The 57,805-nt window shown below is 42.0% G+C and overlaps 3 protein-coding genes across 6 annotated transcripts; 2 read left to right on the top strand and 1 right to left on the bottom strand.

Annotated features, from left to right (window-relative positions):
- Positions 1–1,577: 1,577 nt before the first annotated feature.
- Positions 1,578–25,262, bottom strand: PIGX (phosphatidylinositol glycan anchor biosynthesis class X). The gene is made up of 8 exons (XM_036348543.1): positions 25,222–25,262; positions 24,559–24,952; positions 24,324–24,507; positions 20,711–20,774; positions 11,650–11,791; positions 8,940–9,153; positions 3,973–4,073; positions 1,578–1,766 (listed from the first exon to the last, which is right to left on the bottom strand). Exons 1-8 carry the CDS (start codon positions 25,260–25,262, stop codon positions 1,623–1,625), a joined length of 1,284 nt encoding a protein of 427 aa, XP_036204436.1. The 3' UTR covers positions 1,578–1,622.
- On the top strand, positions 24,502–30,590 carry CEP19 (centrosomal protein 19). 4 transcript variants are annotated; one of them, XM_036350384.1, is made up of 4 exons: positions 24,502–24,826; positions 27,438–27,531; positions 28,325–28,518; positions 29,396–30,590. In XM_036350384.1, the coding sequence occupies exons 3-4, from the start codon at positions 28,383–28,385 to the stop codon at positions 29,755–29,757; spliced, it is 498 nt and encodes a 165-aa protein (XP_036206277.1). In that variant the 5' UTR covers positions 24,502–24,826; positions 27,438–27,531; positions 28,325–28,382; the 3' UTR covers positions 29,758–30,590. The 4 variants fall into 4 exon arrangements, with proteins under 4 accessions (XP_036206277.1, XP_036206275.1, XP_036206278.1 ...); XM_036350382.1 differs by having other exon boundaries at positions 24,502–24,933; XM_036350385.1 differs by lacking the exon at positions 27,438–27,531.
- A 13,388-nt stretch (positions 30,591–43,978) lies between these two features.
- Positions 43,979–44,434, top strand: LOC118676608 (60S ribosomal protein L32-like). Its single transcript, XM_036350773.1, has one exon. It carries the CDS (start codon positions 43,994–43,996, stop codon positions 44,399–44,401), a length of 408 nt encoding a protein of 135 aa, XP_036206666.1. The 5' UTR covers positions 43,979–43,993; the 3' UTR covers positions 44,402–44,434.
- Positions 44,435–57,805: the final 13,371 nt, after the last annotated feature.

Below are 57,805 nucleotides of genomic sequence, written 5' to 3'. Positions count from 1 at the left end.
GGTTCCCGGTCAAGGGCACATGCCCAGGTGGCGGGCTCGATGCCCAGCGGGGGGCATGCAGGAGGCAGCCAATCCATGATTTTCTCTCATCGTGGATATTTCCCTCTCTCCCTCTCCCTTCCTCTGTCTGAAATCAATAAAAATATATATTTAAAAAAAAAACACCAGTTTATAAATCTAACATAGCAAAGACTATATATAAGTTCATATTGCATTTTTTACACACAAGAATAAAACAGTAAAGTCAAGTGTCTTGTATACACTAAGAACAGCACAAATTTGTCACAAACTTAATGCAGAAGTTGATGTGAGGTGTATTCAAAATATAGAAATGTAACATATGTATGTACAGAAGGCTGAGACTATTAACAAACAATATACTGTATGACTTTCTTCTTTTTAGCACAGTTGTATTTATTAATATAGCCTTTTGGTTCTAAATCAAGACCTCTTATTTTTTTAAAAAATCACCTGAAGAGACAAAAATATTTTTGCAAATGTGTAACTTAATAAAATATATTCTTTCTGAACTGTCTTCCTGACAAATTCAGTATTAAATCAGAATTAAATCTTAGTACTTAGTTTCATCAAGTCCTTTGACAATTCATATATTAAAAAGCAAAATAGCCTGGCTGGTGTTGCCCAGTGGTTGAGCATCGACCCATGAACCAGAAAGTCATGGGATTGCAGGCTCAGTCCTCAGTAGGAGGCATGCAGAAAGCAGCCAATCGATGATTCTCTCAACACTGATGTTTCTATCTCTCTCTCCCTCTTCTTTCCTCTCTCTGAAATCAATAAAAACATATATATATATATATATATATTTTTTTTTTTTTTAATATATTTTATTGAATTCTTACAGAGAGAAAGGGAGAGAGATAGAGAGCTAGAAACATCGATGAGAGAGAAACGTCGATCAGCTGCCTCCTGCACACCCCTTACTGGGGATATGGCCATAACCAAGGTACATGCCCTTGACCAGAATTGAACCTGGGCCTTTCAGTCTGCAGGCCAACGCTCTATCCACTGAGCCAAACCAGTTAGGGCTATATATAAATATTTTTTAAAGCAATATAACATATAAAAGGAGAATGGAAATGTTTTAAGGAATAATCAATTTTAATATTAATATTTTCTTAGTTATTTTATTTTAATATTTTCTTTGAAACTCTGGATGACTTCAATATTCTCATAAAATTAAGATTTAAATAAACTCATTCATCTAAATTATTTTATTCTTATTTATAATGATTTTCTCAATTTTTAGCTTAAATTGAAATGTTACTACTCACAGAATGAGAACAATTTGTCTCTAATACATAAAGTACTCACTTTTGTAACCCAAATGAGGATAAAAATCACTTCTCACAAAATAAATATTAATGTAACAGAATTAAGTTTCCTGTACTAGCACTAGATGCTTGAAGATTATCAAAGGTCTACACAACATAGCACTCAATTTTGGAATTAGTTGAGAATGATCCAAAATTTCCTCCAATAAACATAATTTTAGCCAAAAATGAAGACAAAAGACAAAATAATGACAATTCTAAAAGAATGCTTCTAATCACAAACGATTAGGTCTTATTTAGGTTTATGGAAAGCATTTAATTGCAGAAAACTTATAGGGGGAAATGGCCATATTTGAAAACAGCCACAAGAATCAAAGTAGAACACAGGATGGTAATAAGTAGAGTTACAGAACATACTAAAGTGGTATGTATAGTCAGTCCCACTGGAACCTGTAGAGTCACATTCTTGTACACCTGTGGAGAGAGAAGTTAGAGACATTTAAAATGGATGTTCTAAGTAAGACCACTATCTCTTTATTTTTATTTTTTGGCTTTTAAATATTCTTCAGCCAATTCTACACTACATTTAACATTATTGTTTGAATGATTCTTTTGGATTGAACATTTAATGTAAATAAATCAGACTCAATTCCCACAATAATTCTTAAATTCTCATTAGTTTTGACTTTTTCTATATTTTACATAGAATTGAGTATATCCTTTTTAAAAACCCAGGCCAGCCAGGCCGGTGTGGTTCAGTTGGTTGAGTGTTGTCCCATGTAAAAGAAGTTGCAGATTCAACTTAGTTTCTATTTTCTATTTGGTTTTGAAGACAAAAGGTTCAATTAGAAACTTTGGGAAATTTTTTGGTTTAAAAATAAGTTTTTAAAAACATTAAAATTTGGGAATATTTTTATTTTCAGCTTGTTTTTATAAATACCTGGATTATAATTTCATATCCAAAAAAGATTATTTTATCACCACAATCTGTAACAAAGTGCTATTTGAAAATTATAATCTTAAAAAATGGCATCTTAAGCAAACAAGCCTTAATATAGATCACCACCTTAGTAATGGCCACCTATAACTCAAAGTAAAGAAAAAAAAATCAAATAGCTTAAGTATGACTTCTTATTTCAAGTTACATGGTCTTAAAGAGAATTGAATTCAAAATATTTTAACAGGGTAATTACTTATTTCATAGCAATGCACATTACCAATTTTTAAATCAATAAATCATAAACAAACACTAATCATACTCTTCATTCACATACTCTTAAATGTAATTCTCCAGATGTACTTTAGAGTTTGAAAAAAATTATGGTAACATATGTGTGACATTGTGTTTTATATAAGACATACGTATTTGGTTTTCATTCCCTTTCTAGCTCAAAGCTCCCCAAACTGTTGGAATTTCCTAAGTGTTAAGGGTAAGCATGGTGTCTTTTATGTTGGTGAAGTAGCTTTTGGAAAGCACCTAAGGATGAGGACTGGTTGCCAATGGAGCTAACCATGTGATAAGAGAGTTGGAACTTTCAGTCCCACCCCAGACCTCCAAGAAGAGGAGAGGGGCTGGTTTGTTCAGTGGTTAGAGCATTAACCCATGGGTTCGATTCCAGGTCAAGGACATATACCTCAGTTGCAGGTTTGATCCCTGGCTCCACTAGGGGTGTGTGTTGGAGGCAACCAGTTGATGTGTCTCTCTCACATACATATTTCTCTCTCTCTCTCCCCCACTCCTGCCTCTCACTTCCTTTAAAAATCAATGGAAAAAAACTTAACCACTCTGAAGAGAGGCAAGAAGTATGTATAAAAGCCTAAATGACCATTATGACTGAATGACTGGAACGACCGGTCAACCAGTCGCTATGATGTGCACTGACCACCAGGGGGCAGACGCTCAATGCAGAAGCTGCCCCTGGTGGTCAGTGCACTCCCACTTCCAACCTCCCGTGGCCCGCCAACCTCCCATGGTCCCTCTCTGCAGCCGGCGGACCCCGATCACCCCGACAGGAACCTCCCATGGCCCGCCAATCTCCCATGGTCCCTCCCCACAGCCGGCAGGCCCTGATCACCCCGACAGGAATCTCCTGTGGCCCCTTCCCTCCTGGCCGCCCGCCACCCCCGCCATAGGCCTTGATTGCCAGTCAGACTGAGGGACCCCACACATGCACGAATTCGTGCACTGGGCCTCTAGTGTTAACATAAGAAGATAAGAAGAAAACTGTAGACTTCTTAGACAACTGTCTAAAAACTATCACAGTTGAAATAATACTAATTTGAGTTTTATTATCCTTTTTTTTCACTTATTCTGTATAATACAATGAAGTTAACTAATTTATTTTGTTCAAAATTTAATAAAAAGTTCTAAATAAAGTTTATACCTGAGGATATACCACTGTTTTTCTTGGCCATTTCACACCTTTAATCACCTATCAGCTATACTTAAGCTCTGGACCAATGAGGCATGGGACTAACACTAAATCTCCATCCCCCAAATTAAATGATTCTATATAAACCAGGAACCACCGTTGTCATCCGCAGCAAAGAAATGACATTACAAAAAAAAAAGCTTTCTATGGTAAAATATAAAAGTCTAATCCCTTAAATGTGGCAGAAACATTATAGAAAGAATTTTAAATGAGGCAGTACAACCTAAAAATATAAAATACTAACTTACTGATTTATATTTCATATTGTTCCATTGGCAAATATCCTTACTCTTCAAAGTACAAGGAGCTGCCACTTTTGACTGAGCCCAGCACTTCAAAATTGGAAACTCTGAGAAAAAGTGGTAGAAAATCATATCACAAAACTTTAATCTGGACTAGAGGCTAGGCCAATTTTGTCATTTTGGGATATGAGTATTCAAACATTTTAATACACAGTGTACATGATTTGGCTCCATCTATCACATATTGTTTTATTTTAACAGCCTGTTTTAAATGAATGCCTAAGAAATTATGAAATTACAAAGACTGTGCATGACTTTTAAACAAATCCCATTATACTAGAGGCCATTTTTTAAAGTATTTTAATTTAAACTTTTTTTCTTGAAATATAACACATATTTAGAACAATGAACAGGTCCTAAGCATCCAATTCAATAAATGTCCAGGTGTAAACACACCCATAAAGAGCTTTCAGACCAAAACCCAAATAACATCAGAACCCCAGATGCTCTCTCAGGGGGAACACATTTTCAAACTTTATTTAAGGTAAGTCAATATCATTAATAGAAACAGAAACCTAGGTTGGATGAACAAAGCTAACAGAGTTGAATGCTTTTTTATTTTTTCATCATGAAATATATGATGGCAGCAAATGTATGGATTAAAAACTTCCTATCTGCCAGTCTTTAGTAACAGTGCTACTAACTTTTGCAAACATTCAAATCAGCCCAATTTTGGAGGCACAAAGAGCCAAAAATCTGAAAGGGGTTTCTTAAATTAAAGTCTTCATTCTAGGAAAACTGAAAATGGTAAAAGCAATTTTTTTTTTTAATTTACTCAAATCTACACATTAAAACAGAACAATTACTCACAAAACCAAAAACTCATGGACTACATTTATAGAAAAACTAGGTGATAAAGTACCCTCACACACCAAATACGTGCAGGTTTAAAGAAAACACCAACAGCAATAAGCACGGTGATGTCAGCATGAATAAACAGAAAGCAGCAAAGGGGCAATGAGGATCAATGGCTGAAAAAGAAGCACACCAGACATTTACACCTACTTATGAAGGAACACAGCACTTGCCAAAAGAAGCAAACCTGGATCTAATCACACCCCTGAGCCAGGTGCCAATTTCCAAGAAATAAAGAGGTCAGATGAACTGCATGATTACTATCACCAAAACCCCAACTCTGAGAAAAATGTTAAATGGGCAAGACTAAGCTATAGTGTGTCATATCATCCATATACTTGGGTGATAAAAGCATAAATAAATATAAGGGCCCAGCGGTGTGGCTCAGTGGTTGAGTGTTGATCCATGAACCAGATCACAGTTTGATTGCTGGTTGGGGCACGTGTGGGGGTTGTGGGCTCAGTGCCCAGTAGGGGGTGTGCAGAAGGCAGTGGATTGTTCTCTCTCATCATTGATGTTTCTAGCTTTCTCCCTCTCCCTTCTTCTCTCTGAAATAATACATATGTACACACACACACACACACACACACACACACACACACACACTAAAGGCGTGGTGCACAAATTCATATACAGGTGGGGTCCCTCAGCCTGGCCAGTGATGGAGGCCGATTGGGGCAGCCAGCCTGGGGGAGGGACCACGGGAGGTTGGCCAGCCACAGGAGGTTGGCTGTGGGAGCACACTGACCACCAGGGGGGCAGCTCCTGTGTTGAGTGTCTGCCCCTTGGTGTCCAGTGCGTGTCATAGTGACTGGTCAACCAGTCGTTCGGTCGCTTAGGCTTTTATATATCTACCAGAGGCCCAGTGCACGAAATTCGTGCATGGGTAGGGTCCCTGGCCTTCCTTCCCCTGGCTGCCAGCCGGGGCCTTCATTCCCTAGCTGCAGCTGGGGCATTCCTTCGCTCCATGCCACCCCCTGGTGGTCATCACACGTCATAGCGAGCAGTCGAACTCCCAGCTGGTCGAATTCCTGAGGAGACAATTTGCATATTAGCCTTTTATTATATAGGAGGATATATATAAAAGCCAAGCGACTGGAACAACCGGTAGCTGTGACACGCACTGTGGTGGCCAACCAACTCGATCGGGGCCCCAATCGGCTCCCCTAAACCTTTCACAGCTCCTCCCCACGGCAGCCTGGCTCAATCAGCCCCCATCAGGGCAGGCAGCTGGACCCCACCCATGCACAAATTCATGCAACAGGCCTCTAGTATAGAAAATATATATATATATCCTATCTAATAAAAGAGAAACATGGTAATTAGCGTATGACCGCTACCCTTCTCATTGGCCAATCAGGGCAATATGCAAATTAACTGCCAGCCAAGATGGCAGCCGGCAGCCAGGCAGCTTGAAACTAACATGAGGCTTGCTTGCTTCAGTGACGGAGGACTCCAACGTTCCCCGCCAGCTGCTGCAGGCCTCTGAGCTGCAACTCTAAGCAACTATGTAACAAATATAGAAGCTAAACAAAACCCCAGAAACCTGCTTTAGTCCCGGGCTTCAGCCAGCAGAATCGCAACATTGTAAGCAAAGGCCAGAAACCTACTTTCAGCAGCGGAGGCCTAAGAACTGGAGCCAAGCCTCAAAGCTAAAGCTGGCCCAGAATAAAAAAGAAAAAAAAAGAAAAAAAAGGAGCGGTTGGGAGCTTCAGTCACCCCCAGCCTGAAAACAGCCCTCAGCCCCTCACCCAGACTGGCCAGGCACCCCAGTGGGGTCCCCCACCCTGAAGGGTGTGTGACCAGCTGCAAACAGCCATCATCCCATCACCCAGGCTGGCCAGGCACCCCAGTGGGGACCCCCACCCTGATCCAGGACACCCTTCAGGGCAAACCAGCCGCACCCACCCATGCACCAGGCCTCTACCCTATATAGTAAAAGGGTAATATGCCTCCCACCACCGGGATCAGCGGAGCTGCGATGCCTCCCGGCACCGGGATCAGCGTGACAGGGGGCAGCGCCCAAACCCCCTGATCACCCTGTGGCTCTGCGTGTGACAGGGGGCGGGGCCACAACCTCCCTATCCACCCTGCTCTGTTCATGACAGGGGAAGGCACCCCAACCCCCCTGATCAGCCCTGCTCTGTGCCTGATAGGGGGGAGCTCCCCAACCCCCTGATCGCCCTGCGGCTCTGTGTGTGACAGGGTGCGGCGTCCCAACCCCCTGATTGGCCCTGCTCTGTGTGTGACAGGGTGCGGCACCCCCCCCTGCCACGGGCCCTGTTCTGTGTGTGGCGCCCCCCCCCCCCCCCGGGCCCTGCTCTGTGTGTGACGGGGTAGAGCCATAACCTCCCCTGATCGGCCCTGCTCCGTGGGTGATAGAGGGCGGCGCCCCAACCCGCTGATGGGACCTGCTCTGTGCGTGACAGGGGGCAGCGCCCCAACCCCCTGCTTGGCCCTGCTCTGTGCGTGACAGAGGGTGGCGCCGCAACCTCCCCATCGACCCTGCCTTGAGTGTGACAGGGGACGGCCCCCAACCCCCCAATCGGCCCTACCCTGAGCGTGACTGAGAGTGGCATCGCAACCTCCCGATCGCCCTGCTCTGTGCATGACAGGGGGTGGCGCCCCAACTCCCCAATTGGCCCTGCTCTGAGCCCGACCAGGGGCTGCACCTAGGGATTGGGCCTGCCCTCTGCCACCCGGGAGCAGGCCTAAGCCAGCAGGTCGTTATCTCCTGAGGGGTCCCAGGCTGCGAGAGGGCACAGGCCGGGCTGAGGGACCCCTCCCCCACCCCCCGAGCCTCTAGTATATATTATATATAAACTATATATATATTATAATATATACTAGAGGCCCGGTGCACCGCCCCCTGTCATGAACAGAGCAGGGCGGATCAGGGGGTTGGGGTGCCGCACCCTGTCACACACAGAACCGCAGGGCAATCAGGGGGTTTGGGCGCTGCCCCGTCACGCTGATCCCGGTGCTGGGAGGCCTCGCGGCTCCACTGATCCCAGTGCTGGGAGGCATATTACCCTTTTACTTTTTTTCTTTTTTCTTTTTTTATTCTGGGACAGCTTTAGCTCTGAGGCTTGCCTGCAGCTCTTAGGCTTCCGCTGCTAAAAGCAGGTATCTGGTTTGTTTGGGTTCTATAATTGAAACACTGTTTCAACTCCAGCTCTGAGATACCGGCTGGCTGAAAGCAGGATTCTGGGGTTTTGTTTAGCTTCTATATTTGTAACAATGTTTCAAACTGCAAGCTCAGAGGCCCGCAGCGGCAGGTGGGGAACGTTGGAGTCCTCCGTCACTGGAGCAAGCAAGCCTCATGTTCACTTCAAGCTGCCTGGCTGCCGGCCGCCATCTTGGCTGGCAGTTAATTTGCATATAACCCTGATTAGCCAATGGGAAGGGTAGCGGAGGTACAGCTAATTACCATGTTTCTCTTTTACTAGATAGGATTATATGTACAGATAATTATATGTAGATATAAATTATCTACAAAAGGAAGTGATTGCCCTAGCTGGTTTGGCTCAGTGGATAAAGCGTCAGCCTGCAGACTGAAGGGTCCTGGGTTCAATCCTGGACAAGGGCACATGCCTGAGTTGCAGGCTCAATCTCCAGTAGGGGGCTTGCAAGAGGCAGCCAATCAATGATTCTCTCTCATCATTGATTCTTCTATCTCTTTATTCCTTCCTCTTTGAAATCAATAAAAATATATATTTTTAAAATAAATAAAAGGAAGTGATTAAATGTCAGGATACTGGGTTTAGTCTTAGGAGAAAGGAGGAAGCTATGTTTGAGTCATGATACATAGAGCAGCTGCTCGAGTGGCTGGCAAAGTGCTATTTCTTGACCTGCGTGGTAATTTCAAGGACATCTGCCTTATAATAACTCACTAAACTACGTATTTGTGAAGTTTTTCTATAGCTATGTTCTATTTTACAATCAAAAAGTTAAAAAGAAAGAAAAAAGAAACATGCTTTTGTTATCCCTTGATTTCAAACCTGCCACCATACCTTTATTTTTATTTTCAACCCTCAGAAAAGATATGCAACCCTTACCTTGGTCACAATACATCAGTAAATCTGGGTTATTGACCACAATAAAGGTTTCTCCATCTTTACTATGTGGCCGATGATAGCGGTAGTGCACAGGCAAAAAAGCTTGGAAACAATCAATGCACTGTGAATCTTGTCTGGCATAAATGAGAACTTCAGATTCCTTGGACAAATAGTTGGGAGCTTCTATATTAAAATTTTCTGAAACCATGACTGCCTGTCAAAACAAAACAAATATTAATCCAAGAGAAAAAAAATGAATGAGGAAGATTTAAAAAACAAAACTAAACCAGAAGACTGCTATACAGGTGAAAAGAAATTTAAAATTCATCCCCCTTATAAACAATTTCTATTCCCCTTCCATCCTTAAGTTAAGAACACATAAGATGTGATCTGTGTTTAATAAAAGTTTGTTTACTAAAAGTAAACTGAGGAAATTTTCCCACAATTAAAATTATTTCTATGTAATCTCCTTATCAACCTTTGTTTAGGTGATAAAACAGGTACCAAGAAAAGAGAAATTTTGTGAATAAGTGTAGCATGGTTCCATAAGTATGAAAACTATGACAAAAAACAGTTAACCCAGTATTGAGTAAAAATGATTGGTATCATTCTGGTAATTTCCTGTTCTTCAGAGAAGCAAGTAAGGTGGTAGTGAGATAGATCACTGTGGTCAGGAAGTCAAAGCAAAGGTCAGCACTCTTTCTACACTGGGTATAAAAAGGTAATGGAAAAAATAGTGAATTACTCCTTAAAAAAATAATATGGTAAAAACCATTTTAAAATAAGTATTCTACACCAAAAGTACAACTGCATGCGTGACAGAAATTAACCCTGAATTATAATATGCACATGTATATGTATTATGTATCCATATATGTATGCATACATGTTGATATATTAAAGAACACACATATATACAAGTTGTTGAACTTATGGCAAAGGTCAAGGAATTATATAATCTTATGAGTCATAAGGAACCTCAGAGGTGTTCAAATTAAACCACTGTCTCAATGAGGATATTTTTCTCAAGTATCCAGCCACTAATTGATTACTTTCAATGACTGAGTCATCTCATTTTATCTACTGTTCAAAGGTTATTCCTTTTCTATGAGAAGAAACTGGATGCTCTGGCCTATAACAATCACCAATTATCTGTGCTTACAATGTCTTCAGTAAATCTGTTCCTTATTTCACTAAGATTCCTCAAACATCAGAGGTCCTCAATCATGCTGCCTCCACATCTTCTCTTCCCCCCAAAAATATTCACAGTTCTCTCCGTTTTTCATGACTTGGTTTCCAAGCCATTCATCACATTAGTTGCCATTGGAAAACACTCAAGGACTATAATAGCAGTATTTCCTTCCTTAAGCAAAAATTGCATTAGCTTTTTAGCAGTCTTTTTTCAGTATGATATAGCTATAGATATATTCTTTTTTAAAAAGTAATAGACTTTAGCCTGGCCAGTGTGGCTCAGTGGTTGAGTGTCGACCCCTGAACCAGGAAGTCATGGTTCAATTCCCAGTCAGGGCACATGCCCTGGGTTGTGGGCTCAATCCCAGTAGGGGGCGTGGAGAAGGCAGTTGATCGATGATTCTCTCTCATCACTGTTGTTTCTATCTCTCCCTCTCCCTTCCTCTCTCCAGAATCAATAAAAACATTTTAAAAAATTAATACACTGTATTTTTTAGAGCAGGTTTAGGTTTACAGAAAAAAACAAGCAGAAAATACAGCCACCCCATAGACCCCCATCACCGTACACACACACACTTTTCTTTATTATTAACATAAAAGTGTAATACAGATTTTATTTTTTTTAATTGATTTTAGAGACAGAGAAAAGAGAGGGAGAGAGAGAGAAACAACAATTGGTTGCCTCCCATATGCATCCCAACCAGGGTAACCCGCAACCTGGGTATGTGCCCCAACCAGGAATCAAACTGGCAACCCTAAGGTACATGAGAAGGTACTCAACCGAGTCATGACTAAATTGAACAGGTGACTCTTAATGAAGGTAGGGAAACCCTAACTAAGGTGATTCTAATTGAAGTTAGGGAAATCCTTAACTAAGGAGTAAGATTCCTTTCTGGAAAGAGCAACAATTGCAATTAGACAACCTTGGCTTCATTTCTTGGCTCTTCTTTCATGTGCCCATGTGATCCTGGATAAGCTTGGCCTCTTTGTGCTTCAGTATCCTTAACTATTAAATAGAGATAATACTCCCAGGGTTGCTATAAAGATTAATCTATGTAAAGGAGTGGGACATAATCTTTCTTTAATGCTTATTTTACCTTGCTTCTTTAAAAAAGAAGAAGAAAATACCTGGCATATAGAGATCCAGTAAATATTAATATCTTTTCCTCCCATACTCAAATTATACAGCTGTTGGGTATGTCTCTCTAATTTAACAAAGTTGCTATTGAAACAGTATTTATTAATTGTTCATTTTCTTAGTCACTAACTGGGAACCATACTGTCAAAAAGCATTTAATCAGCTCAGTTTAGTTGGCTTACTACTGACAAGTATGACAAGTATCACTCACTTATTAAAGAATACTCCTATTCTACCTAAAAAATGTTACTTGATACACTTTTACAAATGTATCTAGTGTTTTTTTACGTACTATTTTGCCTTATCCAAATTATAGCATCCCTTAAAAAAATCTCTCAAAATAATGCTCTAATATTTGTAAAAATCCTCTAACAGTTGTACCTCTGTTACGTTTCTCTCTTGTAATGAAGCCAACTCATATGGATCCACAAAAAGTCCTGCTGGGATGTACTGTTTAATTAAGAGTCGGCAGGTCTGTAAGTCCTCAATGCTTTCTCCAAATTTCACTTTCATTAAAAGGTCTCTGTAAGACAAGTATGTTCAGAGAAAATCTCTTCATTAAATTGTTAATGAGATAGCATAACATTACATTCAAATTAGTAGAAACACTATTTTAAAAATTATAAAGAGACTATAAAGTCAAATGAAATATTTATCTCATGTCAGAATCACCCATTAGATCTTTCATAAATTCATGCCATAAGCCATCCTCTATAATAAAAGGGTATATGGAAATCAACCGGACAGCGGAACAACCGGTTGCTATGATGCGCACTGACCACCAGACACAGACGCTCAATGCAGGAGCTGCCCTCTGGTGGTCAATACGCTCCCATAGGGGAGCGCCTCTCAGCCAGAAGCCGGGCTCATGGCTGGCAAGAGCAGTGGCAATGGCAGGAGCCTCTCCTGCCTCCGCGGCAGCGCTAAGGGTTTCCGACTTACGGCTTAGGCCTGCTCCCCACACTCCCCAGGCCTAAGCCAGCAGTCAGACATCCCCCGAGGGCTCCCAGACTGTGAGAGGGTGCAGGCCGGGCTGAGGGAACCCCTCCCCCCGCCCCTCCCCTCCAGTGCATGAATTTCGTGCTCTGGGCCTCTGGTAGTATTATATTAATGCAGTGATTTTCAACCAGCAAAAGGCACAAAAAAATGACAACAGTAGCCATCCCATGTGAATGAATCAAAATTATACCTATATTTTTTGTCAGATTGGCAAAAAATACATATTTTGGTGTGCCACAGAATTTTAGTAATTAGTTTATATGTGCCATGAGATGAAACAGATTGGAAATAGTTGTATTAGTGTGAAAAAAAAAAAAGACCAATAGAAAGGGATAATGTCCAAAAATAGACGTACACAATTTTTCGATTAAGGTTCAAATATAATTTGATGAGGAAAGGATAGTCTTTTCAAAAAATGGAACTGAAACAATTGGATATACAAAAATTAATTTGAAATAGACTATAAATCTAACTGTTAATTGTCCCGGCTTTCTGCCTGGAGGCACGTTTTGGATCAAGTGCAGTGAATGAGACCCAAAGCACAGCATGCTATTTTCACTTAGGTGAGAAATAAAAGTTAAGGAAAGCTGCCCTCGCCAGCTCAGTGGATAGAGTATTGGCCTACGGACTCTAGGGTCCCAGGTCCAATTCCAGTCAAGGGCACATGCCCAGGGTTGTGGGCTCAATCCCCAGTAGGGGCGTGCAGGATGTTTCTTTCTCTCTTTCTCTCTCTCTCTCTCCCTCTCTCTCTCTCTCTCCTTCTCTCTTCCTCTCTGAAATCAATAAAAATATATTTAAAAAATAAAGTTTAGGAAAGCTGAAGTGGTTGGAAGTCACAGCACTAAGTTCCAGAGAGGAGGAAACTATGCATAAAGAGCTCTAGAAACCTGAATTGGGGAGTTCCCTTGAGTTTCTGTTGAATACTAAGATAAGCATGAGTGAGGCGTAACTCCACAAGATGGGCACAGAATGACCAGGGAACTAAAAGACGAGAAATTCTAAAATTTTACAAAAGGTAGGGAGACATTTGCATTCCAACTAACCAAAGTATAGAAATCCCAATGGGGATACCAACCAAAGCTTTCAGTTGAAATCCTGATAGGGTAAAGCCTTAGCAGCTAAATTAGCCTTGCAGTAATGGCCACTTTTAACTTTAGGCCTACATAAAAAAGGTGAAAAGGATCAAGCTGATAAACAAGTAACTTAAAACTCTAACAGAAAAAACAAACCCAACACCCTTTAAAAGAAGATAAAATCCACACACTCAAAAAGGTTCATATCTACAACATTCACAATATTCAGTATCCAATCCAAAGTTACAAACATGCAAAGAATCAGGGAAATGTGACCAATAACCAAGAAAAAAATCATTCATAGAAACAGATTAGAAATGACAGAAGTGACAAAATTAGCAAAGGACATTAAGTCATTATAAATATACCTATTATATTCAAGAATTTAAAGAAAAACACAAACATTATGAGGGAAAGAGAAGAAATAGCTCTCTATATAAAAGCCTAATAAGCAAAGTGTCCTTTCAGGAGTTCAACCGACTGGGAGTTCAATTGCTCGCTATGATGTGTGCTGACCACCAGGGAGCGGTGCAGAACGAAGGAAGGCCCGGGCAGCCAGCAGCCGGGGAAGGGAGGCCCCCGCCGGCATCTGGCAGCAAGGGAAGGAAGGCCCCGGCTGGCGGCCGGCAGCCGCTAGGGACCCTACCCGTGCACGAATTTCGTGCACAGGGCCTCTAATCTCTCTCTCTATAAAAGCCTAAGCGACCATTGCAACCGAACGGACAACCGAACAGACGACCAAACAGGCTGCGTGGGGCAACCAGGCCAGCAGGGGGGGTTAATGAGGGGCGACTCGACGACCAAGCAGCAGGCTGTGTGGGGCGACCAGTCCAGTGGGGGGGCTAGAGGGGTTAGTGAGGGGCGACCCAACGACCGAGCAGCAGGCTGTGTGGGGTGACCAGGCCGGTGGGGGGGCAGTTGGGGGCGACCAGGCCAGCAGAGGGGGCAGTAAGGGGCAACCAGGCCAGTGGGGGGGCAGTTAGGGGCAACCAGGCTGGCAGGGGGGGAGCAGTTGGGGGCAACTAGGCCGGCAGGGGGGACAGTTGGGGGTGACCAGGCCAGCAGGGGGAGCAGTTAGGGGCGATCAGGCAGGCAGGCCGGTGAACAGTTAGGAGCCAGCAGTCCCGGATTGTGAGAGGGATGTCCGACAGCCCGATCCCCAGGATTGTACCTAAACCAGCAGTCGGACATCCCCCAAGGGGTTCCAGAATGGAGAGGATGCAGGCTGGGCTGAGGGGACCCCCCCCCCCCATGCACAAATTGTATGCACCAGGCCTCTAGTATATATATAAAGAACTGAATGCAACTTTAAGAGATGAGAAACTTAATTTCTGGAATAAAAACTATCCTGATATGATTAAAAGCATTTAAACACTGAAGAAGAAAAGATCAGTGACTTGGAGACACAGCAACAGAAACCATCCAAACTGAAGCATAATTGAGGAAAAAAGAATTGGGGGAGGAGGAACAATTTCAGAGATCTTTCAACAATATCAAGTGAAGAATATCAAGAGAGAGAGAGAGAGAGAGAGAGAGAGAGAGAGAGAGAGAGAGAGGGGAAGAGACCAGAAAAAGAGGAGAGAATGTAACAGAAAAAAAATTGGAAGATTATGTAATGGCTGAAATTGTTCTGATTTTCATGAAAACTATAAACTTATAAATCCAAGAAGCTCACCAAATACCAAGCAGGATCAACACACACACACACACACACAATCCCACACCAAGACATATTATTATCAAGTCACTGAAAAAAACAATTTTTTAAGCAATGAGAGGAAAAATGAACATTATGTAGAGAGTAACAAAGATAATAATATACCAGAGGACAATGGAATGATGTATGTAAAGTATTAAAAGAAAAAAGCTATCAATTTAGAATTATATATCCAGGAGGTATCTATAATAAAAGGGTAATATGCTAATAGACTGGACGTCTTCCAAACATCTTTCCTGACGAAGCCAGGGCTGGAGGGAAGCCAGCCAGGTCCTGGGTGACTGCAGGTGGCCCAAAGGAAGCCAGTCTGGATCCCGGGTGACTGCAGGCGGCCTGAGGGAAGCCAGCCCCGGTCCCTGGTGCCAGAGGGAAGCCGGTGCCGGCAGCCGGGGGAAGAAAGGCCTACTCTTGCATGAATTTTCGTGCATTGGGCCTCTAGTATATAATAAAGATTAAGACAAACACAAACTAAGAGAACTTGTCCCTAAAATAAATGGTAAAGGAAATACTTCAGGCAGTAAAAAAAATATCAGACGAAAGCTTGGTAAAAAAAAAAATTGAAGAAAACTTGGATCTATAAGAAAGACAGGCTCAGCCGGTGTGGTTCAGTGGTTGAGTGTCAACCCATGAACCAACAGATCACGGTTTGATTCCTGGTCAGGGCACACACCCGGGTTTCGAGCTTGATTCCCAGTAGGGGGATGTGCAAGAAGCAGCTGATAGATGATTCGCTCTCATCACTGATGTTTCTATCTCTCTCTGCCTTTCCCTTACTCTCTGAAATAAAAAAATACATATATTAAAACAGGGGTCCTCAAACTTTTTAAACAGGGAGCCAGTTCACTGTCCCTCAGACCGCTGGAGGGCCGGACTATAGTTTTTTAAAAAAACTATGAACAAATTCCTATGCACACTGCACATATCTTATTTTGAAGTAAAAAAACAAAACGGGAACAAATACAATATTTGTATTTGCATGTGGCCCGCGGGCCATAGTTTGAGGACCCCTGTATTAAAAAAATAATGACAGAAGAGCAAATGGTAAATACATGGGCGAATATAAAAACATTTTCTCTCATTTTTTAATTGTCTTCAAATATTGGTAGAGAAACTGGACCACTGAGCATTGTTGGTGGGAATGTAAAATGGTGCAGTCACTATTGAAAACAGTATGCTCAGCAGGCAAGGCTCAATAGTTGAGCATCGACTGATGAACCAGGATGTCACTGTTCGATTCCCTGTCAGGGCACATGCCTAGTTGTGGGCTCCCGGTTTGGGGCATGCAGGAGGCAGCCGATCAATGACTCTCTCCCATCATTGATGTTTCTATCTCTCTCTCCCTCTCTGAAATCAATAAAAATATATTTTAAAAAAACAAACAACAAGTATGACAATTACACAAGAAATTAATATGAATGAAACTTCAGGACATTATGCTTTGTGAAATAAGCAAATACTGTATAATTCCACTTGTATAAGTACATACAATAGTCAAATTCATAAAGACAGAAAGTAGAGCCCTGACCGGTTTGGCTCAGTGGATAGAGCATCGGCCTGCAGACTGAAAGGTCCCGGGTTCGATTCTGGTCAAGGGCATGTACCTGGGTTGTGTGCACATCCCCAGTGGGGGGTGTGCAGGAGGCCGCTGATCGATGTTTTTCTCTCATCAATGTTTCTAACTATCTATCCCTCTCCCTTCCTCTCTGTAAAAAATCAATAAAATATATTAAAAAAAAAAAGACAGAAAGTAGAATGGTGGTTGCTAAAGGCTGGGAGAAGGGGAGAAAAGGGAGTAAATTGTTTAAGAGGTACAGAGTTTCAGTTTTGCAAGAATTCTGTATATGGATGGTGGTGATGGTAAAACAACAGTGTAAATGTTCTTAATGTAATTGAAGTGTACACTTTAAAAGGGTTAAGATGGTAAATTTTATGTTATGGGTTTTTTACCACAATTAAATAATAATGTAAAAATATATGAGTTTTCAAAGCAAAAATAATAACAATATATGGTCGGGTTTACAATGTAAGTAAAATGTAAAGTTAATAAATGTATGGCAACAATAGCATAAAAGAAAGGAGAAGGAAATGAACTATTCTGATATAAGAGGCACACATTATTCATGGTGTGAAATAATATTATTTGAAGGTAGACTGTGATAAGTTAAAATTGCACACTGTAAACTCTAAAGTAACCAATTAAAAAGACAGAAGTATAGTTAATAAGCCAAAAATGGGAATAAAACAAGATGCTTAAAAAAATACTCATTTTATCCAAAATAAGGCAAGAAAATAGAGAGGAAAAAAGACTAGATGGGCCAAATAGAAAAAACAAATTATAAAAAAAAGTAGCAAGATGGATAAATTTAAGCCAACCCAACCAAACCAATATTTACTAAAAGTAAATGGTCGAATCACTCCAATTAGAATTTAGAGATTAATAGACTGGGTAAATAGCAACAATTTTATTCAATATTGTATTAGACACCCAAGGTCAAAAAGGGAAGGAAAAGGTGTAAAACGCATACAGATTGTCTTTATTTGCAAACCCATGGCCATATATGTAGAAGAGCTTAAAGAGTCTACAAAAAAAACTATAGGCATTTATAAGTGATTTCACAAGGAATCAGGGTACCATATCATCATGCAAAAATCAATTGTATTTCTATTATTAACAACAAACAAGTAGAAATGAAAAATTTAAAACAATACTCTTTACATCAAAAAACATGAAATACTTAGGAATAAATTTAACAAAATATATGTAAGACATATACTCTGAAAGTTACAATACTGTTAAGATTAACCTAATAAACCCTAAATGAATAAATGCCATATGCATGCATTGGAACACTCATTAATGTTCACATATCAGTTCTCTACAAATTGATCAAGAGTTTCAACAGAATCCTAACCAAAATTTCATGAAGCTTTTTTGAGGAAATCTACAAGTTCATTCCAAAAGTTATATGGAAATGCTATAGCATTTCTCTGATCTACCTATCTAGTAACTCTATAAAGGAAATAAGTTGTAATAAATTAATACTAATTCCAAGAGACCACCACTTCCTCTGTATGCACAAACCATTCTTTTAATAATCTGGTCTAGAATTCTGCCCAGAAATATCAACTAATTTCCAAATTATCCAAAGGCTACAAACAGAAGTTCAGCAATCATTTAAGCAAGTTCTCCTACTAAAAGAGATACAGTTCATCAGAGAGGGGAGATCCTATAATCATTTATAGTAGCAAAGCCCTTTTGCATACTTACCTTGCATATTCTGCACTTCAGTTTCCTACTACTACTATTTGCTTGACCCTTCCCAAAGTGGAAGTAATTCTTCTTCTTTTTTAATTTGATTTTTTCATTTTAAATCTTTATTGTTGAAAGTATTACATACTTCCTCCTTTTTCCCCCCATTGACCCTTAGCCCACTTTCCACCCCAGAAGTGATTCTTCTTCTTTTTTTAAAAATATATTTTATTGATTTTTTACAGAGAAGAAGGGAGAGGGATAGAGAGTTAGAAACATCGATGAGAGAGAAACATCCATCAGCTGCCTCTTGCACACCCCCTCCTGGGGATGTGCCCGCAACCAAGGTACATGCCCTTGACCGGAATCGAACCTGGGACCCTTCAGTCCGCAGGCCGACACTCTATCCACTGAGCCAAACTGGTTAGGGCAGAAGTGATTCTTCTTGACCAAGAAGATAGAAATAGGAGGAGCTAACAAATTCTACTTTCTATAATCTATTAATGTTTCCTCATCCACCCTAGCAGCAAGACTACACCTGCTCTACATATAACTAAAAAGCCTTTTTTAAAACAATGATTACTGGCCTATTCTGAAGGTCTCAAATAACAGATTTCTAGTTTTGGAAGCTGTGTGGGTTCTATCACTCTTCATACTTGGTTTTATGTCCTGCTTTTTATCTGTAGTACTTACGTCTGGACAGCTATTTTTGCCTTCACAATAGCCTCTCCAGGCACCCATTTCTTGAGAACATAGCCAATTACTTTATTGAGAGATATTTAATAATATTGGCATAATTACCCTGACATGGCTTAAAATATGTCAGGGCTCTGTCTAAAACTCCTTTCAGAAGTGACTTCCCTCCCAAAGGCAGATACTAAATAATGGAGCTATCTTTTGAGCCTAAATCTGCCTGAGTTCAAAGAAAAAACAACATAAAACTATCCAAGTTCTTTCTACTACACCTCCTAGTCATTCACATATAGGCTAACTTGAAGAATGAGGGGAATCAGATATTTTAGCTTAAGGTGACTTATAAAACAAAGTGATTTTAAAAAGAAATGTATCAGAATTTTAAATCAAGTATCTGAGAATCATTTCAAAGTAATCACCTTGAAAAGCTTTAAAGTTTGGGAAGTTTTCTTATGGAACAGTTTCCACAACTTTTTACTGGTCTTCAAAAAATTTTCAATACTGGCAAATATTCATTTTTGAGGATAATTTCTATTTTGGAAACAGTTTGGTATTTGGAACCAAGTCTTGTAAGTCAGAAATAGTGATTTAGGGTGGTATAATATCTTAATACTTGAGAGCATGGCCTTGGAATACGATAGTCCTAAATTGGAGCCAGAGCTCCACCACCCTACCCACTGCCAAGTTATTTAAATTTTCTGAGCCCTAGTTACCACATCTGAAAAACAAGAAAGGTATCATCTCACAACCACTGTGCAGATTAAATAGGATATTACATATATACAAATTCTAAATATGTTAAATGGTAAACATTTGTTTTCCCCTCTTCTCCAGTTATTTTTTTATTAAATATATTCTCATTGATTTCAGAGAGGAAGGGAGAGGGAGAGAGAGAGAGAAACATCAATGATGTTGGGATCAAACCCAAAATCCGGGCATGTGTCCTGACTGGGAATGGAACCGTGACCTCTTGGTTCATAGGTCGATGTTCAACCACTGAGTCATGCCAGCTGGGCATCTTCTCCAGTTATTTTAACCTGTTAACTACCAATAATGCGTCCAAAACAGAAACCATCCCCACACGCAACGATATTTTGAATTTACTTAAAAAAATCAATTTGCAATGAATATTATAAAAATAAATATATTACGCCCTAATCGGTTTGGCTCAGTGGATAGAGTGTCAGCCTGCGGACTCAAGGGTCCCAGGTTCAATTCTGGTCAAGGGCATGTACCTTGGCTGTGGGCACATCCCCAGCAGGGAGTGTGCAGGAGGCAGATGATCGATGTTTCTCTCTTATCGATGTTTCTAACTCTCTAACCCTCTCCCTTCTTCTCTGTAAAAAATCAATAAAATATATTAAAAAAATATATATTACAATTCAGGTGTTCTTTAATATTTTCAGCTGAAAATTCTCACGAAAACTGATTCTTAAGTTGGTCAGGTTTGCCACTTAGGGAAAACATTTTTTTTTAATAGATGCGTGTGGCGTATGGGGAAGGTCAGCCACTTGTGTCTACAGACACTTATGGTGTACAATGGGTTAATCATTATTTCAAACTGTAACCACATTATAACAAATCTGCTACTTAGGACTGGAAGAAATCGTGATTTTTTTTCAGTTTTATCCCTTTTTCAACTATTAATTTTTTGCTCTAAAATATATGAAACAGTACTTTGATACAAGTAAAAGTCAACATGCAACTTACCTGTGGAAACCATGTTTCAAAACTTCTTGCCGCAAAATAATTTCAGAACAACTGGCCTTTATGCCTATAAGAACCAAAAGATTTGATTTTTAATAAAACAAGCACTCAATGAAAGAATACTTATATAATTAGAAAATAATTGTTTTAATAGGCTTTACTTGCCTGGAGAATCTAACGAACCTAAAAATGAAACAAAAACTGTAAAACTTAAGCAAGTTGAGCTACATATAAATCTACTTCTAGTAAAGAATGAGAATTAAGAACATTGACTTTAGAATTAGATTGCCTACCTTCAAAACCCTGTCTGTCACTTAATAGCTGTATGACTTTACATAAGATAGTTTATTGCTCTGCTAGTTGTCATGAGACTTAATATACTAGGTGTACCAGTTAATAATGCGGAGTTTTCAATAGATGGAGTTTCACATGTGTTGATATATATGCGATTTGATATGTATGCTATTTCATTGTATTGACAGCAAGCTTCAAAACTTATGTCAAATTTGCTGAAGGTGTTAACATCATAGATATTTTTATGCTTAAAAATGTCGAATTTCATGCCAAAAAAAGAGCATTTGCGGGAAGTTTTAATTCATTACTTTATTTTGAAGGAAAAGTGCTGGTGAAAGCTTCGGGAAGCTTATGGTGAACATGCTCCATCTCAAGATACTTGTGAACGCTGGTTTAAGCGCTTTAAAAGTGATGGTTTCGATGTGAAAGACAAAGAACGTCCAGGTCAACTGAAAAAGTTTGAAGACCAACAATTACAATTACTGGATGAAGATGCATGTCAAACTCAAAACCAACTTGCAGAAAGATTAAACGTTGGTCAGCAAACAATTTCCGATCATTTACAACAATGGGGAAGATTTTAAAGGAAGGAAAATGGGTGCCACATCAACTGAATGAAAGACAAACGGAAAACCAAAAAGTCATCAGTAAAATGTTGTTTCAATGGCACAAAAGAAAGTCTTTTTTTGCACTGAATTGTGACTGGAGATGAAAAGTGGATTTATTTTGAGAATCCCAAATGCACAAAATCATGGGTTGATCCAAATCAACCATCAACATTGACTGCAAGGCCAAATCGCTTTGGAAAGAAGACAACGCTCTGCGTTTGGTGGGATCAGGAAGGTGTGGTGTATTATGAGCTTCTAAAACCAGGTGAAACCGTTAATACTGATCACTACCGACAACAAATAATCAATTTGAACCACACTTTGATCATGGAACGACCAGAATGTTCTGGAAGACACAGCAAAGTAATGTTGCTTCATGATAACGCACCATTAACACTTCAAAACCAGTTAGAAACACATTAAAAGATCTTGCCTGGGAAGTATTAACCCACCAGCCGTATTCACCAGACCTTGCTCCTTCAGATTGCCACTTGTTCTGATCAATGGCACACACACTTTCTGAGCAGCACTTCAAAACGTACGAAGAAGTGGAAAATTGGGTCTCTGAATGGTTTGCCTCAAAACAAGAAAAGTTCTATTGGGACGGTACCCAGAAATTACCTGGAAGGTGGGGGAAATGTGTAGCTAGTGATGGACATTACTTTTAATAACGCACTTTTGATGTTTCTCTTGAAATTATCATGTTTTCTTTGATTACAAAATCCACCATTTACTAACCGGTACACCTAGTATGAAGTAGTTAGAATAGGTCCTACCATATAGTGCTATATGTGTTTGTTATTAATATTACTTTATTCAGGTGATCTTTTGGTGTAAGATCCGGATAACACTCCAACCAACTGAGCCACACCAGCAAGGGCAGAAAATCTGTTTTAATTCCAGCTACCTATAAAACTGAGAAGACAGTACATTTGCCTTGTGGAGATGTTGGAAGGGTTTAAAATAACAAAAATAAAAACGAGTCTTTTTTTTTTTAATCTTCACCCAAGAATATTTTTTCTATTGACTTTTTTACAAATTTTTTAAATATATCTTTATTGATTTCAGAGAGGAAGGGAGAGGGAGAGAGAAACATCAACAATGAGAGAGAATCACTGGTCGGCTGCCTCCTGCACGTCCCACACTGGGGATCGAGCCGGCAACCTGGGCATGTGCCCCGACCAGGAATCAAACCGTGACCTCCTAGTTCATCAGTCAATGCTCAACCACTGAAAATACCAGTCAGGCCTCCACTGACTTTTAGAGAGAGTAGGAAGGAGGGAGGGAGGAGGAGGAAAGAGAAAGAGAGATAAACATCTAAGAGACAGACACATCAATTGGTTGCTTCCTGCACGTGCCCCAACCGTGCCCTTGATGTAGTACGTGCCCTTTATTGGGAATTGACCCTTTGGTCCAAAGGTCTGATGCTCTGACCACTGAACCAAACCGTCCAGGGCTAGAGTCTTTTCAAAAGGTTCTTTTATAAACTTAGAATAACCAGAAATCTCACTATACAGACTCATGGGAATTAAGAACATTGACATTCAGACATTAAAACTATTACTTAATGTGAGCATCATAACTAATGATCAGATCACCAACTCTGCCAAGTGCCTTGCTATATAATTTTATTTCATTTTCAAAAGCTGGCAGTGTGTAGGAAGACCATTAAAATAAACACATGAAAACCATATTGTATTCAAAATATATATATATATATATATATATATATATCCCTGAAAAGATGCATGAAAAAACATGTCATAGAGATTAAAACATCTGAAATATACAACAGAAGGGAAAAGTATGAAAAATTAACATTTATTAACTAATATCTATATGATAGATCCTTTACTTGGGGCTTTCACATGAGTTTCACAACCTTAGCAAAATAGGCAGTCAAAACTATTGCCATTTTCCTGGCTGGGTGGCTCAGTTGGAAGCACTGTCCCATAAACCAAAAGGTTTTGGGTTCAATTCCCTCCCTCCCCCCTGCCTTGGCTGGCCTGGGGCGTGCGGGCTGGGGGCAGCTCCTCTGTTGAGTGTCCACCCCCTGGTGGTCAGTGTGCCCGTTCAGTCGACTTGCATATTAGGCTTCTATTATATAGGATCACCAGTGGAATGTCTTCCCCAACCCACTGAAAGCTCCACGAGGGTCAGGGCAGCGTGTTTTTAGCTCAGGGTTGGATCCACAACACACAGCACAGCACTCCAGCCCACGGACTGGGGCCCAAAGAAATGAACCAACGCGCTTGCCTAAACCAGAGTCATCAAGAAACCCCAGCGCAATCCAGTGTACTATTAAAGTATTTGTACGACGCCGTCCTCTTCCCACGCCCCCGGCGTCTCGGTATTCAGGACTGCGGTTCTCACACTTCACAGGCAAGGGGGCCTTGCCGGCTCCTTGGTGGTGCAAGAAGCTGCAAGCATCCCAAGACGCTTCATCGCTGTACTTCCTTCACAATATTTCCGTGACTGTGTGGCCAGAACAGAGCCCGACTCCCCACGTCCAGAGAGCCGTGCGGGTGGCCGGCGGAGCCCGAGAGAGAGGAGGCACGTGGCCTTTGTGCTTAGCCTCCCCCAGCTCACCCCACAGTCCGACGCGCCGGGATACAGAGAAGCACCTCCGCAAACCGCTCGGGGGAGAGGACCCCCAGAGTCCGAGCAGCTGCCACCCCTCAACCTCAAACCCGCAGCCACGCCCCTTCCTTTACCCGCATCGGTGTGGGCGGCAGCGAGGGCCGCGGAGGACTTGCAGGCGAGCTCAGCTGCCTCCCAGAGCAGCAGCAGCCAGGCCACCGCTCGGACCACCGCGACCACGGCCGGGGCAGCCAGGACGCCGGAGAGCGTGCGCCGGCGAGGAGCGCGCCTGCAGGAAACGCGGAGGGAGGAGCCTGCCTACGCTTCACGCCGCCCCGAGAGCGCGCCGCCACGGGGTTCGCGAGAGACGGAAGCCTCGGTGCGCTCGCGCGTTCGGTCCCGCCGTCCCCCCACGGCCCACAGCCCCGGCCCTCGAAAGTTCCGGCGTCTCCCGAGGCGGCCGTCCCGGCTCTGGGTTCTCCTCCTCGCTGCCCGCCCCTTGCCGTCCCGGTCCGGGGCGGGGCGAGAAGAGGCGCAGGCGCCGTGAGTGCTCGGGGCTGTTTCCGTGGGAACGGCCTCGGGCGCCCGCAGCAGCGTGCAGGCGCGCCGGGTTGTCAGCCTCCACCTCCAAGCCCAGGTATTTGGATTCGGGCCGCCTTGCGGAGAGTTCACCCCGTGGTCACCCTGCGGGACTGTGACCGTGGCCTTTCTGCAGCGCCAGCTCCGCCCGGCCTCCACGTCCAGGTCAGGGCTGCTGTGTGCACTGCGGGTGGGCGGAAACAACCCCTCACGGAGGTTTTAGTTGCTGGCCGGCATCAGAGGCACTGGCTGTGCTTCTCTAAGGGTAAAAAAGTCGGCCTTTCACTATTGGGGACGTGAGTCGGGAGAAGATCGTCTACCTGTTGGCAAAATCCGCACCCTTTTCGGCGTGGGGGAGGCGTGGCTGGGTTGGGGCGGTCCCTGGTCCCTGGTCCCTGGGGAAGTATGACTGTCGGGAGGCAGGGGTGGGCACAGGCGTCCGTCTGAGCTCACGAGGTGGGTTGAATGCGTAAGGAGACCGAGAGGGCATCCATGGCCGGTTGGGGCAGAATAGGGGCTTCGGGGTGGATGTCTCAAAGAGGAAAGATGTCAGAAGATACTAAAACTGAAAAGAGCAGTATCCGTACACCGTTCAGAACTATGGAGACAGATTTGGGAAGAAACACTTGAAGGAACTGGAGCGGGAAAGGGAAAGTAGTTATAAGCCTCGTAGAATTATTTTATATTTTAGATAGGATACAAACATTACTTTAGTAAAAAATAAAAGTTAAATTTTAAAAATAGGTGGGTTGTTTTTTTAAAACTGTATTATTATTTTAAATATACTTTTATTGATTTCAGAGAGGAAGGGAGAGGGAGAGAGAGATAGAAACATCAAGGATGAGAATCATGGATCGGCTGCCTCCTGCATGTCCCCTACTGGGGATCTGGCCCACAGCCCCGGGATGAGTCCTTGACCAGAATGGAACATGGGATCCTTTAGTCCGCAGGCCGATGCTCTATCCACTGAGCCAAACCAGCTAGGGCTAAACTGTATTATTGAGTATCTATTGCATGCGTCCTTCACGAGTACAGCTATTTACTTGACTGTGTGGAATTTATGTTGTGCTCAGTAGGATCTCCTAGAAAGTTTACTAATACACCAAATTTTAGTGAGGTGAACTGGGAATAGTATTTGTTAGAAGAAGAAGAAGGGGAGAAGGAAGGAATGGGGTGGGATCATTGCATTAGGTCAGGGGCAGACCACAGAAAATTGAAAAAGCTTTATATATTATTAATTTTCTAAGAGTAAAAGTTCTTACATCTCACAATAAGGGGTGGATAAGAGAGATTTTGATATATCCTTAGAACAAACATTTGGCAGTAATAGAAAAGTTAGCATTTTGATGGAACATTTAATGACAAAATCACATAGGTTGTTAAATTTAAAAGGCGATATCCTGTACCTCCTGAAAGTTTTTACAGTCTAGAAGCCTGATCAAAAAAGTAGACCCACCCAGCTACTGTAGTTGAAAAAAATAAAACTGTATGCCTAAAATATAAATAAAACCGTATGCCTAGAAAAAAGACTGGAAGGAATTAAGGGTGACTATTTTTTATGTTTCTTCCTCCCCATGTCCCACCTTCACCTCTAGTTTTCTACAGTGAACATGTATTAAATAACTCTGTGCCTGTAGTGATTTGCTGACAGAGCTGAGTTTATGAAGATATCATTACTTGTCCAACTGAGTGGTTCAGTGGTTGAGCATTGACCTATGAACCAGATCATCATTGATTCCCTGTCAGGGCACATGCCCGGGTTGTGGACTCCATCCCCTGTGGGGGGCATGCAGGAAGCAGCCAATCCATGATTTTCTCTCATCATTAATGTTTCTCTCTCTCCCTCTTCTTTCCGCTCTGAAATCAATAAAAATATCTTTAAAAAAGAAAAAGATATCATTACTTTATGCTGATTTACTTCTAGATTCCTTGATATTTTCAAAATTTCCTGGGAATAATATAGTCACATCTAAAGCAGTCCCTATAATTAAGTGTACTTTGGCATTGGGGGGAAGGGAAGGAAGAGGGAATAGAAAGTATTAACCTGAAAAAATAGCTGTGTTTCTTGTAACTGAAAAAAAAATGTAATGAGACAAATAAGTTTAACTAAAAGTCATATAAACTTTATTGCCTTGTGTATGTATAGGCTGATTCTGCATTGGCTCTGACTTTTTTGTTTTTTAAATCCTCACCTGAGGATATTTTTCCATTGTTTTTATATTTTTTTTTATTGATTTCAGAGAAGAAGGGAGAGGGAGAGAGAGATAGAAACATTAATGATGAGAGAGAATCATTGATTGGCTGCCCCCTGAACGCCCCACACTGGGGATGGAGCCTGCAACCTAGGTATGTGCCCTTGGCCGGAATTGAACCTGGGACCCTTCAGTCCGCAGGCCGACACTCTATCCACTGAATCAAACCGGCTAGGGCTTTCCCTTGTTTTTTTAGAGAGAGGGAAAGACAGAGAGCAATATCTATATGAGAGAAACACATCAATTGGTTGCCTCTTGTACGAGCCCCGACCAGGGAGGAGCCTGCAACCGAGGTACGTGCCCTTGACCAGAATTGAACCCCGGACCCTTCAGTCAGCCGGCCTATGCTTTATCCACTGAGCTAAACCTGCTAGGGTGGCTCTGCCTTTTTAAAAAATATGTTTTTATTGATTTCAGAGGATGAGAGAGAGAGAATCAACAATGATGAGAAAGAATCATCCATCAACTGCCGCCTGCATGCCCTCTACTGGAGATCAAGGCCAAAACCCAGGCATGTACCCTGACCTGGAATTGAACTATGACCTCCTGGTTCGTGGGCCGACATTCAACCACTGAGCCACACTGGCTAGGTGGCTTTGCCTTTTTGGTCAGACTTCTGGACTGTAAAAACTTTCAGGATGTACAGGGGCTTATTTTAATACATTGAATTAAACAAGTATGTACAGAATGCCTACTATATTCCAGGTATTGTGCTGGGATATTGTGGTAATCAGTGGAAATGTTCCGTGTCCTCATGGAGCATATGGAAGAGAAGGGAAGATAAATGATTAAATAAGTAATTACAAAAAAACCCCAAAAACTCAATGAATAAAATGACTAGGAAAGTACAAGGGAAACAGATCTGGTCTGGTGAACCTCTCAAAATATAATGATTAAGATTTAAAAAAAACCTCTTAGTACCTTGACATAGACTTAGGGCCTTGTATATACTTGTTTAATTGTTAAATAAAAAAGATCCTATAAGTCAGTTTTTGGGCTGACTCATGGGTTCATATATAATCTTTGATTAAAAGTACAGTACAGTAAGAGAGCCAAACTGAACTGCATTTCCAAGTTCATGTGTGAACATACCTGTACCCCTCAATGAATCAGGGATCCAACAGACTAAGGCTAACCCAGGGCCAAAGTAAACTTTGAGGGTAACGCTCAAAATATTGAGATTGATGGGCTAGGCATGTATCTGTAGAACTGATCTAAATCTGAACTAGAGCCAGATCTGCTGGGGAGAGAGAGAGGGAAGAGTGTGATTAATCCAACACTTAATTTTTTCCCCTCTTTTGCAGGAAGTCATTATGTGACTAACACATTTTCAGATTTCCTCTCGTTTACCCTGAAGTGTATATGAGAATGACGTGCACTGCCAAGAAATGTGGAATTAGGCTTCAGCCTCCAGCTATTATCCTAATCTATGAGAATGAAATGAAAGGGAAAAGTCGCCAGCGTATCATGCCTGTCCGAAATTTTTCAAAGTTTTCAGGTAACTCATGTTTTATTTACTTATTTAAAATATATTTTTATTGATTTCAGAGAGGAAGGGAGGAGGAGAGAGAGATAGAAACATCAATGATGAGAGAGAATCATTGATCGGTTGCCTCCTGCACACCCCACACTGGGGACCGAGCCCACAACCCAGGCATATGCCCTGACGGAATCAAGCCAGCGACCTCTTGGTTCCTAGGATGAAGGTCAATCACTGAGCCACACCAGCCAAGCTCAGGTACCTCATGTTTTATCTCACCTCCCATCTTAAATACTCCCTAAATCACTGAATAAGAGCGATTTGAGTTTTATGTAATGGTCTAACAGGGCATTCAGAGTTAAACAGACCTGGGTTCAAATCATGTCTCAGGATAGATATGTGACCCTGGCTAAATGACTTCCTCTCAGTGAGCTTCAGTTTTCTCATCTGTAAAAGGAAATTGATAATCCCCGCCCTTTCAGAATTGCTGTGTAGGTTAACTGAGATAGCATTATTCAATAATATTAATTTCCTTCTCTCCCTCCAAATGTGTTTTTTACTTATAGTCTCCACATTTTCTTAGTACCAGTACTAATATCTAAAGCTGTAATACTACTTTTTCTTCTCCGACATTTTCTCCAGTTGAAAGTGTTTAACATCTTCTCAAAATGACTTTAAGTTAAGAAAATTTAAAAAAACACACAAAACATCCCTTCTTCTTCTACCACCTCAAAGCTCGATATAAAGAAATAGTTCTGCAGAATAATTTGTTCCAAACAAACCACTTAGCTATTTGGCTATGATGGCAGGTAATGCTGTCAGTAGTTTGTGGTGCACCAATAGCTTGTGGTGTGTAGGTTTTGTGTGGTGTATTGTTTTGTTTCTTCCTTCCTAGATTGCAACAGAGCTGCTGAACAATTAAAGAATAATCCACGACACAAGAGTTACCTGGAACAAGTGTCCCTGAGACAGCTTGAGAAATTATTCTGTTTTTTACGAGGTAACTTGCGGGGGCAGAGTTTGGCAGAAACAATGGAACAGATTCAGCGGGAAACAACCATTGATCCTGAGGAAGACCTGAACAAGCTAGATGACAAGGAACTTGCCAAAAGGAAGAGCATCATGGATGAACTTTTTGAGAAAAATCAGAAGAAGAAGGATGATCCAAATTTTGTTTATGACATAGAAGTTGAGTTCCCACAGGATGAACAACTGCAGTCCTGTGGCTGGGACACAGAGTCAGCTGACGAGTTCTGATATCAAAAACAAAAATTTATTGGGCTAGCAGAAACTCCATGTTCATACAGAGAATGTAGATTAGTCCTAGAAAAATCTGTAAAGAACACTAAATGTACACATCAGGTCATATTTGGATTGACCGTGTTACGTTTCAAAAACAGGACATGTAGGTGCATTGACCCATACACAAAAAAGGGCTTCGGGTGTGATTCCTGGTCAGGGCATGTACTTAGGTTGCTGCTTTGATCCCCGATTGGGGCACATACAGGAGGCAACCGATTGATGTTAGAGTCTCTCTCACATCAATGTTTCCTCTCCTCTCCTCTCCTCTCTCTAAACATATCCTTGGGTGAAGATTAAAAAATTGTTTTTTCATTGAGGCACAGTAAGGAAATTATAGTTTGATAAGATTGGAGGGCATATACAGTTACTAGGGGATTATCCTGTATGCATTATGTCTTTACTTGTATTTAACTCTGTTTTATAAGTATTTAATTCTAAAGTAGAGTGCCCCTGCACAATGTGCTGCAGCTACAGTTCATGTCATTTGACGGACAACAGGAGAATTCTGCCCCTCAGATATCAGGAAATATACACCAAAGACATTCTGAAACCCTGAACCTTTTCCCATAAAAAAGAGGTTTGTTTGTAAAATGGGGACTCTACCCATAATAAATGAACAATAGGTACTGCCAGTTTAGGCCTATTCATGAATTTGGATCTACAAAGAGGAAATTTTTGTTGACAAGGTTATATGTATACAGATAATCTTTCTTATTATTTAATTGGTAGAAATCCTGTGTTTTCTGCAAGGAACTTAATACTCATTAAATAAAACTGTAAAAATTGTTCATTCTTTCTACCCGTCCATTTCTACTCTTTACCATTAAAAGCCTCATTAAAGGGATTATTCTTATGGTGATATCACCAGGGACAAGATGGTCATGACTCATGTATATTTGCCATAGGTAGCAAAAGAATTTTCAGAATTGGAGATTCTTTCATATCTACATAGTATTCTGTTTCATAGATATAGATGAAATATTTCAAAAGTTGACCTTAGGTTGCGTTCCCCTTTTACTGTCCAAACAATGCCACAGCAAATCACCTTGTACATTCTCTATTTTACACATGTGCACGACTATAAATAATGCATAGAGGGGACCTGCTGGGTATGTGCATTCTAAATTTTAATATATTACTTTTTTCCTCTGAAGAGATTTGGTCACTCATTAATTTATTCAGTAAACACTGTTGGAGTATTTACTCTATGGAAGTTCCCCCAGGACATTTCAAAAGGGACAGCTTTAAAGGAGAGGGAAGAACAAGAGAGAAGACTGACAGACCAGTTATGCCAGGGGCAGGACCAGGTTTATGATTTCAGTTTTCTTAATGAACAAGGTGGAGCCACCTATTAGTGAGGCTGGAGGAGATCTAGGGGCTGAGCAATGAAAAGCACTAGAAGGGGTGGCACCAGAAGGCAGGTCTGACAAGTTGTGACTGGTGAGCAATTAAAGCAATTGGGTCCGAGAAGGGAAATGCTGAGTTAAGAGATCTCAGAAGTTTAGCAAGTCCTGGTGGTGATAACATCGAGCATCTGAACTTTCCAGACCAAGACTGATGGAAAAGACAATCCATAAAACCAAGAAGTTAGGAGATTAAGGAGCCTGGAGGAGCAATAGCTCAGATATTGAAAGATCCTGGGAACACTGATGGGGGCAAAGAGAAGAAAATCAGCCAGATCCTAAAGTCATTTGGGTAGATATAAAATGCTTACTATGGTTTTGGGCAACAGCATCAATAATTTGAAGAAGAAAATATAGAGGGATGGAATTAATAGATCTTTAGCCCTGGCGGGGCGGCTCAGTTGGTTGGAACATTGCCCTGTACACCAAAAGGTTGTGAGTTTGATTCCCCATCAAGGCGTATGCCTAGGTTGTCAGTTGCATCCCCAATTGGGGTGCTTACAGGAGGCACTGATCGATGTTTCTCACATCAATATTTCTCTCTCTCTCCCCCTCCCACTTCAGACAGGGAGAGAAACATTGATGTGGGAGAGAAACCTTGATATGAGAGAGACACATTGATTGGTTGCCTCCTGCAATCGAGCCTGCAACCAAAGTACATGCCCTTGACTGGAATTGAACCCAAGACCCTTCAGTCCCCAGGCCAGTGCTCTAACCACTGAGAAAACCAGCTAGGACAGAAAAAAGTTCTTTTATGTTCCACCAAAAGAAGAAAAACAAAAACAAAGCAAAACAACTAACAAAGTTGGTAGTACATGTTGAAGACGGACAGGATAGTCTTTAAATTGAATGAATGCTCCTTGTTCCCAACCTCAATATGACCATCCTGGTGTAGGAACTTTTCAGTTTCTGGTAGGAACTATTGGGTTAACAAATTCTATTAGGGTTGCCTTCTTGCCCTTGACCTTCTTGATAGTAGCCTTATGTACTTAGGAGAGCAAAACTACCACCTGCCTCAATACTTATAAGGAAAGTTTAGCCAGAGCCAGGCATCTGTCATCACTACTGTTAAATATTCGTTGATGTCATTGTCCCTCTTTCCTGTTATTACACTGGCTACTACATAATTTTCACATATTTGGTGAGATGCATTCTCTACTGACAGGAAACTTAGCGGTATCCATTGTGTGTGATAACCATAGAAATAGAATGGATAATTAAAATCTTAATGTAACCCTCAAAGTTTATTTTATCCAAGTCTTTTAATCTCTTCCTTCACTTTATCTCTTTCCCCTCCACTCTACACCAACACTCTCATCCTGAAATTAGAGTTATCAACTAGTAACAAAATAAGATTTATGTTTTTGCTCTCTCATATCCTCTGTTAACCACTTGCGAAGTACTAACACACTCCAAAACAGGTAAAGACTGACAGGATAAATATACATAAATTTTATGTAAAAAACATATATCTATATAATTTATATATATATATATAAACTTGTGTTAAGGAAAATTATCTAAAACTTACAAATAAGGGAAAAGATGAGGGCCACATGTCTTTTCAACATTATATTGCAGCATTATTTAAAAATTTCCTCAAGGATTATTTAATTTTCTAGGACAGTGTATTTGTGTTTGACTTTGTTGTTTACTGTTTGATTGGAGCCCAGACACTGTGTATTTAGTTCCATGTTAATTTGAAAAATTGTTGTCAATAGAGAAGATAACCTGTAGGTTTATTTGCCTGTAAGACATTAACCACTTTTTAAAAATATATTTTTATTGATTTCAGAGAGGAAGGAAGGAGAGAGAGAGAGAAACATCAATGATGAGAGAGAATCATTGATTGACTGCCTCCTGCACGCCCCCTACTGGGGACCAAGACCGCAACCCTGGCATGTACCCTTGACCAGAATGGAACCTGGGACCTGTCAGTCTGCAGGCCGACGCTCTATCCACTGAGCAACACCAGCTAGGGCAGACATTAACTATTTTTTGAACCAGTGTTAACCATTTTATTGGTGCTTCATTGATGAGTTAATAAGTCTTAGATATGTATTCATTTTACATTGGTATGAAAATTATGTTTTTTAAATTTTGAGAATTAAACTTTGATACCTGATAGCCCTGATAAAATAATTAATATATTTTTTAGATTTGGGGGAATGCTTTTGATATAATGGGCTGGCATATTTTAAACTTTTAACCTTTGACATTTTCACCTAGGAGAGGAGTTGGGAACAGGAAGCCAGAAAGAACGGAAAGCTTGAGGCAAAAGAGAAAGAGGCCAAGTTGAGAAGTTAGACAAATAAAGGACAATTGCCATATGAGGGGCCACTCTCCCCGTTTGGGTCACAGCTGGCCCAAGCAAGCAAGCTGTGTCACTATCTTCTGATAAGCCTTTGGAAAGGCCTACCCTGGCCCTGCCAAGTTAACCACTAGGACTCCAGAATGAGAGGGCTGGGGAAGCAAACTAGTTGGAAGGGTTGGGGCTAAGGATAGTAGCTAGGAAAATTGTCTGGAATATGCAGATGCAAATGCATTGTGCATCTTAAAGTCCCTCCCAGCCTACTCCATTACCTGCAGCCATAGTTTGATCTTAAGGGAATGAGGATGTACAACTATTGCTACTAAAATTAAATTAAAAAGGAAAAAAAAAACCAACCTCCACTACCATCAGAGGGCAGTATTTGTTTTTTTAATTTACCCAAAGGTAGCTCTGGCTCATCATACTAAAAGGATGTTAGTAATATTTTCTTAAAATTTAAACGATGTGCCTGCATCCACATCCAGGTGAGTGCTGGGGTAAACCTGGCTCAGCCTTTACATTGTTTTTAAATAATCTTTTTAAAATGGTAGGTCTTTTGTGTCATACTTAGATTCATTCATTTTAAGCACTTACTTTGTGCCAAGCACTATTCTAGGTAATAGGAATACAGAAGAGAACAAGACAGGATCCCACTTTCATGGAGCTCACATTTCAGTGTGGAGAAATAAGTAAATAAGGAAAATATTATATCATCATACATGCTGTACAGATAAATTTAAGTGGAGTGATATGGAGTAAATCCTTCACTTCAGCATCATTCCCTCCTGTAGAATCTAAAAAGGAAGACAAGAAAAACATTCTATCAGCCTGACAAAGCCACAAATGCAAATTCCAAGATCATGTAACTAAGACACCTGATATATGTTATCAGTCTTTTAGATGTACAGAAGTAACACTAAAATTCAAGGCCACTATTTATACCCCATTGAAGAACAGCTGAAGATCTTATGATATATTTTAAATTTTTTAGTTTTCAATTAAAGTTTACATTCAATATTATTTTGTGTTAATTTCAGGTGTACAGCATAGTGGTTAGACAATTTATAGTATTTTGAGTGACTGGACTAAAACCGACTGGATGAAATATAAAGAAGATAAAAGTAAAGTCCAACCCTTACATTAAGAAATGTCAACTGCAGGAGCACAGGATAGAAAAGAATTCACTTCACAATGGCCCTGGCCAGGTAGCTCAGTTAGAGTTAGAGCATCCTCTCAATATACCAAGGTTGTAGTTTGATCCCAGGGCACATACAAGCATTAACCAATGAATGCATGAATACATGTACACCAAATCCATTTCTCTCCCTCCCGCTCGCTCTCTCTCTCTCTCTCTCTCTCTCTCCCTCCCTCCCTCCCTTCCTCTCTCAAATCCATTTTTTAAAAATGGAGTCACACCCTAACCAGTTTGGCTCAGTGGATAGAGCATCAGGCTGCGGACTCAAGGGTCCCAGGTTCGATTCTGGTCAAGGGCATATACCTGGGTTGTGGGCACATCCCCAGTAGGGAGTGTGCAGGAGGCAGCTGATTGATGTTTTTCTCTCATTGATGTTTCTAACTCTCTATCCCTCTCCCTTCCTCTCTGTAAAAAAATCAAAATATTTTTTTAAAAAAGGAGTCACTTCATAGCAATTAATGTGAAACAGAGGGTTTAATGGACAGAAGATTCACTATAAACAGACTGCAGAGTGGCTGCCAAGAAAGCTAATGTAATTCTGCGCTGCACTAATTGAGCGTTTAATGTCCAGATCAAGAGAAGGAATGGCCCATTGTACGCTGCCTTGGCCAGAACCTGTCTGGAGCCAGGGTCTCTTTCAGGAGCCTAACTTTAAAAGGGACATTGACAAACTGGAGTGTGTCCAGCTGAGAGTGACCATGTCACATGAGAATCTATTGGAAGACGTGAAGAGGTTTTTGCCTGGAAAAGAGAAGATTGCTCTTAATGAATATTTATGTAAAGACTTTTCATGTAGAACAATGTAACAGTACTTTTAGGGGGGAGGGGAACTAGGCACAGTGGGTGGAACTTCAGGGAGCAACTCTCAGTCAATAAAAGGAAGAACCTTCTGAGGATCAAAGTTTCCAGAAACAGGAAAGATGACTTTGTGAAGATCTGGCTGTCCCAGAAAGCAGTCTAGCAAGGCACTCCATGAAAGTTAATCAGATCAGTGTTTTTCAAACTGCTTTCTATGGAGGGGTAGCCCAGGGAGCCAGGGTGGGTCAAGGTGGGGAATGGTCGTTGTTCCAGAGGGTAGAAAGGAGGGAGACTAAGGAGGAACTGAACCCCTAATTTAACCATAGCGGGTCAGTTCTTAGTTTTTAAGTTTTCTCTTTCTTGGGGTTCCACTAGAAATATTTAAGGCCTCTGTTACTAAATCAAATATTTAAAACCATTGGAGATGATGACTTTCTCACCAACTCATGTGGTGACACACCTCCTCACTCTGGAGCACAGGCAAGAAAAGTCCTAGCTTTGTCTGAGCTCAATCACCTCTGAAGCTATGTAAATGGTCCCCTCCTTTCCCTTAAAAAAAAAAAAAATCAGCCTCAGTCTTTTGGTTAAGTAGCTCTTGAATGCGTAAGGCCTGACAATGGGGTGGATACATAGCACTAACCTTTAAGCCTTTCCCCACATGCACCCTTCCTCCTGTTCTGCCTCCTCCATCACTCTCCACCTCTGACAGACAAGGCTTGCTCCTCCACCCAAAGGGAGAGAAGTTTCAGTCAGAACTCTAGCCCTGGGCATCTATACTCTCCTGCTGTGGTGGGCCCTCCAGGAGACACTTGACCACTATAGGCCACTGGAGGGGAGCTCACCAGATAGGAGGATCTCTTCCTGCTCACTAGGATTTCCCAGCTACCCAACGCATGAGTTCCCTCCTCCCTACTCAGAACCTCATTACTACTATTTATTTAAACCAGGGCTTCTCAAACCAGGCTTATGTTTTTAGTTGCCATAAAAAGGTGAGCAGCTTTTTAAAAGTATAAACTTAGTTTTTTTTTAAAAAAAAGTATAGACTCAGTTACTTCTCAGATCTCCTGAATCAGAATCTCCCAGGAAGGGATCTAGAAACCTGTGTTGTGACAAGCTTCCCCAAGGGACCCCATTTGGGAACCTCTGGTCTATACTATTCACTTTAACATTGAGCCCACCTTATCCTGTATAATTACTGTATCCCCTTTTTCCTCAAAGTGAAGGGCCCTGTGTCACTTGGACGTGTGCCTCCATTTCCCATCAAGTCCAGATTGTAGCAGCTGACAATGAAATAAAGCATGAGTAACACCTGGAGTCCTCTTTACTTCCTTTACATCACCTGAGACTTTAAAAATATCCTATCTAATAAAGCAGTAATATGCAAATTGACCATCACTCCAAAACACAAAGATGGCCTCCCCCATGTGGACACAAGATGGCTGGCAGGGGAGGGCAGTTGTAGGTGATAAGGCCAGCAGGGGAGGGCAGTCGAGGGGCTCCAGGCCTGCAAGGGAGGGCAGTTGGGGCGACCAGGCCTGCAAGGGAGGGCAGTTGGGAGGGACCAGGCCTACAGGGGAGGGAAGTTGGGAGGGACAAGGCCTGCAGGGGAGGGCAGTTGGGTGGGACCAGGCCTGCAGGGGAAGGCAGTTAGTGGTGACCAGTCCAGCAGGGGAGGGAAGTTAGGGGCAATTGGGCTGGCAGGGGAGCATTCAGGTGTCGATCATGCTGGCAGGGGAGTGGTTAGTGGGTGATCAGGCTGACAGGCAGAAGCGGTTAGGGGCAATCAGGCAGTCAGGGAGGTGAGTGGTTGGGAGCCAGCATTCCTGGAATGTGAGAGGGGTCCCAGATTGGAGAGGGTGCAGGCTGGGCTGAGGGACACCCCCCCCCAACCACCACCACCACTGTGCATGAATTTCGTACACTGGGCCTTTAGTAAATATATTTTTTTTATTAATTTCAGAGAGGAAGGGAAAGGGAGAGAGAAATGAAAACATCAATGATGAGAGAGAATCATTAATTGGCTCCCTCCTGCGTGCACTCTATTAAGAATTGAGCCCAAAACCTGGATATATGCCCTGACAGAGAATCAAACTGTGACCTTCTAGTTCATGGATCAGAACTCAACCACGGAGCCACACCGGCCAGGTGGAAAGAGCATTTCTGAAATGGAACTGTACCAGAGAGTCGCCCAAGTCAGAGGGGCTGACTCTCCCCCCTCAGCTCTTGTCACACTCACCAGAAGGAATTCAGGTGAGTGACAGAAAGCAGTATTGAAGCAAAGCAAGTGAATTTATTAAAAATACACTTGGCATAAAGCACAAACGGGCAACTCAGCTAGTCTGAGTGCCTCACCTGGTGGGGGTTCAAGGGTTTTATACTTTTCTCCCTATAGATTTCAAGGTTCCCCTGCAAGATAGACTAGATTTCAAGGTTCCCTTTTTACATTGTTGTGGCTTTCCCCAGAATTTATGAGGGCATCTGCCAATATTATCTTGGCAAGTCTCAAAACTGCTGACTTCTTTGTTCAGTGGGTGAGATAAACTCTTCCTTTTTCCCCCTTCCCTTTCTCCTGCCCTAGCAGCTATTTGTCCTGGCTAACATTCCCCCCTCAAGTGATACCATCCAAATGCTTCTGGGGTTTTTGTTATTTATCCCCCAGACTTCATCTGTCCTTGGGTTTAGCTGGCACAAATGGCATTAATTGGGTCTTTGTTCTCTATTTTCTCAGGCCAAGATGATTTAAGCTATGTATTCTCTGTTTAGGGAGGAGAGCTATAAACCATTTGCTCTCAAGTGTCCTTGGTTGGGGAAGATAAGGTCTTGTGATTTACAAGCTGGCTGCAAGCTGCCCAAACTGTTTGGCCTTGTTTAATTCTCTTGTCTCTGTTTCTCCATTCCACTTGCCCAGGAATTTTCCTAGTTTCTTACTATCCTGCCACCGAATCATATTGCCAGTGACCCCTGACAACAGGACCATATATTGTAATTACCTGAGGAAACAGACTCACCCTGGAACACATATGTCTTCAATGAGGTGGTGAAGTATGTCAAGGGAAAGCATCCTATCTGTTGCCAGAACTATTGTAACTTATTAAGTACAAGTCAACCTCACTGGAGGCAAAGTGATGCTGATTTTGCCACATCAGGTGATTTAGCGGCTCCTCTAGAGCCACGGGGCAGTGCTGTGTGGGCCAGGCAGCATGGGCCTCTGCTCCGAAGGCCCAGGATAGATAATTCCACTTCTTCTTTCTATGGAAAAAGCCCCAACCCCTGCAGGGTGTGGCAAGAGCCGACCTGAGGAAGAAGCTTTGCTCAATAGGAAATGAGCAATAACGGTGAAATGAGGAAGCCTGCTAGGCTTCAGCTTGATGGTTTTGAATTAAAAATAAAAAGAATGTGTAAAAAGTGAACACAATAGTGGAAAATTGGAAACAACCCAGATATCTATCAATATAAGAAACATCCAAACCTGAAGAGCATTTTTATGAGTTTGTTTGAGCCAAAATGATAACTTGTGCCAGGAACAAGATTTAAATGCTCCAGGGAATAACAGTTTTGCATCTTATTTCATGCATTTGAAATTAAGAAAGAAACATGGAGGTGGGAGAAAGCAAGGCAGGGATTGGATTACAGGATAGTTAACAAGATTATATGCTTTCTTGAGGACGGTTGCAATTTATTTCAAAGGTGCACTAGCCTAGATGCATAAAAACAATGGACAGGGCTTGCTTAAGGTAAAGATAAACCTTTTACTAAAGAAGTTATAGTCCTGGGGTGTGACTACCTGCCACGACCTGCCCAGTTAGGAATTTATGATCAGATCACCCTATGAGGTTACTTTCCAAAGAACTCCTTTTTTTGGTTCCTATATCCATCAAAAAGACATTTGTTAAATTGTGGAGTGTTCGTGCTGTGGCATATTGTGAAAAAGGAGGTAGACTTAGTGACCTGGAAATATCTCCTAGATACATGGTTAAGTGAGAAAAACAAGTTGCCAACTAGTAAGTATATTACAATTCAAGATTTAAAATGATAGTAACACTCTTGAAGGATGATCACAAAGTAACTTGCCAGTGGAGAGGGAAATGAGGTTAAAGTGAGAGGGGAGGAGCTTAAGTGGGATATTTTTAAATTAAAAAAATAAAGTTCTGAATGATCTGAAGTTTTAACATGTAATTGAAATAAATCCTAGCTAATTTCCAGACACTGTTCTAAGTGTTTCAGACCTACTAACCTACTTAATACTCTCACTAAACCTATGGCAGTAGTTATCATTAATTTTCCCCATTTTATAGCCAAAGAAACTGAAGCACAGAGGACACACAGGTAATAAATGGAAGAGCTGAGATTTGAACCGAGGTCACCTGGCTCCAGAATTTGTGCACTAAACCTCCTCACTATTATGGATTATGTCTCTCAGTGAACTATGTTGGTCCATTGGATGTTAACTGTGAATGTAATGTGGTCCCAATTAAAAAAAAAACTATACTGGGGGGGGGGGGGTGGAATTTAGGTCTCTAACGCTCTCTCTTTAAAACACTGATCCAAAGAGTCACTCTGAATTCCAGCTCAGATGAAATAATTTAGGAGGGGAAAAAGTTGTTTCAAAACACAAGCAAAGTCTTGCTTCTCTCTCCTATCCAAACTGCTGGTTAAGATTTCTTGAATAAAGGCCAAATGCTTTTACGATGGAAATAGAGATACGGCTTAATATGCAAATATCTCTCTGATTTAATACTACCAAGGTTTAAAGAGCAATTATATACAAAGAGCAAATTATGATATGGGATGGGAGAAGACAGGCCGGAAGGAGAGAGCCTGAGAGCACTTAGAGAGTTCACATGGGGAGGGTGGAGGCAGCAGATTATCATACGCCTGTCATATTATCATGTACATATCCTATTAATTGCTATTTTAATAACACAGCTTCACGGTGATTCAAGCCTTGGCTTTTATAAGCTCTTTCTCATCTCTTTTACACCTTTGATCCTTCCTTGAAGCTAGAGACTATTGATATACCCATCTTACAGATAAGGAAATCAAGGCTCCAGGAGATTGTAAGGTAGTAAATTACCAAGTTGGAGCTGGAACCCAAAAGTCCTAATTCTCTTTCCAGGACCCTTGAATCACACCCAGATACCTCAGGCACATCACAGCCCTACCCAGGGTTAGGCCCGAGTCAGCATCAGTGGAAGAAAGTGGAGCAGATGAAAGACCCAGATGTTAAGGGTAGTGATGGGGTCCTGACCAAGACCCACTGACGGGTGTCCAGGTGCAATGACAGAGCAGGAGCCCTGGTCAACCAAAGGGCAACACAATGCCAAGGCCAGCCGCAGGTTGGGGGAAGAGGAAGGAGAGTTGATTTGGCATCTATATGCGATGACTTCGCTCCTGCCTACCACATTTCTAGGATCTTCCTCCTGCTCCTTTCTCTCTTCGCTCCTCTATCCCACTCCTACTCCCATTTACAGTCATGACAAGCAGGAAAATACATACTATTTATTCCCTTGATTATAAAAAGAAGCCCTACTAATTCTTTGAACTTCTTTTGGTTTTATCACCTAATTAAGATAGGTGAAGTTCCATAACTCAATCACTTCACTCCTTAATTAAATCCCATTAATCTCTTTACTGCTTCATTCAATCTTAAACTCCTTTCATACTTGCTCTCCCTGCTAGTGCTACAGCAGCTTTAGGAATCAAATGACCTCCAGATGGATATTGTATGCCTCCCACAACTTTGTGTCACATCTGCTAAAAAGGTGTCATGCTAATGACACAAAGACATGGATAGGCTCCACAAATCCATGTGACCTGGAGGAAAAATATAAATGAGAACAAACATGCTGCAATTCCTCTGGTTAGCTGATGACTCCTGACATTTCCTGCAGTGTTTGGACTGATGATAGTAGTGGGTGGGAAAAGGCACTAAGGAGGCAAGAATATTAACAATTAAAAAGCTAGTGTGCATTACAAGGAAGGCATCTCATGATTTTTGTTTCCATATTTTATTTTTGCTCTTACCACTGCCCACGTAATTCTAAAAATCACCACCAGGGGGCAGGAGTATGCCAAGGTCGGATGTTTGAACCTGCTGGGTTTGGATTTCCTTTGGGAGAATTTCCTTACAGAGCAATTACTGTTCCTATTACACATTTTAAGAAACTACGGCAGAGTGAAGTAAATAGGCTGCTTAGCATCATATGAGTGGCAGAAGTAAGATTGGAACACTGGTTTTGGTAATCCATTTGGCAGGCTCTTTTAGAAATTACCTGAAATTACCTGAAATTACCTGAGTTTGTAGCTATGATTTCCACGTTTTTTTCAATGTTAATAGTCCCCCCATTTTTAAATGTTTAAAAAATTCTTTATTGTTTAAAATATTACATATAGTATTACATATGTCTCCTTTTTCCCCATTGGCCTCTCCCTGGCCACCCCCACCCCCCCTTTACATGCCCTCATCCCCCTAGTGTCTGTGTCCATTGGTTATGTTTATATGCATGCACACAAGTTCTTTGGTTAATCTATTACACCCCCCCCCCCGCCTTCCCTCTGAAGTTTGATGGTCTGTTCGATGCTTCTATGTCTCTGGCTCTATTTTTGTTCATCAGTTTATGTTGTTTGTTAAATTCCACAAATGAGTGAGATCTTTTAATATTTATCTTTCTCCGACTGGCTTATTTCACTTAGCATAATGCTCTCTATGTCCATCCATGCTCTTGCAAATGGTAAGAGGTCTTTCTCTTTTACAGCAGCATAGTATTCCATTGTGTAGATGTACCTCCGTGTTTGTTTTGTTTTGTTTTTTATTGATTTCAGAGAGGAAGGGAGAAGGAGAGAGAGAGAGAGAGAGAGCGAGAGAGAGAGAGAGAGAGAGAGAAACATCAATGATGAGAGAATAATTGACTGACTGCCTCCTGCACACCCCACACTGGGATTCAAGCCTGCAACTCAGGCATGTGCCCTTGACTGGAATTGAACCCAGGACCCTTTAGTCCATTCAGTCCAAGGCTGACGCTCTATCCACTGAGCCAAACCAGCTATGGCTGAATTGTACACTTTAAATTGATATACTTTGCTGCACTTTGATAAAATAAAAACTTCCTAGCAAGACTGGTCAAGAGGAAAAAACACAAGCTTTCAATATCAGGAATGAAAACAAAAATATCTCTGCAGATTCTACAACATTAAAAAGATAGTAAGATGATACAACTATCTTTGTGCAACAGATTTAACAATTAAGAAAACAACATTGCTACATTAGTATTAACTAAACTCCAGACTTTACTCATATTTCATCAGATTCTTTTCATTAATGACTTTATCTGTTCCAGGATCCAACCCAGGGTACGACATTGTGTTTAGGTATTAGTCTCTCCTTATTTTTCATGACAGATATTTGTAGAATGTCCCTCAAATTGGGTTTGTCTTAGGTTTTTCTAATTATTAGAGTGGGATATGGGCTTTTAGAAAGAATACCACAGAGGTGATATGCCCATCACATCATATTAGGGTGTATGATATCCACTCTCTGGTGATGTTAAGCTTGATCATTTGGTTAAAGTAACATCTGCCAGTTCTCTCCACTATGGAGTTGCTATTTTTCTCTCTCCATACTCTATTCTTTGAAAGTGAGCTACTAAGTTCAGCTAATACTCAAAAAGCAAGGTGGAGACAAATATCAAATTATCCCACTTACATGTGAAATCTAATAAACAAAATAAACTGATGAACAAAATAGGTCCAGGGGCACGGATGGATTGAAAGACTGACAGATCTCAGAGGGAAGGGAGATGGGAAGAGATTAACCAAAAAACATATATGCATGTATGCATAGCCCATGGACTCAGACAATAGTGTGGTGAAGGCCTGCAGTGGGGAAGGGGCTGGGGCGGGGGGAGGGCAAAGAGGGAGAAATGGGGGACATCTGTAATACTGTCAACAATAAAAAATTAATTTTTAAAAAGCAATGGAGATAAGAGGAGGCTAAGCTTACCTCCTAGAGTGGGAAGTAGCTACATGCATTATTTGGAATTCTTCTGTAAGGAATATTTGTCTCTTCTTTCCCAACTATTTATTTATTTATTTATTCAGTAATTTCTTTATGTCAATATGGATGCAGAGCAAAACAGGGAAGAATAAAGAATGAATATGAGCCCTGAACAGTTTTGCTCAGTGGCTAGAGCGTTGGCTGAAGAACTGAAGGGTCTCAGGTTCGATTCTTGGTCAAGGGCAGAACCTGGATTGAAGGTTCAATCCCCACCTAGGATTGGTGTGAGGGGAGGCAACCAATCAATGTGTCTCTTTCACGTCCATGTTTTTCTCTCATCCTCTTTCTCTCTCTCCCTTCCCACTCCCTTCCACTCTCTCTAAAAATCAATGGGGAAAATATCCTCATTCCTTGGGTAAGGATTTAAAAAAAGAACGGCCCTCTTCCTCTGTGCTGCCTACAGAGGTGGCAGCCATCTCCTACTCAGCACCATGACTGCCCTCAGACCCCTCATGAAACCCAAGATTGTCAAAAAGAGGACCAAGAAGTTCATCCGGCACCAGTTAGACCGATATGTCAAAATTAAGCGGAACTGGTGGAAACTCAGAGGCATTGACAATAGGGTGCATAGAAGATTCAAGGGCCAGATCTTGATGCCCAACTTTGGTTATGGGAGCAACAAGAAAACAAAGCACATGCTGCCCAGTGGCCTTCGGAAGTTCCTGGCCCATAACGTCAAGGAGCTTGAAGTGCTGCTGACGTGCAACAGATCTCACTGTGCTGAGATTGCTCACAACGTCTCCTCAAAGAACCGCAAAGCCATTGTGGAAAGAGCAGCCCAGCTGGCCATCAGAGTCACCAATCCCAATGCCAGGCTGCGCAGCGAAGAAAATGAATAGACAGATTGTGTACACATTGTATGTGTGTTAATAAAATCATAAAATTTTGCAATAAATAAATAAATAAATAAATAAAAAGATGGATATGAAAGTAAACAGGCAGCTGATTGGCACCAGGGCTCAAGTCAATATTACTTAACTTGTGTTCTCATTTCTTTGAGATTCGGAGGCTCAGAGCCAGGACTAAAGTGTCTTTTGGATGACTAGATCTGTGAGGGATCGATGTTTTGTGTCACCCAGCTTTGGAACCAAGAAAACGGGCCATTGTGTAGACTTCTGACAAATGCATGGTTGACACAGGAACAGAAACCGACTCCTCTCTCAAGAGCAAATTAAATTAAGAAAACTGAAGACACAGAAAAGAGCTTATAATACACGTGCTGCCTTTTCTGTAACTGCCCAAATATAGCAAGAAGTACCTCAGCCGTGCATTAACCAGAGTAGTTCTGTACTCAGCTTTCAAGGATACTGAGGAGTGTCAAGAACAGCGGAGGGTCTGGGTGATGGAAATGGAGAAAAAATAGTTTATAAGTGACAACCTGTGAGAAGAAATTTAACTTTGTATGTATCCCCAGAGCTAACTAGTATCTGGCACATAGAAGGGTTTCTTTCTTTAAAAAAAAATTTTTTTTCTAGATTCCTTTTTTAAATTTTTTAAAATTTTTATTGATTTCAGAGAGGAAGGGAGAGAGAGAGATGGAGAAACATCAATGATGAGAGAGAATCATCAGTCAGCTGCCTCCTGCACACCCCCTACTGGGGATCGAGCCCGCAACCCAGGCATGTGTCCTTGACTGGAATTGAACCTGGGACCCTTCAGTCCACAGGCCAATGCTTTATCCACTGAACCAAACCAGCTAGGGCTATAGAAGGGTTTCAATAAATATTTGCTGAATGAATGCTTGTCTTGGGGATCTGTGCCCATTCCCTCAGTAGAACACTGAAGGGCATGGAACAAGGAGTAAGACATTTCTGTGGATTTGGACTTGAAACGAGCTCAAAGCAAATAAATAAATATTCTTAAGCTAAACCTAAAATATCGATGATGTTGCCCTGGCCGGTGTGGCTTAACGGTTAGAGCGTCAGCCCACAGAGCAGAGGGTCTGGGGCTCAATTCCCAGTCAAGGGCACATACATACCTAGGTTGCAGGTTTGATCCCCAGCCCCAGTTCGGGGTATGAGCAGGAGGCAACCAATCGATATGTCTCTCTCACATCCACCTCTCTTGTCTCTTTCTTCCCCTCACCCCTCCCTTCCAAATGCTTTCTTAAAATCAATGGAAAAAAATATCCTCTAGTGAGGATTAACAAAAAGCAAGCAAGCAAACAAAATCTATGGTGTTGAAATCATAGGGAAGACACCAAGCTGAGCTGTCATTCCCTGATTAAGACATCGATTTGAGGATGTTGGGGTGGGATGATGAAGCTGCTTTGTATGTGTGTGTGTGTGTGTGTGTTTGGTTGTTTTTTCAAGCTCCAGTTGACTGATACCAAGAAACCCGTGGGCAGTTCTCCAGCAGAGCACCCCTCGTCGTGCTCAGTAACTTCTAACTTTCCTCTTGCCCCATCCTCCTCAGTTGCTGTCAGTTGGTTTGTGGCAGAGGGGAATTCCAGCCCATTTTAGGGAAATTAATAGGGAGGTTCCTGGTCGGTATCCTTCGGTGGATCCTGAGACAGTGACGGGAAGGGCAGAGCTGAGACACACAGTTCTTGGAAGGTTATGAGGCCAAGAATGGGTATGAATGAACTAAAACCCTCACAGACAATAAACAAAAAAATCCGTGTAAGTGTTCTCACAAATCTGGAAGCTCAAAGTTTTACACAATCGGATAAAATAGGGTAACAGGAGGTAAGGTTGCTTTACCATTACCTTTGGGCCATCAGCAAACCAGGCATCTCCATGTCACTTCATTTCTTAACTAAACTGACTTCCTACCCTTCCTACTTTAATTTTATATATTTTTAATTGATTTCAGAGAGGAAGGGAGAGGGAGAGAGATATAGAAACATCAATGATGAGAGAAAATCATCGATTAGGTGCCTCCTCCAGGCTCCCTACTGGGGATCAAGTCCACAACTCAGGTATGTGCCCTGACCGGTAATGGAACCGGCAACTTTTCAGTGTGCCGGAGGATGCCCAACCAACTGAGCCACACGGGCAGCGCTTATTTTTAAGTAATACCTTATTCATAAATATTTACAACATTTGCCTACTTTACACAGATAGTTGAACGGAAAGCTCCTTCGAATCATGGGATGTGAGATTTGCAAGATGTTGAAGAGATTATTCAGTTCAACCTCCTCATTTTGTACGTGGGGAAGGTGCCGGGAGCCGGTCCATCCTTGCTGTTTCAAAGGACCTGGCATATATGGCATACTGTTCTTAATATGTTTGCTCCCCTTCTTGGCACTATGTGTTTTAACCAAGGTCTCTGAGAAAGGTTGTTTCCCCAGGTAGGGATTTTCCCCTGAAGTTAGGGAGGGAATAAGACCCCTTAACTAAGTTCAAGGCGGGTAATTAATCACTTTAACTATGAACAATCATGCTTAAGCTACATAATCTTTACTCCCTGGAATGGAGATAAGAAACGCCCTAACCTTTGTAATAGAGATTGATAGGATTGAATCAACCGGTATAAATACAGTTTTAACAAGACAGAAAGAGACAGAACTTAGAACACAGAACTCAGAAGACAGAACCAAGAGAAGACAGAACCTACATAGAACCTAGAGACAGAGGAGCTTCGCTGGAGAGAGCGTGGCAGAGGATCCTGGACAGAAACTGGCAATAGAACCTAGAGACAGAACCTAGCGAGGGAACATGGCTACTGAACCTGCCTGGAGAACCTAGCAAGGGAACATGACTACAGAACCTGGCTGGAGAACCTGGAGAACCTAGCAAGAGAACATGGACACAGAACCTGGCAGGAGATCCTAAGCAGAACCTCTCTGGAGATCCAGACCAGAACTTGGCTGGAGATCCTGGCTGGAGATCCTGGCTAGGCTGCTGATCAACTGAACACTGTCTCCGTGTCCTTCCTTCTTCGCCGAGTCCGTCCACACCTTTGGGGACCCCTGGACCTGCTGGGGTTGGACCCCGGCAGGAAGGCAAGTGTCTGGCTTAAGGGTACAGGTCGAGTTAGAAGCCAAGTGGGACTATGACCTCAGCTATAACTCCCAGTGTAAGGCTCTTCTGTTACCCTAGGGCTGCTCCTCTACCTTGAGTAACCTCAGAGTGGATTCAACGGCCAGGCCTAAGACTGTCCTACCTTCCCACCTATCAAAGCTCAGGAACAGACAGTGGGAAAACTTATTAAATGGGTGGTTTTTAAAAAATCATATATGTAAAAAAGAACAGCTTGGAATTGGGAAGAACAGGTCCCATGAAAGACGGAAATTGTTAGCCATTGAGGACTCAGAGGAGCAGGACCATTTCACAAGCAACCACCCCGCATTTGCCACAAGCCCCCAAGAGAGGCGACCCTCAGTCATCTCACAGGAGGTGATGAGCGCTGTCACCCACCACCAAAAATAAAGCAGGAGCTAAAATTTAATACTGAAACCCAGTAATATGCAAACCTGGTAGTTTCGCTAGCCACTCAAACTTAAATTGTCCTCTGAGAATGAACAAACCCCATAGACATGAAAGTTCAGGCATTAGTTAATTCTTAACAAGCCCGGGCAGGCACAATCATGGTTACCATGCAACCGAAATACAGCTCTCTAAATGGTTAAGTCATTATGACTACAAACAAAATACAAAACTAAGCAGTAAGTTCCAACATTTTGCAAGGGTGCAGAGACTTACATTTATGGGACAAAGAGATCAACATCAGAAGAGCAAGTTCCCCCAAAGAAGTAGAATTTGGTCATGAACTCACAAAAACACATCCAAGGAAAGCACCTAATAAATAAAAGAAAGGGGAGCTGAATGGGTGCAAACTGGGGAGAAGAAAGATGAAATGAACCGAAGGGGATAGCTAGCTCTAGTGATGACCCAACAGAATTCAATGCCACCAGAGGCTGAGCGTCTCAATTAAAGAAGTATCAGCAATATTCTTCCTTTGAAATCTGAAAATCATCGTACCTGTTTCCAAGATCTTAATTGCCAAAAAGGGGATGGTATTCAAGGTAATAACTATCACAAAGGGAAAAAAATCCAGTTGTTAAAAGATTTCACCATAGGTCTGAATAAACTAAAAAGCACAAACAAAGATGTTCTGCCTGCTGGGGCAGAGGGAGTGGGAAGTGGGAGCCCTGAAACCCACAGAAAGCTGAGTAGTTGCGGGAACCCTTTCTCATCTCGAAAACCTCAGTAAAAGTACGCAGCTAAAGGTAAATAAAGCACATTTTTTAAAAGACCGTACATTCATTTCTTTCACACTGAGCAGGATATTCCAGGGTTCATCAATTTCTTGTTTGTGAACACATTCTTTATGCAAATGGTTCCTCATTTTGAAATGCAGCTGTCTTTACAAATTCAAATATTTTACTTTCTTGCCCTTTTTAATCTCCCCCCCTAACTAATTTGCCCTGTGGACAATATCTCCATTGAACTAGTCCATACTTTTATACATTTTATGTTTCTCCTGTTCTACTAAACTTTTATTCCCTTAATATTTACAAAATGGCGACATCTCATTCTCTATCCATTTTTGGACACTTTTTTATTTTATGTGCAATTTCTCCATTTGTCTATCCTCACACACACATATCCAAACGGATTAACGTTCATGTGAAACTGGAACTTAGGTAAAGAACTATGTCTCTGCCTTATCTTGGTCATTAGCTTCTCTAGAGCCATTCTTTGGATCCATTAAATGGATTAATTTTGCTAACAATTTATCATGCATCACATACTGCATTCTTGCCACCCAATAACTTCAGTGATGACCCAACATAATATTAAATCAATCTCTCTCTCTCCCTCCCCACCCCTCTTTCTGTCTCCCCCCGACTCATCCCCCGTTAATCCTGCCCCAGGGATATTTTTCCCATTGATTTTTAGAGAGAGTGGAAGGGAGAGGAGGGAAAGAGAAAGAAAGAAACATCAATTTGAGAGAGACACGTGAGTTGGTTGTCTCCCGCAAGTGCTCCAAACAGGGCCAGGTACTGAACCTGCAACCCAGATATGTGCCCTCAACCAGGAATCAAACCCAAGACCCTTCAGTCCTCGGCCTACGCTCTAACCATTGAACACACTGGCCAGGGCAATATTAAGCCTCTTTTTACATCATGATCATTTAAGCTTTCAAATCCCAGGTTATATCTATAGTCTTCAATTTCTTAATGAGCACTTGGATTGTATTTGTTCTGATTAATACTATAGTAGAATTGTAGCCATTTTTGCAGTTAATGATAGTTGTTTTCAGCAGTGAGAAGAAAAATGAAACAATTCAATCTACGTTACGATGCTCCCCTCTCCCAGAAAGAGCCAGCTGGCAGAGCAGACCACCTGCCTCTGCAGACCTTCTGCGCTCAGGGCGTTACATGACACACATGTGAGGTACTTTCTCCGGGATAAGATACATATTGCAGATTATTTTACAATCGTTCATAAAAATCAGTCCGGAAGATAATTCTAATGCTGTTGGAACTCCTGGTAAAGAGGAGTGAAGCAGAAAACATCGACTTTAGGAACAAAGCTGATGTAACAAATGAAGGACCTAAGGCGATGCTGTTGGGAAAGGTGTTTGTCCTGTTTGCCTTTGTCTCCAGGCAGGCAATTTGCCTGTTAGAAAAACTGCAGGAAATGGAGTTAGGACACAAAAGTTACTTGTATTTCAAGGGGAATGCATAACATTTACAAAAACTTAGAAAATTGGAGGGAATTTCCTTTTCTAATCAATCATTATGATCAAAGCGCAGTTTTTGTTGTTCTCTCTCAAAGGAAGGATGTTCTACCATGTGAAACACAGGTACCAGAGGAAGATCTGTTGGTTTTAAAAAATATCTAGTTCAAGGAAGTATGCTTGAAAAGTTTAAGAGAAGTTTTCTACAGAATCTCGAAAGCTTAGGAGGGGTGGCAGTAACAGGTTGCAACTTGAAAAGTCTTTCCCCCAGATCTCCAAAAAACATGGAGAGCAGGACACGGGAAGGTTCATGGGCAAACCAATTTTAATTGGGATAAAACTGGCTTTTAGAAGAATAGAAGAAAAAAGTTGGCCACTGAAAAGCAAGACAAGGATAGGTATTTTGCTAAGTGATAAGTTACTTAGTGATATAAGTAAATAAGTGCGTGTATATTGATGACGGTGCTATCAATATATAAATTAAGGTGACCTGTTGGCACCTCCTATGTACTCAGCCTGGGGGCCCAGGATGTTACTTCAACTAAATCTCATGAAGTGTCTCACAGGTAGCTAAGATGCTTGGAGCAGCAAAACAAAACAGAATCTGATATTAGAAGAATTCTTTCCAACACTGCAAAACTTTGGAGTGACACCTCACAAATAGAGGATTATAAGGGCGTGAAGCAGGGATACGCGCATTTCTCCGGCAGTATGTCCCTATACACATTTCCTTATTCTTTCTTTCAAGATCCTTACCTTTGGTGTCTATTATTGCTGTTTCTCAGCAATGTCCTTTTCACATAGAGAGATTATGTTTTGGGTCCTGCAGAATTTGAAAACCAGCTGACCTCCGGCATGTGCCTTTTCCTCTACATCTCTAGGAAAAAGTGAGCTGGAGACTGGCATCCCTGACCTTGCCAGAGGAGCTTCACATCTTTCCCCCCTTTTCCCCTTTTTTCTTGATTTCTAACTTGCCTTTTGCAGCATTTGGTAAGACAACAGGAAGCACTGGGTTTCCTCTCCAGGGCATTCAGCTGAAGGGATGTGCTCACCACACTGATAACGGCAGGCAGCCGGAAAAGGAACACACCCACCCTCCAGAAAGCGTGACCCTCCTCGCCCTCCCCGCCCTCCCCACGCGGGCCTGACTTCCTCCTCGCAGCCTCCGAGGGCCAGTGGAGTTGCACAATTCAGAACACGCCAGTGTTCACGACAATGTTATTCTCATTAAAATTTGTTTGGTCCCGGCCGGGTGGCTCAGTTGGTTGGAGTGTCGTCCCATACACCAAAAAGTTGTGGGTTCGACTTCCAGTCAGGGCACATACCTAGGTTGCGTGTTCGGTCCTGGTTTGGGGATGTACAGTAGGCAGCCAAACAATGTTTCTCTCTCTCTCCCTCTCCCTCTCTCAGTCAATAAATAGATCCTTGGGTGAGGATTAAAAAAAAAATTTGTTGAGCCATGACCTTCCCCATGCCCTCCTCTTAGATAATGTGTTTTGGAGATCTGTGCAGAAAGACTGTTTTCAAACTGTGGTCTGCTAATTCCACCTCTCTTAAGATTTCAAGATTCTGTAAGAAACTTCTCTTGGTCTCAGCATTGTGTGAGATACTGTTGTCCAAAGTTACTAAGGGTTAATCATTGCGACTGGACTCAATTGGTATCAGTATTGCTATGCACGTTCTCATATGGAAAGAGGTGTGTGGTATTGCCCTTTATAAGCTAAACACCCTTGAAATAAGCAAAGAGAGGGATTATTGATTAAAACTCATTGTGTCCAGGGATAAGAGTTTTAAATATAACAGAAGTTTGGGATCTAGTTTTCCAGATTTTTCATTAAAAGAGCTGAAGGTGGCAGAAGTATAGGACTGAGTGCCTGAGGAATGACCATTGGACCAAGGAGTCAGAGGACGGTCATTGCACTGACCTGAAGGTGGGACAATTGAAATAAAAGCCGTGTCAAGGATATGCATGAAAGACACAACTCTTGGGAGCAGTCACTAATGACAGTTTTTAAAGAGCCCTGAGGAGAAAATTTGAGAGAGACTCCATCTGGGATGCCAAAGTCTGTGTGCTGCAATCCTCCCCTTTAAGTATTTCCTGGGGTTTACCTGACCCTTATCTACCATTCAGGGTCTGCCTGAGCTCTCAGAGGTCCTGGCGTGAATGGGTCAGTGTTTTGTTTTTTTTATTTTTTATCTTTTTAAAAATATATTTTATTGTTTTTTTACAGAGAGGAAGGGAGAGGGATAGAGAGCTAGAAACATCGATGAGAGAGAAACATCGATCAGCTGCCTCCTGCACATCTCCTACCGGGGATGTGCCTGCAACCCAGGTACATGCCCTTGACCGGAATCGAACCTGGGACCTTTCAGTCCGCAGGCAGACGCTCTATCCACTGAGCCAAACCAGTTTTGGCATGGGTTGGTGTTTTAACAACTCACAAGTCTATTTCTTGTGAGTGAGTGCTATTTCTATTAATGCTTAACCTAATCTTTCTTCTTATTTTAGTCCTCACGGGAGGACATGCTCGTATTGATTTCAGAGAGAGGGAGGGAGGGGGTGAGAGAGAGAGGAACATTGACTGGTTGTCTCCCATACACACCCCAACCGGGACTGAACCCACCACTTGGTTATATGGCCTGACTGGGATTCAAACCTGCGACCTTTCAGTATACTGGATGACGCTCCAACCAACTGAGCCTCACAGTTAGGCCGGGCTTAACCCAGTCTTTCTTCTTAGAGCTGTTACATCGATAAGAGTTGGGTTCTGCATTTGAAAGACTTGGATCAGATGGCTATTCCAGAAACAATCTCCTTTTGACAAGATGGTTTCCCAGATGAACCCACAACGAATCAATGAAAACCTGGTGAAATTCAGAGCCCTCTTGCATGAGCCTTTTGTCTTGATTTTGAGCATGGCTGAAAGAGGAATTGAGAGAGATTCTTCTGTTGTAAATTACCTCCATATTATCACAAACCATGCTGCTGCCTTCAGAACAGCCTCAGAAAGATGGGTGACCTTTAACTATGGTAAATCCTCACTTAAGGTCATCGTCGATAGGTTATTGAAACTGCAGCAAAACGATGTAGAACAAAACCAATTTTACCACAGGCTAATTGATGTAAACAAGAGTTAAGTTGCTGTGGTATCTCATCAATGTTATAATAGAACAATGTTATTCCAGGACCTACTATGCTCTGGACTTCCTCACCTGTACCCATATGAGCCTCTTCATGTTTGCCTTTTAATCAGCAAACGTGCTGTTGAGCGGCAACCCCTAGCCACCTACAGGTTGACAGTTTGATAGACTTGATAGTGATGATCAGGTTGCTGCAGCTGACTTTCTCTTCCAGAGCTTAATGCTAACATCTTTACCACAGTTCTGCATGACCTTGAGCAAATATGAACTGCTCTCAGTCTAGAGTTTTCCTGAATTAAGTGAAAAAAAAATTTTTTAAGTATATTTTATTGATTTTTTACAGAGAGGAAGGGAGAGGGATAGAGAGTTAGAAACATCGATCAGCTGCCTCCTGCACACCCCCTACTGGGGATCGAGCCCACAACTGGAAACGTGCCCTTGACCGGAATCGAACCTGGGACCCTTCAGTCTGCACGCTGACGCTCTATCCACTGAGCCAAACCGGTTAGGGCAGTGAAAATTTTTACGTAAAGCACTTAGCACAAAATAAGTGAGCCACACTGTAGTTTTTCGATTAAAAAATTTTAAAATGATAGATGACATACGATATTATATTCAATTCAGGTGTATATCACAGTAATTAAACATTTACATACCTTATGAAGAATCACCACAATGAGCCTAATTCCCATTAACACTCTCATAGTTATTATGATATTGACTATATTCCCTATGCTGTACATTAGATCCCTGTGACTAATTTTATAACCGGCAGTTTGTTGTTCTTAATCCTTTCACCTTCTTTGCCTTTATTTCAAACTCCTCCTATCTGGCTACCATCTCTCTCTAAAATTAAGAAAAACATATCCTCAGGTGAGGAATTTTTTTAAAAAAGTCTTTTTTCATTTGACTTATTTCACTTAACATAATACTTTCTAGGTCCATCCACACTGTAACAAATGGCAAGATTTCATTTTTTTATGGCTGAGTAATATTCCATTACATATACCACATTTCCTTTACCCAGTCATCTATCGATGGGCACCTAGATTGCCTCCATATCTTGGCTATTGTACATTAATGCTGCAATAAACTTAAGGTTGTGTATATATTTTTGAATTCATGTTTTTTTATTTCTCTGATAAATACCCAGAAGTGGGATTGCTAAGTCATATTCTTGGTAATTCTTTTTAAAAAATATATTTTTATTGATTTCAGAGAGGAAGGGAGAGGGAGAGAGAGATAGAAACATCAATGATGAGAGAGAATCATTGACTGGCTGCCTCCTGAATGCCCCACACTCGGGAATGAGCCCACAACCTGGGCATATGACCCGACTGGAAATCGAACCTTGACCTCCTGGTTCATAGGTCAAAGCTCAACCCCTGAGCCACGCTGCCCGGGCTTGGTAATTCTTGATGAGGACAGAGTAGAAGACTACTAGTTAGTGAAGAATATTTTTGCCCTGACTGGTTTGGCTCAGTGGATAGAGCGTTGGCCTGCAGAATGAAGGGTCCCAGGTTCGATTTTGGTCAAGGGCATGTACCTTGGTTGCAGGCACATCCCCAGTAGGGGGTGTGCAGGAGGCAGCTGGTCAATGTTTCTAACTCTCTCCCTTCCTCTCTGTAAAAACGTCAATAAAATATGTATTTTTTAAAAAAAGAATATTTTTCTTTTCTAGCCCTATTATTTTCTTTGGCTTGGTGCCATCACATCACCCACACCCTTTTAAAGAAGGTCTTCAAGGTTGGCAACTTCTCCTTCTCCAATTTGAGTCACATCTGAATCTATCTGTAACATGATGACGTGTGACAGCTTACTCGTGTCCAGCTTCTTCGTCATGTTCACCCACAAGGACAGTCATCTTCAGGGGATTTGCCTTCATATCTGGCTGCGCTCTTTTCCTTCGGTGACTCTGATACCAGTATCAGGATTTCTCTGGATCAGTATTACCAAATAAATACCCCTGCGCATCACCGGGGGTTTCAGCAGGAAACCGGGTGGGTGAACGTGGGAACACCATTCAAACAAGGATAACTGAGGAGGATTTATAAAGGGACTGTTTATAAATGGGGAGGCAGGGAAAGGTACATCACAAGGGGTAATGCAATTACACGGGGTTGGTAATGACAGAGCTGTTAAGTGTCCCTAAGGGGAGGGGCCTGTGGTGTGAGGGGCGGGGCCTGTGGTGTGAGTGGTTCCTAGAACCCTAAGGTGCAGGAGTTCTATATAGAAAGGGCCACCTTGAGAGGACTGTGATATTTGTTGTAAGTGCAACCAGTTTGAGGCAAATCCACAGGGAGGAGTCAGGAGAATAAATACCCTGATCTCACTTTCCTTCATCTCTCTGATTTGCCAAGACTCCTTAGGCAAATACAGAAGGATGGCAGAGGGCAAGGGAGCCCACTGGGGTCAGCCTCCTGAGGCAGGACAGAGGAGGTGAAGGTGGATTCAGAGGGGCAAATGGAAGATATCTGGCATATTACATAGACAAATGGGGCCATGCAGGTCTATGATGACCAAAGATGACCAGTGATATGAACCAAGGATGATAGTTTATCCAATTTCTTGCAACTTGGGGTTCTTTAAGAAATTAGTTGGCCCCTAATGACTTTGTGCCACTAGAGAAATTTCAAGGTTTTGTTTTATAACTAGATTTTCAAAATCTGCATTATTGTTACCCATGTTAATAGTCCACCCTCTGGCATTATTTATGTCTGATTTATCTTTGAATATTCTGGAATTTGACTACTGGGGGGTGGCCCCCACTTCCTACCCATGGTGTTCAATCTGTCTGTATGGGAAGCCTTAGGCAGACACCATTTTGGTCCCTGCAGGGAACTTGGGAATCAGCTCTGTGGGTCTTCCCCCCTCCCCACCAGCACTCTCAGAGTGGACATTAGAATGTACTTTTCTCCTGCAGGTGGAGGTAGGGCTGAGCAAAGCAGGACAAAGGTATAGGATTTGCTGAGAAATAGCTCAGGACTGGAGACAACAATCTACCTGCTCCTTCCATCCTTCTCACCGTTCTGAAAGAAACCTAGGAAATAGTCTTCGGACCCTAGCAATGGACTAACCAACCAAGAAAAGCCCACAGCCTTCTGAAGTCACAGCCAGAGGCAAGGGTAGGGCTCTGTCCTAACTCTTCTCAATTCGCCATTCGGCAAGGCTAGGCCCTAAGAGCAGGTAGAGTGGGTTGTGAACTACATAAAGGGATTCGAAAGGCCTGCCTGACCCCAACTATCTCCCTTGCTGGCCTGAGGATCTGCCTGAAGTTTCCACCCTTCGAGTCAGTCCTTTATGCTGAGGAGTCCTCTGTTGCAGTGTACATGCTGCCTAAAGGGTGTCTTTCTTTTGTCTTCTCAACACCAAACTTCCCTTCCTGTTTTGAGAACTGCACCCCTTCCGAGTATTTTTAGGAAGCAGAGCCCATTTTCTACTATAGAAACCTCCCCAGGAGGTACAGCATTTGCTGTCCCAGCCCCTCTTGTAGTCAGGGCAGGGACACGTGACCTAAGGTCGGCCAACCAGGTCCACATGCTCCAGAATACACAGCGGGAGCTGGTGACGTAAGACAGCAGAATTTGGGGGAGTGTTTATTTCGGCAGTGGGCGGTGGCGGTGGCCCTGTCCAGAGCTGTCAGTGGCAGTAGCACAGACTGTGACACCCAGTAGTAAGGAGTGTCTGCAGCCACGGTTATTGTTTATGGCGTGATCTGTGCTGTGGTCCCAGCTGCTGCATAGCGTCCCCCGTTCCTGCCCATTTCCCAAGTGAGTTCCTCCGCCTTCCCAGAGAACCCAGAGCTCCCCAACACCCTTGTACTAAATCCCCAAGCTGCTTCCATCAGACAGAGTCATCCTCATGTACAAGAAACGAAGAACACTGACTAATACAAGAGGTGGCCCATCACCTGAAGAGAAGCCATAAATGTATCAGCTGCAGGTGGATTCATTTGTCCAAATAGTTAGTTGTCACCTTGGGGAACAATAGGACCCCAGGAAAGAGTTCTTGTTGATGGGGGGATGAATTAAGGAGGGTCTAGTCCAGTGGTTCTCAACTTTCCTAATGCGGCGACCCTTTAATACAGTTCCTCATGTTGTGGTGACCCCCCATTTCATTGTTACAAATTGAACATAATTAAAGCATAGTGATTAATCACAAAAACAATATGTAATTATATATGTGTTTTCCGATGGTCTTAGGAGACCCCTGTGAAAGGGTCGTTCGACCCCCAAAGGGGTCGCGACCCACAGATTGAGAACCGCTGGTCTAGTCTTATGGATATTGGCTGATGGGACTTTCCTAGCAGGACATTGGACATGGCTTCAAAGGAACCTGAGGGCCATCCAAGGCACCAGGCTGGGCAGTGCAGGGTGGAGACAGACGCGTTGACAGGAAAGACGGAGGTGCAGTAAGGGCAAAGCTCACGTGGCTGACACCGAGTGTGGAGCCTTGCTGACATGGCCTTGTCA

The sequence above is a fragment of the Myotis myotis genome, unplaced genomic scaffold (assembly GCF_014108235.1).
Source record: "Myotis myotis isolate mMyoMyo1 unplaced genomic scaffold, mMyoMyo1.p scaffold_m19_p_2, whole genome shotgun sequence".
Classification (NCBI taxonomy): Eukaryota; Metazoa; Chordata; class Mammalia; order Chiroptera; family Vespertilionidae; genus Myotis; species Myotis myotis.
Note: the sequence above shows the minus strand (reverse complement) of the source record. Positions and strands in the feature narration are given on the sequence as shown.

What these genes read in the sequence shown, in the direction of transcription:
- LOC118676608 (XM_036350773.1), top strand. Translation starts at nt 43,994, where the DNA reads ATGACTGCCCTCAGACCCCTCATGAAACCCAAGATTGTCAAAAAGAGG.
- CEP19 (XM_036350385.1), top strand. Translation starts at nt 28,383, where the DNA reads ATGAGAATGACGTGCACTGCCAAGAAATGTGGAATTAGGCTTCAGCCT. An exon ending in AAATTTTTCAAAGTTTTCAG is followed by an intron (nt 28,519 to 29,395) that starts GTAACTCATGTT and finishes CTTCCTTCCTAG; the next exon opens with ATTGCAACAGAGCTGCTGAA.
- PIGX (XM_036348543.1), bottom strand. Translation starts at nt 25,262, where the DNA reads ATGGATGCCCTCTCGGTCTCCTTACGCATTCAACCCACCTC. An exon ending in TTGAAACATGGTTTCCACAG is followed by an intron (nt 11,792 to 20,710) that starts GTAAGTTGCATG and finishes CTTGTCTTACAG; the next exon opens with AGACCTTTTAATGAAAGTGA. An exon ending in AAGAGAGAAACGTAACAGAG is followed by an intron (nt 9,154 to 11,649) that starts GTACAACTGTTA and finishes TTGTTTTGACAG; the next exon opens with GCAGTCATGGTTTCAGAAAA.